Source organism: Acartia tonsa, chromosome 7 (assembly GCF_053477335.1).
Source record: "Acartia tonsa isolate MP-2025a chromosome 7, ASM5347733v1, whole genome shotgun sequence".
Lineage (NCBI taxonomy): Eukaryota > Metazoa > Arthropoda > Copepoda > Calanoida > Acartiidae > Acartia > Acartia tonsa.
This window is the reverse complement of record NC_137266.1, coordinates 30,829,127-30,901,215: the sequence shown is the minus strand read 5'-3', so window position 1 is coordinate 30,901,215 and position 72,089 is coordinate 30,829,127. Positions and strand designations below refer to the sequence as shown.

Below are 72,089 nucleotides of genomic sequence, written 5' to 3'. Positions count from 1 at the left end.
AGAAGCTTATAGTGCCTAAAAATGACGTCATACAAAACAAATGACTGGTGGTAGGCAAGTAAATATTTTACTATTGGTCAATTAAAATGTATACCCACCTATCATTGGTTCATTTATGAGCTCCTTCCCTGCTTAAGGCCTGAAATCAACTTAATATTTGATAGTAAAACAAGGATGACAACATCCATAAAAGCGAAGCGCTGACACGGTAGAACAAACGGACATTAACACTTGTATAGTGTCAGAACTGAATAATCAGAATATAAATGTATAAGAGTCTATGCAATATTGTAAGTGAATTTGTTGAAAAACTGCTTGATACAGAATAATGTTTATGGACATACTTACATTTTTAAGACTTAATTATAGTGTTGCTTCGCTTATAATATTGTAATTTGATGTCCCAGGAACCAGTATACAAAAAATCAGATAAATCGGATAATTAGATCATATAAAAATTTGTTGTTAAAAAAGTAAAAAAATCAACATGTTTAAAATGGACGTACGGACATTTTGGTAATGATTATAGAGTTGCTACGCTTTCTAAATCGTACCTAACTACTACAGGAATCCCCATGCAAAGTTTGAAATCGATAGGACAACTCTAACATGCCTAAATTAACGAAAAATGCTATCCGTTACGGACGGACGTACGGAGTGACGGACGGACGGACGTACGGACGGATCGACCCTAATTATAGAAAAGCTTCGCTTTTAAAAATACTTATTTATATTTCTCTTGAAACCTATCATTATGAAAATAAAATGGATACTAGTAGTTGCATTGTATGATATCTATTTTTTTATTTATATTTATAGATGAAAAGAAATAGCTGCAGAAAAATATCCCTTTTCTTTCCCTATATTTTGTATCTAATATTCCTATCAGGGGCGTCCAAGCTTTTTTTTTTGGGGGGGGGTAAAAATTTTTATGGGGGGGGGTGATTCGTTTTTGGTGGGGGTAAAATGGCGCGCGAATTACGCCGCAAATTATTTTTATCCCCCCCCCCCAAAATTTTAACCCCGGGGGTAAAATTTGCTTGGAGGGGGGGGGGGTAATTACTCAACATGAAATCTGTTGGCAGGGGTAAATTTTGTTTACGTCCCCCAAAATTACCCCGAGGTAAAATTTTTGAGGGGGGTAATTAGTATTTTATTAAATATTTAAGCCCTGTAACCACTTTCTTTATTGCAATGAAGCCGATATAAACCAATGCTTTAATGCATAACAGTGTAAATTATTAAGGATGAGTAGAGGTACCCCACCTTCCATACCCCACTTGAGCACGTCCCTGCTCAAGTGTCTGTCTGACCTTTAACTTTTTACACTGTTTTTATCACCTAAATTCAGGTGAATTAAATAAGAAAATAATCCTCTTAGAATGCTAACATATGGAAATGGGGATTAAAATATATTTTCACTGAAAAATCTAAAACATCATTTGATTTTACCCACCACAGTTAAGGAGAGTATAACCCCTTCAAATTAACCCTAAAAATAAATGCGTGTTTACAAACAACCCGTTCAAACAAAGCTTGAAAGCAATGCTATGTAAAAATAAAACTTTATATCTAATAAGTTCAAATGACTATGTAATTTCAGGGTAATGTTCGTAAACTTTACTGTTGCAAAGTTTACGTTGGAATTTATTGGTTTTGATTGTTCTATTTATAGTAATCTGATATAAAGAAGGGGATATGATATCCAGTAATATTTAAACTTTCAGTCATTTTATCAATGAATTACAAGTGTTGACTTAAATTAACTCTATCAAATTGTTTATATGAAAATATTCTTACAAAATATACATTTATTAAATGTGTATTAAATATCACTACTGAGCTTTAAAACAAGAAATTTGCAAAATAAAAATGTTCCAATCTCGAAATGAGATACTGTTGTACTTTTGCGAATAAAAGTTCTAACTATTGCACGTGAAAAGTCACACCGATAAAAACTTTTTATGTTTAAATGTAGACTATTTCTTGTGCAAGAATTATAGTTTTTTTTCTAATAATATTTCACAGTTTTACTTGAAAAAGAAAACATCTTTGAAGTTGTTTCTTAATAAAAATTAAGCTTAGTGGCCTATATCAGGTTCGATTTATATGAAGCTGCTTAATTTTTTTTGCAGCTTTGGCTCAAGTATTTTTTATTTATTTTTACTCCAAGAAAACATGATTTTTTGTGTGTGTGTATCTGAACCTTTTTTCTAAATAATGATCTTAAATCAATTGTTCTATCCCTTTATCTTAGGATAAATGCATATGTGAGACTGTCCCATTAACCTTTCTGACGACTGCATCTTTTCTGCCAGCAATAAAGATTACAAATTTTGTTAATGGAGAAAAACTTTCAAATATAAAGGATTAGAAGTTACAGGCGCATGCACAGGATTTTGGCAGGGGGATGGGGAGGGATACATCAAAACTCTCCTTGTAAAATGTAAGTTCATAGAGAGGTTTGGGTTTATCCAGGCTCATTTTGTGTGCCAAGAAAGGTGTTTGCTTTCGACAAAGCTTTTTTTCTTTCAGGAGAGTTGGGGGTAAGATTTATAAAGGAGAGGGCTATCCCAAAATTTGTTTTGTGGGAGGGGGTCAAAACCAAGTATAAGGTATAACCAACAAGTGAAATAAATCTAAAATAATATGTGGGGGGCAAATGGAGAGGTCGTCAATTTTACGATGTGTTGCCCCCCAACGACAGCTGAAAACCACGTATAGGTTTCGTGATTTTTTTCTAATTTATTTCGTTATTGGTATAAGCTGGGTCAAAACACCCCTTTACTATCCCACCACTCTCAGATTTCCATGGTTGTAAACACCACCCGCTCCCGCCATCCCTATACCCCTGATTAAAAAAACACTTTTCCTGCATTTTCAACAGCCCAACTTTTAGAATCAATTTTCCGTACAAATATTTTATTGCAATGTTTGTATAAAAAATGCGCCAAAAGAATCACATAAAAAGCTATCAAGTTAGGAATCTATAGAAGGATGATACTTTCCAAAGTTCTAAATTATTTTAATACAATAGGATAAATTAAATTGTATCAGCCATGAAGCCTATTCTAAGCCACTATTCCTCGATCATGTCTATTGAATATAACAAATCCTTTAATTGAATTAGCATTTTCAAGGAGTTCATGGTAAAGAGTTGCCCATGTTTATGCCAAGACATAACTACTGCTCTCACTATTACTGTAATAGTAGACTCAATGCCAAGTAATCACACGGTTAAGGCCGAGATTCGAACCAATCAAATCTTTTGCAACTATGGAATACATCCTCTTTCATAGCTTTAAGTTTTGATGTTTTACAGACTAAATAACACATTAGAATTGAAGAGTAGCTTTACAATTAAAATGGACAAATTGAAATGCATGCTCGTGCCCTCTAGCAAATATTTTTAAAACATATAATTCTCTGTTGACATAATTAGCAAATTTTAAACAATTTTTAGGTAAATTTTATAGAAATCAACGTATCCTTAAAAAAGTAGCTGGAGGTGTGAGCATTTTAGAATTTGAATAGGCCAATTTAGTGGTTTAATGTTAAAAAAAGCAACCAAAGGAAATATCTAACAATTATGTAACCACTTTTGTCTATGTAAACAGAATAATTTTAGACTTTGCTTTCGAATTATTAATAAACTAAGCATTAATCCTTTAGTAAAAAAATATCTGTGTCTTTTTGTCTGGGTGTACCGAAGGATCTCACTACTGAACAAATATGGTTCTCCTTTACAGTTTAGTTTCTCAGAGGCCCTTGGAAGGGAGGGTACCACCAACCTCACATTAGAAATCTGCCCTAGAAAAAATAACCCCAAATTTTTTTCTTTTAAAAACTATAATTTTAAGTGGGGAAGTCGACTACCCCTCCCAACCCCTTAAATAAATTGCCCCTAGAGGCCTCTAGAGACATAGCTTTTTAGTGTTTAGATAAGATAATACTATTTTGATTTCTTTTTGTTTATTTTTGTGTCCCTGTATTATTGTATAATGTTTGTGAGATGTAAGTAAGCAAATTGTCTAGACATTACTTAATCATGTTCATTTACAGTTGCATTTTCTTATTTTAACATAATAATAGTTGGACGTGTGTTATTTTGTTTTGAAAGATTTCTTTTTGGTGAGGGAAATGTCACAAGAATATCCCTTAAAAAACAGGTAGTTTTTATTCTTTTTCTCATTGAAATATATATATACCAGCGGATACGCCCCTAGAGGTCTCTAATAACACTTGAATTAGAAATTGACCTCCCCTCAATTGTCAATTTTAGTTTTAAAAAGAAAAAAATACGAAAAAATTTTTCTGGCTTGAATTGTCTTCCGAGGTTTTTTTTACTCTCCTTAAACATATTATATTCCTTCCTAGCAGAACCTAAATTGTAAAGGAGAACCATAATGGTTAGCGAGATCCTTCGGCACAGACAGACAGACATACACAGATGAATATCTTGTTACTTTTATTTAAATATTTCATGGCAAATGAGTCAGCAACAATTATTAGGTTAAGACTTGCTGATTATTCAAAAAATAATAAATGGACGATCTGGGACTGATTTATATTGCATTGGATAGCTCTCCATATTTCTGATTTTGTGTATACATAAATTTGGATGGACATATTACATAAAAGCTTCATAATAGTCATATTATTTACAATAATGTTAATTATTACACTAAAAAATGAGTGAGGAATTTGAAACAAGCATTTACTTGACCCAATAAATATGTAAAATTCAAGGAAGAAAATGTTATTGTACACCCATGTTACACATTCTATCCTTACAAATTTATTATGTCCTTCATGTTTACTTATAAACAAAATAAGAAAGCTACTCTTTTTCTCATAAGGTTTATTTCATTATCTTTTACTTTATCCATTTTATTTTTAGTACCATATATTTTAATTGTTCTTACTCAAACCCAATCCACCATAAATCACTACTTACAGCTGCGACTTTTGCACCTAAGTTTTCTGTATTTGAAGGAAAATAAAGGCGCCCATGTGAAGCTTAACTAAATAAATAGGACGAATGGTTACGGACCCAACATGTAAAATCCTCAGATCATAAAAAAACTCAAGGCATATGACTTTTTAAATGTATTCAACGTTTCGATGGAAAAACTGCCCTCATTATTAGGATTTTTTTTCGTCCATGAACATTGTTAACAAAACACAAATAATAAATCCCTAAATAAAAAAACAAAACAAATCAGTTCAGTGGTTAGCCAGCCAGATTTTAAAGAAAAACAACAAACCTTACAACTTTATTTGATAGGATGTTCTTTAGCAAGATATTGCACTTTATAACTGCTATGCTTGTGACACCACAAGCCATGTATCTTATAACGTTCAACTAATTAAATGCACTCAATACCCTTTATGTAACTTTATGTAAAATTAAATTTATTTTTTGTGCTACTAACATAATAACCTTGCCTATATTTTGATTTAATTAGTGTTTGTTGTTTCATTTTAATTGGTTTACCACAATCCTTGGATAAGCAAATTTATGCACTGAAAAAAATAATAATTTCCATTGTCTTGTGTTTATCATTTCATTATTTTCTTAAATATACCGAAAAGGTGTATTTATGTTTTTTTATTTGGGGGAGGATACCTCCTTAACCTTCCCAAGAAAATAACCCCTAATATAGAATATGAAGTTTTTGTACTAAAAATATGCAACTATTACTTTTACAGTGTTTTCAACAATAGTTTATATAACTTATATTTTTCGTAAATGTTCTTATATAATTAGGATGCTATTTTATAGACAAAACAATATCATTCATTGATTGCAAGAAGTTTTAAAATGCTTAACTATATATGCTTTAATGTCAACTGTTTTGAAAAGTCGTGGTTTAAAATGGATAACCTCTAGAGGACGGGATTTTAGTGTATCTCTAAACCAAACCTTGCAACGCATAAATATGTGGCCAAACGTCCTACAGACAACCAACCCTTTGATTGCACGACCTTTGTCTGAAAAGTCCTGACTGTGCACTCTATCTTTTTGTCGAGCACCTGACATAACAGCAGTAGGAACAGTTTTCAATGTCCATGTGAAAAAATATCTTTTTAACTACCAACGAAAGATCAATTCAGGACTTTTTTTGTGTGTAAAATTACTATCTTTTAGGTTTTTAACAAAGGACTTGTAAATGATTATACAAAGTTATAGAAAATATAAACACACAAATCATCATTTCTGATTGCTCAAATTCTCTCTTCTTTCTACATTACACACCTCGCTAATAGCATCTGATCCACGTCTCGTCATACTTAATGAAGTTAAAAAAGGTATCTACTGCTGATATATCTGGCTCGTGAAACTAACATAAAAAGGCGCATCTCATTACCATACATAGTTAGTACTTCCAAACAAAGGTCGTGCAATCAAAGGATTTGTTGCCTGTTTGATTTTACTGAACCTAATATCCTATAGTGGGCGCACATCCCATTACAAGTGGATAATGCTCTGGATCTGAAATCGAAGGAGAATTGCGCCCCAATAAAGTAATTGGCTAGGTAATTAACCCATAGATCATTCTAAAGCTATTGTTGAGATATTTGGTCTATGATTTTATTTGAATTTTTGACCAACTCTCTAATGATTTTTTATGGGCAATGATATAATCTTTCGATGGGGACAAAACAGTTCATACTAATATCTTGCCAAAAATTTTAACTAGGAGAATGCGTGGCTTTAATTAGTAAGATAGGTTATAACTGCGTATTAGGGAGATAGATACACCTATAGAAAGATTGGTATAGATATGCCAATTTATCTTTTCAATTTGTTTCGTATATCAAATAGCATAAAAAAATATTTTAAAGTTGTCTTTCAAAAATTCAAAATTTAGCCAGCGTTTGTTATAGCGCAGTGTGAAAGAAAATCCCCCAAAGAAAACAAACAAAGCAATAACACAATAGAAACAACTTATGTATTGTGCCATTATATCATGGTTAAAGGAATTTTAAGTATGCCATTACTTATCATAACTCAAAAAGGTTTTTAGTATCGATGATGTCTTAAAGATCTCTGAAAATAAAGAACCGAATGGGTTCTCCATTCTAGGGAAGCTTCACATAGGTCTTGGGATGGGTTCAGGCAATTTTTTTAGATTGAGGACCTAATATTGTTTTGGGATATTTTTCTCCCCTTCGAGTAAAAAGCCTTAAATGTTGACAAAATGCTTACAAGAAATTGAACACTTGAACAAATGAACAAATAGGTTTATTCCTTTATCTCTATAGTCTATTCTATCTATTATATGTATATTTAATGTTCTATGGTTAACAGCATGGTTTTCCAATGGACATTTTAAATAAGGCTAATAATAAGGCATTTATTTTCACATAAAACTGATGAAAATCTTTGTCGTTGTTGTTGTTTTAAAATTTAAAACAAATTAAACACATTTAATATTTGGTATAATTATCATGTTATGATAATACAATATTGTAAATTATAATATCTAACTAATACGAAATAAGTGCACATTATTTTTACTGAGCATCAAATAATCAATAAATTTATCGGATCATATGAAGAAAATGAAGTCATTCCTAAAAAGGACAGAAATTCCCTTCCTTGGGTATAGGAAGGCTATTTACTTTCCTTTTTCTTACACATTATCTGTAAGGAAGGTGATTTCTGTCCACTATCTTACAAATTCTCACTAAAGGAAGGTGACCTCTGTCCACCATCTTACAAATTCTTCCTAATTCTTAGAAATTCTTCCTTTTCCTCACTATTACAACTATGCTTAATAAATCTACCTTATTTACCCAAATTCTTACTTATTCTCAGAAATTCTACCTTAATTAGACAAATTCTCCCTTATTCTAAGAAGACCTACCTTATTCAATGAAATTCTTCCTTATTCTAAGAAAATCTACCTTATTCCCTCAAATTCTTCCTTATTCTAAGAAATACTTCCTAATTCTATGAAAATCTACCTTATTCTAAGACATTCTTCCTTATTCTAAGAAAATCTTCCTTATTCTAATAAGATCTACCTTATTCTAAGAAATACTTCCTAATTCTATGATAATCTACCTTATTCTAACAAATTCTCCCTTATTCTAAGAAGACCTACCTTATTCTAGGAAATTCTTCCTTATTCTAAGAAAGTCTACCTTATTCCTTCAAATTCTTCCTTATTCTAAGAAATACTTCCTAATTCTATGAGAATCTACCTTATTCTAAGACATTCTTCCTTATTCTAAGAAATTCTTCCTTATTCTAATAAGATCTACCTTATTCTAAGAAATACTTCCTAATTCTATGAAAATCTACTTTATTCTAAGACATTCTTCCTTATTCTAAGAAAATCTACCTTATTCTAAGACATTCTTCCTTATTCTAAGAAATTCTACCTTATTCTAAGACATTCTTTCTTATTCTAAGAAATTCTTTCTTATTCTAATAAGATCTACCTTATTCTAAGAAATACTTCCTAATTCTATGAAAATCTACCTTATTATAAGACATTCTTCCTTATTCTAAGAAAATCTACCTTATTCTAAGACATTCTTCCTTATTCTAAGAAAATCTAGCTTATTCTAAGAACTTCTTCCTTTTCCTTACTAATTCTCTCTTATTTTCAGATAACCTAGCTTTTTCTAAGAAGTTCTTCCTTAATTCCCCTAATTCTTCCTTTTTCTCAGATAATTTTCCTAATTTATATTGGGATATCATAACTGAAATAGAGGTATAGAGAATATATAAATTCTGCCTTTTCCCCTTCCTTATTCTCTCAAAATCTTGGTTTTTCTCACATATATTTCCTTATGTTTATTGGGATATCAGAACAACATGTGTAGGATAAGTTTGAGTTGTATCTTTTGACCTGAAATGTTTGTTTGTACTTTAGAGGTGGAAATTCATAAAGTACATTTTAATAGGAACCCCAGTCAGAAGTATGAAATTATCTTAAGAAATAATAGAAAATTCAGTATTTTTTTTGGTTGTATCTTTTGACATTTAGTGTTTATGTTTTTATTCATAAAATTATTAATAATATTAACATAATTTTGCAGAGAAATAAACCTAATAATAACAGGATAACAGAAAAAGACAAGTAGTCTTTACAATCTTTCTCTAGCCAACACATAAAATATTAGACCAAGACCAAAAAAGTAATAATTTCAAAACAAATTAAAATATTTTGTATATTTTACTGATAATTTTCTTCAATAACTATATGTAATTAGCAATCCTTTTATAAAAGTAACAGGATGTTTGTCTGAGCTCCCAAGAAAAATTGCCTAAAGAAAAAAATTTCCCCCCTAACCATCAGAAAAAAATCTTTTCCTTTTCAAAAATAAAATCCCAGGCTTAGAGTCAGACATTTTTATTTGATTAATTACCCAAAGTGTCCATAGAAGCCTCTAGTGGCGTAGCTGCTAGTCTCAACCAATGTAATGTTTTTTTTCTTCACATTCCTATTTATGTGGTACAAACTCTATAGAAAGTTGGCAACTTATTCTTTTCGTCGGTAAACTAAAACAGCTGATAATTATGAAATCAATTGAAGGGCAATTAGAGTGGGTCAATTTTCAATTTTTTTTTTAATTTTGAATTCACCACAATGGATTTATTATTACTTAGATCTTACACGAAACATTTCATGTTCTATAATAGAGTGAACTCTCTTGCGGGCTAAAATAACGATCTTCCCCACCCAATTCTTTACCCTATTCCCTCCCATCCTAATGGAAAAATGGTACACCAAATAAAATCGAAGGGAAATTGCAACCTAAACTAACTAAAAATTTTCTCCTGTGATAATATCCACGTGAATAAATAAAGAATTAATTGGAAGTTGAACCATAATTTTGTATCCTCTTAAAATATCATTGTTGTAGATGGTTAAAACATTATCTATCCCCTCTCCCCTTTACCCTATCTCTTTTCCTTCTTTATGGTGAATAAACTGACCAATAAACAGGTTAGCAACTTAATTTGGCGACAACTTTTCTATGTAACTCTATGTCAATAAGATAGGGTACTTATAGCTTTAAAAATCGAACCATCCTTTTAAATATTGACCCAACTCGACCCAATTTGTTGCTTTTAAAGACCAATACTAAAATCTAAATACAAAAAGTTTTGACATTAAGAAATATTTTATTTTTTGGTATTAAGTAATATGAATATTAAGAAAATTCATAATCCTTTACATCTTTTGAACATATATTTATAATTATAAAAATATCCGAAAATCAACAATTCTTTAGCTCTGATGTTGGTCATCACTCATCCCCTCACTAACCCATATGTTCTATTATTCATTCCCCAAATATACTATTAACAGGGATCTAAAGGGATATGACAATTGCCAATAAGTTGATGTAAATCCTCAATGATTAAACATAAAATTATCCCTTCTGTAAGTTATAATTGGTGGTTAAATCGTTTACTATTAACAGGGATCTAAAGAATAAGACAATTGCCGATAAGTTGATGTAAATCCTCACTGATTAAACATAAAATTATCCCTTTTGTAAGTTATAATTAGTGGTTGAATTGAATCGTTAATGGACAGGACACTCATTTTAATGTACAAACCAATAAAATTCAATAAAAGTTTTAAGTCACTGAATAAGAAAACGTTATTATAAAACTTTGGGGACCAGTGCAGTGTAATAAACAGCTCAATATTCACTCCCTCCCTGGATTATTACACAGTTTTATTTTAACAATTTCTTATTAATGGGCTCAACAACTTTAGAGACTTTTTATTTAATTAATTAAGTAAATTGATTTATCATCCATTGTCCTATCCCTCTTAATTCCTGATTATAGGTTGATTTCTCTGTTTCGGCATGGGACAAGGACAACATATCAAAGACAATTTGTAAATATAGAATATGTAATATAAAAGTTTTTTTAAAATAATTAGATACCGCTGAACCGATATGGTTCATTTTTACACTGTAGCTTCTCATAGATCCTGAGAAGGTTTATAGCCATTTTGAGAAGGGTACCACCACCCACCTTGAAAAATATTACTCCTTTACAAAAAATTTTAATTTAAAATAAAAAAAAACAGAAATGAAAAATGTGGGGATGAGTATGATCCCCCCCCCCCACCAAAACAAAAAAAATTAACCCCCTTCCCTTCATTTTTTTCACTTTTTCATTTTAAACTACTATAGAAAATGGAGATATTAAATTCAATTCCCACCACCTAAAGTGCCCCTAAAAGTGTCTCTAGGAGCGTAGCCGCTAGTTTGAAATAAAACACTAACAATATAATTAATTATCCATTAAAATTCTTAAAATTCTAAATATACATAGTCTATGGTCTTATTTTAAATGTTTGTCTGTGGGTTTGTGTTCGTTCATAAAAAATACACCCCCTCCCTTACCATGTAGCCGGCCGTGCTGCGTCAAATTCTTGTCCAGGCTAGCCAAGCTGATGGACGTTTTTTTTCTAATTTCTAAAAGCTACCTTTTTATAAGAATATTTTTTTAATATTATATATAGAAGCAGTATGGTTCTTCATTACTGTTTAGCTTCTTATAAGACAAAGGAAGGTTTATAGCTATTTTGGGGGAGAGTACTAACACATTCTAAAGAGATATCTCCCCTAGGAAAAATCTCCCCCCCCCAAAAAAAAAAAATTAGAAACCCACTAAAATTAAAGAGGTCTCTAGGGGCTAGTTTGTCATTAAATTAAAAACATTCTTATTTTTCACTCTTAAAAAAAGCTAGCTTTTTTATTTGGATGAAAAAATCTGATCTACATAAAATTATTGCAACACAGCACTTTTCTCATCTCCTGGTAGAATATGAAGAAAATAGTAAGGTTTTTCTGTCTGAAGCTTAAGATCCCAGGAATGGTTGGTCTAATTAGCAAGAATTAGCTAAATTATCTGAGACAAAGGAAGGATATGTGATGAGAAGGAAGACTTTGAGGGAAAAAGGTAGATTTTCTTAGAATAAGGAAGAATGTCTTATAATAAGGTAGATTTTCATAGAATTAGGAAGTATTTCTTAGAATAAGGTAGATCTTATTAGAATAAGGAAGAATTTCTAAGAATAAGGTAGGCTATCTGAGAATAAGGAAGAACTAGGAGGTATTGGGTTAATTTTCTTATAATTAGGAAGATTAAGTGAGATTTAGGAAGAGATTTTCTTAGAATAAGGAAGAATGTCCTAGAATAAGGTAGATTTTCTTAGAATAAGGAAGAATGTCTTAGAATAAGGTAGATTTTCTTAGAATAAGGAAGAATGTCTTAGAATAAGGTAGATTTTCTTAGAATAAGGAAGAATGTCTTAGAATAAGATAGATTTTCATAGAATTAGGAAGAATGTCTTAGAATAAGGTAGATTTTCTTAGAAAAAGGAAGAATGTCTTATAATATGGTAGATTTTCATAGAATTAGGAAGTATTTCTTAGAATAAGGTAGATCTTATTAGAATAACTAAAAATTTCTTAGAATAAGGAAGAATGTCTTATAATAAGGTAGATTTTCATAGAATTAGGAAGAATTTCTTAGAATAAGGAAGAATGTCTTAGAATAAGGTAGATTGTCATAGAATTAGGAAGTATTTCTTAGAATAAGGTAGATCTTATTAGAATAAGGAAGAATTTCTTAGAATAAGGTAGGCTATCTGAGAATAAGGAAGAACTTAGAGGTATTGGGTTAATTTTCTTAGAATTAGGAAGATAAAGTGAGATTTAGGAAGGTGATTTTTATCCTCTTTTTCAGATATGTGAGAAAAAGGAGAGTGATTTTTGTCCATATTTGAGATATCTGAGAAAAAGGAAGATGATTTCTGTCCTTTTTGGAAGGGAATTTCTGTCCTTTTTAGGAATGACTTCATTTCCTTCATATGATCCAATTTATCAATTAAGTTACTATTAATTCCAGTGTTATTAAGAATTTTAGAAGCAAATTGAGCAATAAACATTGTCTGAGCAAAACAATTAAAATCGTTGAATTTCAATATTTGTTCATCCTTGCTTATTTTTAATGATCTGTCTTTTGCAAAATACTAATTTGAATATATTCATCATTTTGATATACAGGAAAATGTACCTATATTGAACAGATAAAAGTTTTCTTTCAAAAAAATAAAATCTGGTTTACCATCATTGTAGTAATTATCAAGAAATTTTGTCGTATATCTAATATTGTATATAATAGATCTAACTGACCTTCCCCCTCCCCTTTTCCATTTTGTGACGAAGCTACTCTATATATCACTTTGTCTGTCCGTCAGTTACTCAGTAACTCACTGTGATTTTCTTTGAGTTTTTGCATACTATCTCTTTTATATTCTTGGTGTGACAATTGATCATCAGCTCTATAACTCATTTTGTCCGTTTAGGATCTTGAACTACACGGTAATAAAACATGCAAAAGAAAATAATATTATTTTTTTTTTTATCATTATTTACAATATTTATATAACTATCCTAAATCATCATAATTTTAACAAATACCGCAATATTTAACATCTGTCAAATTAGATAAAAAAAATTAAGCAAAGACTATGATTTATATAGATTGTACAAATCTTTGCTTTTTCATATAGTAGAGTTTATCTAAATTTCTTAAAAATGCACGTGGAAAGATGGTAAGTTTACAAGGATGACAACATGCATAAAAAGCAAAGCTCAAAATAACCAACTTAACTATTAAGTAGTAAGCAGAATCTCCACAACAAAATTGAGACATTTCTATAAAAGTAGGTAAAAAACACATTTACTTTATATTTAGGCCATCTTCTTATTTGTTGTTCACCTTATTTGTAAAAAAAAGAATATTTAAAACGATTTTATCAAAACAATTTTAGAAACACTAATTCAAAATATTCTTTGGTTTATTAGTATTGATTGTTTAGATAATAATGCAAGTTTGGTCCTCTTCAGATCCTTTCAAGGGTTGTGCAATTTCTTCCGCAATTCTCATATTCGCAACAGATATTGTTTGCAAAAATTTTAATATATTAGTGAAAGTGTTTAATAATGTGTACTAGCATCTAGTGCTCTATATTCAAAAGGATGAAAAATGGCATAAAGCCTGAAAATGAAATAGCCTTCAACATTGATAATAAATATGTAAAGCCTTCATAAAATATTAGCGAGATGTTAAGAGACAATAGTAATAATTTGCGGTTTCAATAATTGCAAGATAAAATACATTTTGATTAAACGATAGCACACTTTTTTCAAGTGGCTTTATATTTAGTGTATGGGCTCGAGTCTTGTCATATTAGATATAGATTATTGAAAGCGTAGCTCTTCTACATTTAGGGTCTTAACGGATAGTAAATTAAGCCATATTTTAAGAAATCTTAAAATGTCCATTCCTAGGACGGCTAGGTGCAATGTTATATGTGTATTATTTATTTCTCATATTGGTAAACTTTAATTTTACCACAATTGGAATCATCCTATTATTAAATGATAGACTTAAATCGAATTTTGTTTTTCAAATATATTCTGTTTTTATATTTGTTATTGTTTGGCTGTTTTTTTAGGCTTCGCTTAAATGGAAATTGTCTTTTTTTGTATTGTACGGTTCTACTCTTTTTATGCCATATTCTGTTAGATATAGATAAGATTTCTCCCCTAAACAGCGTATGGGTTATAGAAATGTTTTTCTACCAATCTAAAGGCTAAAAATATCCAAACGGCAGACAGAACAGAACATTACAAATAGTTCAACAAATCAGCTAAAGATAAAACACAATTGTGATAAGGAAGAAAGCTTTTGGGGAAAACTTGGCCATATTAACTCATCTACGAACACATATTTAAAAGTTTTAAAAAGAATATATGGTAATTGGTCAAGAATATATCCACTCTATTTATACTACCCGTTATATGATATATAGTAATGCCAATTGGCCAGTGTAATCTTCTCAAGAAATTTCAGTTGTTTATCTTCAATGATAGTCAAGGAAATCATGAGTTTTTCAAAATATGTCAAAAAGTACTTTCTTAAATATAGAGTAGCTTCGCTACTAAAAAGAAAAAGTTTGTAATTTACCAAGACAGGAAATAAGACAGAATTTATTCTTTACTACTTGTACACAAGCTAAACAAAAGTTTTATACTACATAATATCTGGGATCTAAAGGGATAAGACATAGCAGAAAAATTGATGTACAACCCCAATAATAATACAAAAAATTACCCTTTCTGTAGATTAAAATTAGTGGTTGAGACGTTTGAACATTCAACTTAATTAACCAAGCCAATTAAAATTCACTAAAGTCTCTACAGTTTTTAAGCTAACGAAAAAAGAAAACGATTTTATAAAACTTTGGGGACTACAGTTTACAGTTTACCTGCATTACAAACTAGAGTAAGTGATAAACTGTATATCCCAGACAAAGAAATGCTTAATATTTCGTTAAATAAAATAATAAACATGCCAATTATTTTATATTTTAAAAATTTTCTTCTTGAACAAATGAATAGAACTCTAAATAGTATAAATAAACTTTACAAATTTAAGTTAGCTGAATCCAATTTATGTTCAAAATGTAATATAATAAGTCTAACAGAACATGCCCTCTATTTTTGTGTGTTTCCTACCTATTTTATACATAAACTAGATGCCAAAATTCATCTTTTTAAAAGAAAACTTTTACTTATACAATATGTTTTATGAAGGCTTTTCAAACGATTTTTATCTACAATTATCCCATTCAATTTTAGATGCAAAAGATAGATCTTTAGAAATAAGTGTAGAAGATGATTTCATTAAGTGGGATGACAACAATTTCCTTGCACACTCTATTCTTTTATCTCAATTTACTTGTAAACTCCTTCATAATGCTGGCTTGAATAACAATATAAAATATGATTTCATTAATTTCATATCAAACTAAGTCTAATATACACATTGTTTCTTTTATTCGTTCTATAATTGATTTATGTCTTAATTTTATCTATCTAATATTATTATTTATGTTTGTATATTATTTCGTAATGGAATAAACATTTAAATGTCAGATACGAATCTACTTACTCTATCTTCTTGGTATGATTATCTTTAAATAATTTTTTTCAGAGCTCAATAGTAGAGATATACAATTTAAATATTAAAAAAAAAATACATTATTAAATATATACATTGGCATTTTCTAAAAACTACTCTGACGAACAGAAATTTGAATAAATCTTTTAATTTTTTTTCAGAGAGTATTAAATATGTATTGTACAGAACGTACTTTCTAGAAAATTCTAGATTTTATTTAAAGAAGAGGGTATATAATGAGGTTATATTTTACAATTAGTATCAATTGACTATTAGCTACTGCTAAATATATTTTAGAAAATATCAAATATATAATAAAGGTATGTCTTCATTTATTTTTATCTATTTTAATTTTGTTTACTAATAAGTTGTTGACATAATATTATTTTTATTTATTTTGATATCCTTCTGTTTAATAAGTTTTCTACAGTTAGATCCGTTTTAATATAAATGATTATTTTTGGATCTTTGTAAACTTTTATATTTCTTAATTTTAAATTTGTTAGATTATTCTTTAAATAGATTTTTAGTGGCGAAGCTACTCTATAACATGAAATGTCCGTCTATCTGTACGTGATTTTCTTTGTTATGATAAAAAATAATCTGCTCAATAACTCCCTTTATCCGTCTGTCTATTTCATAATAGATTTTCTGCTTTGCTCCTTCTGGAGGTTGCCATCCTTGTTACTTAGACCATTTGTCTTCTCAAGTTATTCAAGTTTTGTTTATAGTTTATTAATATTCATATGCTTTTATTAGATGAATACCAGCCAAGCCCTACTGATCATAACTGTCCTTGCTTGCCTGTTCACGATGGCCGAGCCTGCCGAACTGATCAAGAAACTGCTCAAGGGTCTTCACCACCTTGTTAATCCCCACGGAGGCGGCCATGGCAAGGGCCATGGTGGCGGTCACGGCGCCGGTTTTGGGGGTGGTCACGGCGGTGGAGGTCATGGAAACCAATATGGCAGAAATAACTTTGGCGGTGGCCCCCTTGGAGGACTTTTTGGCGGATTATTTTAAATTTTTCATCCTTCATAAAATTTACACGAGAAAATTTTATTAAAATTTTTATAATTGTATAAAGAATACAGTATAACCATGTGAAATAATGACTAAATAAATTTTAATTTACTAAAACTTGTTTATATTTTTATTAAAAAGCTACTAAAGTTTTTTGCGTTCACAGTATTTAGTAACCGGTTTTTAGTAGCGAAGCTACTCTATAATTTGAAATGTCCGTCTGTCCGTCTGTCCGTATGTCCGTATGTCCGTCTTAGTTTGGGGGAAACGTGATTTTCTCGGCTCCTATAAAAGATAAAAGGCTGAAATTTTTTGACAACATTCCCATTATCAAGGAGCACAATTAAATATAAAACATCAATGTCGATAGGACCGCTTTTTAGCAGGTTTTAGGCTATTTTTGTATTTTTCACATTTTTCTCCATATCTTTGGTGTTTTTGGTCCGATTTCCAAAATTTTTTCAGTTATAGAATCAAAATTGAATTTCCTGTCGTTTCAAGAAAACTATGACGGTCAGACTGCCTTTTAGCAGGTTTTAGGCTATTTTTCAATTTTTCACATTTTTCTCCATACCTTTGGTGTTTATGGCCCAATTTCCAAAGTTTTTCAGTTATAGATATCAAAATTAAATTTCCTTTCGTTTCAAGAACACATCAATGGCGGTCAGACTGCCTTTTTGCAGGTTTTTGGCTATTTTTATATTTTTCACATTTTTCTTCATATCTTTGGTGTTTATGGTCCGTTTTTTAAATTTTTGTAGTTAAAAATATCAAAATTAAAATTCCTGTTGTTCTGAGCATCCAGTATGTAATTTACTTTGACCGTCAGTCTGTTAGTCATAGTACTGAAATATAAATAAATATTAAGAAATTAACAAATGTTGAAAAGGTTTCGTGATTTTTTCCTAATATGCATGCTTTTGTCAACTAATATCTAAATTCTTATTTAATTGTTTATGCTTCGCTACTTATGGATGTTGTCATCCTTGTTAATTTATATCTACTATGTTTCATAGGCCGATTAATAATATATTTGATAGGATTAAACTTGCCCTTGAACTATCATTAGTGTTGGACAAAAATTGTATGTTGATAGAAACCGATAAATAGCAAAAATAGAATTTTTCATAGTGTTTTCAGTCTTCTTTAAACTAACTAGTATAAATTGTTAGATTTTTGAACTCTGATTCGTTTCATCATCTAATTGAATTTTTCAATTGTAAAAATAATTAAAGCTAACAAGCGAATGAAATGAAAAGTTTTTTCTTTGGCAGATAAAAAGGTATTATTTCCTACAAAATATTTACTCCTCGCCCAAAATTATGAAAAATATTTTTTTTCCTTAATTCATTTGGTGGTTTTAGCTGATCTCTAATTGTTTAGCTTTTTTATCAATGGGAGATTATTGTAACCTCGCATGCCATTAGTTAGACATAATAACCCATACTTATAACGAGGCTTTATATCTAAAATGTAACTAGAAAACTATTTATTTCATTGCAAAAACACTTAACTTTTTGCATAGTTTTGCGTGTAGCAGAAATAGTTATCCAGTCTGCGAATTTTAATTCTTTTGACAAATTGCTGCTGGACTTAATAGTGAACGGAAACTATTATCATTTAATTTTTAACACACTTGTTGAAGGCAAAAGTTTTTCTGTAAATAGGGTCGCTCCGTACGGTACGGATAATTTAGGCATGTAAGAACTTTCCTACAGATTGTAAACATGTAATAGTTAAGTACGATTTAGAAAGCGTAGCAACTTCATATGTGTTACCAGAAAGTATGTACGTTCATTTACAACAAGCTAAGTTTGAACTAATTATTCCATCCATTTGATATTTGGAATAAGGATTCCTTGGACAACAAGGTATAATGTTAAAATCGAAGCATCTCTATGGTAAAGTTCTTAAAAAGTGTGTCCTTAAATATAATTTTGTATCTAAGCAATTTTGCAGCAAATTTATGTACAATTTTTTTATTTTTTACAGAACGTATATCAATTTCTGACAAAATTGAGTTTTCTAAAAGCTTTCTTTAATGTGAATATAACCGTCCTTGATGAAATTAGTTTAGTCAAGTCAGACTCGTTTGCAAAATCAGAATGATGAATTAGAAAATTTCTATTTTATAACAAAACTTCGTCTCAATTTTTGTCCGTCTGACTAACCGTTTACAAGCAATATATGCACCCTGGGTTTTCTTATTTAATTAATAAAGGGGTCAGAACTCAGAACTTTTGTTTTTCCATTAAGATCTTGTAAACCTTTGAACCGAATTTGGTTTCCATTTTAAGAAAGCTTAACGCAGATTTATGGATGGTTCTATGCTATTTATCCTCCTGCTCCCTTTCTTTAAGGAGCCCCTACATGGCCATGGTTAACTCCTATCCCACATTAAACAACAAATTGAGACAAAAACGTACATTTTGTGTGTAAAACATCAAAAATATACCTGATTTGTAGAAACCATTGGCTTTGAACAATGGTGCGAAGCACCAATATTTTTGTCAGTTTTCAAATAATATAGGCGGGGAGGGGGAGGGTGGTGAATACCACATTCAAAACTTTTGGGGGTAAAATTTTTTTGAGAGGGACAAATTTGATATACTTTCAAAAATTATGAGAATAACATTTGGGGCGGGTGAGAGTGGACACCTCTCAACCTTCTTTGGGCGTCCCTTGGTGTACTATCGTCCTTGTTACTCCTTTGAAAAGTTGTTAAATATTAAACAAATCGCTTTCTGTGTAAGAAGTTGAAATATTGAATAAATTGATACAAATGATTCATAAGTATGTCAGTTCCTGTCACTTTGAAATATAGATGGATAAGGGGATAGATAACCTTTAAAAAGATATTTTAAATGTAAAATATAACTCTTTGGGGAGTTAAGCAGAATAATGGGATTTGAATTGCCTAAATATACCTGATCTGATAAAAGAACTAGACGTTTTTTTTATATGGGGGGAGGAAAAAATAAAAAAATATTTTTTTTTGTTTGGGGGGGGGGCGGGGGTTATCACCCCATAATCACCTCCCCCCCCCCTTGGACGTCCCTGGCTCTAAACAATGGCACCCAATAAATTTTCATAAACTTTCACTTAAAATTGATTTTGTATTTTGTCAATATTGTTTTCTGTTTTTTTTATTATTGATTTGTCTACTAAATAGGGCCATGAAGTTAATTAGTCTTATGAAAAATATGGGTATCCAAAAAATGTTGGCTACATACAGATTCTTACAACCTTGAACTATGTCTGTTTTTCAGACATTTAGAGTTTTAAAAGATTAATCAAGCTTTCCTAGTTGCTTTTCAGGTAACTTTTTGTCCAAAAATAAAATATTTCAAACAAAGGATGAAAATATCAAAGCAAAGGCCAAAAACGCAATGTAACACTATAACATTTTGAATTGATGCTTGTGATGGCAAAAAAAATATTTACAAAATGTATTAGTTAGATATGTATCTCACATAGCAACTGAGTAAATTCAATTATCCCTCTTATGGACTGACTAGCACATAGTAAATATCTGAAGTTGAATAACAACTTCTAAATAATACAAAAATTGTAGCTTAAAAGTATCCCAGAATATAGAAGGAAATTTAGAATTACCAAGTCTAGTTTTTTTTAAAGTCTAATATAGACACATAGACAGATTTTTAAGTGATATTGTTAATCAATTTAGTTTTTCTTTGTAGGATATGCAATCATTTTCCCACTTGTATCATTTTATCAAATCATCACAACTGCATTTTTTTTCTTTCCTTCAGTTTCGTCATTGAATACATCCAATTCAGCGAGGGAGGGGACCTTGGGATTCTTATTACCCTAGTCCCCAAAGTTTTATTACAACTTTTTCTTATTCATTGGCTTAACAACTTTGGGGACTTTATTGAATTTTGATTGGTTGGTTCATTTAGTAAAGTGCCCAAAGGTTTCAATCACTGAACGTAATATATAAACGGTATAATTTTGTGTATCATAATTGGGTATGGACAACAATTTAACGGCCGTCCCTTAAGAACCCTGCTTCCAATAGTTTTTTTTTAGGGAATATAAATTACGCATGTTAATACTATTGCATAAGTAGATGCACATCTTCTTTTGTAACTGATATCTTTTTTGAAAACATAATATTTAAGTCTAATCATGATATTCAAAAATGTTTTGTTCATCCCTGTCAAATGTGGATTATTTTCTTGACATTCAATTTCTATTTAGTTTAGACATATCACCAACTTGTTGTCCCTATCTATATTGGGAGCAATATAATACTTGTGTTGGCAGATTAACAAGGTACATACAGACAAATCTTAGCTATAGCTATTAAAAATAGTTTTTTTTATACCTATCAAATAAAACTAGCAACAAAAACAAACATTTTCAAATTTTTCATGTTTATTTGATATTCACTTAAATGGACAAAAATAACAACTAAAATATTCATAATCATATATCTATTTCAATTCACCAAAAAAAAAATAATTTTATCTATTTACGTTTATTTTAAAAATATTTAGCGTTTTATGATTTTACATAAAAATACTTTTGCTTCTAAGTTGAAATTTAAAAAAAACTTAGTTTGAACTTTACCTTTAAAATTTTTTGTTTACATCTTAAAAATTAAAAGTATTTGCATCGCGACTGGATACAAACTTTTTAATTCCTCTTAAAAAAACAAATATACATAATATGGGTTAAAAGATTGAGTAAAACAATTATAGTCTAGATTCATTATTTGTTGATAAGGGCCTTTGACATCTCAGGGCCAAAAAAGGGATTTAATTCAATAAAACCATACTACATAATGTTTTATGTCAAGATGTCCAATTAAAAAATTTAATCAAGGATTTCTTTGGCATTTTTATTATTAAATAACTTGATAAATAAAGGGAAATCATAACAAAAAGAAAAAAAACTATTTGATGATATTTTCTGATCAACAAAAATTTAAGGGGTTGTTTTGTCCAAATTTTTTTTTGAAATGACATATTCAAAAATCTTTGATACTTTAAAATAATAATCACTGGAAATTTCAAATAACGAATTACTTTCAGGAATTGGAATAAGTATTCTAAAAACATTATCAATATAGAGTATTCAAAAGAATTTTTATGGTTAAAAATCTTCGAATTTTAAAAATCTTTGAAAAATTAGGAAAACTTTATTATATCACCTATATTATAGTAGTTTAAGTGTCTATTTTGAAAAGTGTCTTTAGAAAAAATATCCCAATTCCATATCAATTTCACTTTTAGATTGCATTGATCTGATCAGTCTATCTATCTATCAATATTTCACTTGCAATGGATAGAACAGTTTTATGGCGTTGAATAACAAATTACTTAGAAATTAAAATTTTTAGTAACGTAGCTACTCCTGAAGGTATGCTGGAATATGACGTCAAAGGGTTATAGTAAACTGCAAGTTAAAAAAGTAAATTCACCAGAGTGAAAATTAAGTTAAAAAATATATTTGGGTAAACATAACACCCTCTTCATTCTAATTGCAGTTTAGCTAGATGTTGGATAACGCTATAACTCAGTAATAATTTTTAAAACTTAAACTGTTTATTTCTTCTAATTTGATTAATAAACTTTTTAACTATGCTACTTATGAATGTAATCGCCTTGTTTCATTATTGAAATTACTATTTTTAAAATAAACCATCTTTTTACATTTTATTTAGATATTTTTGAGATTTAAGAACAGAATTTACATGATTTGAAGCAATTCACTTTTACCGATCACTCTTAATGATAATTATAATAAGCTTGACTATATTGTTTTTAATTTTAACATATAAAGCACTGCATGAATTTTCACATATTAAGCTGAAAATATGTACATTATGGATACATACATATAATTATAGAAATAACATTTACACCGCCGTTGCGTAACTCTTAACTAGATTGGCTTGGTCAACTTTCAAAACTGGAACAAAAAATTGAAAACATAGATAAATTGTAGTTTTAGTTTCAAGATATCACAAGACATGATTTGAGGATTGTTGAACTTATCAGCATTGCCAGAGGAAGGAGCACTGAGAGTGAAGTTACCAAAGCAGCTCTGGAGCCTGCGCCACTAACTGACGGCTCCGGTTTTGGCGGCTTTTCCTCAGTCACCACTTTTGCCGCCACCGACTTTTTGTTTTGATTTTTTGGCTTTGTTGTGAACTCAAACTGGTTCCTGTGATCGCTCCACCCGTAATCATTCTTGGATTCAACCTTGACAACATAATTCTTACCAGGATCCAGGTTCTGCAGGATCAGCTCACCAGAATAGGTTTTGCTGGTGCCAGGTTCGTGTACCTGTTGCTCCTCAGAGCCACCATTGCCGGGCAGGACAAATTCCTCGCTCCAATCCATTTCCCCGCCAGCCTTGGGCTTGAAATCCACCCGAAATTGTTTCACAGGACTGTTTGACTGCGTCCACCATTGCAGCAGGTATTCAGAATGGTCGTCGCCGTTCGGGCTGGACTTGTAGATGACCGCTGTTGCCCGGCCGCTGACCTCGGTTGTCTTGGATGTCTCTCCCAGCTTGTTTCTGGCCAGGCACATGTATTTTCCGTAATAGTACTTGCCCAGGTTAGAAATGTTGATGGTGTGATGATTACCCCTACAGAACAAATAAAGATACAAATAAAGAATTCTTATGGCAATTTATGTATAAAGTCGCAAAGCTTTTAATATCTGAGTGACTAAGAAAACATCATCTCAATAATTTAATTGAACATCAGGACTAAAATTGCATTTTCACATGTCAAAAAAACTTTAACAATGTATTTTATTAAGGACATATGTGAAATTGCTTGTTTAATTGGATTATAGTTACATGAAAGCTTTAATTCTGCTTGTAATGCAACACCATCATTAAATTAAAGCAAAAGAGGAAAGCAACTTATAGTGCATAATAAAAAATAACGTCAAACAATACAAACGACCATTTTACGTTGGTCAATTAATATATATACTGGCCATTAGAAAGGGTTAAATAAAGTATTTCCCTATCGCATTGACCTTGTGCCGACTCTCAATTGGGTCTTTGAAAATCAACAACTAGTAACGGGAATATTAACACAACCAAGTAGCAGAAAACAAGTTGCTAGCAGACGAAAAAGGTCATTGAAAAAGAGGTGGAGGTCGTTATCTGTATATTCATCTATACTATAGATCTGTTTACTGGCCTATCATTGGTAATTTGTATTGTATGACGTATTTTTTTTATCAGGCTCTATAAGCTGCTTCAAAAAAGTTTTTTATCTTTTATATCCTTACCTGTTATAAATAACATTGTTGTCTCTTTCCAGCTTCTTTCCATTCATATACCACTCAACAGTGGCGGGTGGATGGGCATGAACAATACATGTCACCTCAACCTCATCTCCCTCGCGTGTGTGGATAAAGGTCTCCTGCTGCTCGATCTCAGGCGCGTGAAGAACCTGAAACACATGCTTTTTTAAACTCAGACAGAGGGGACAAATGTTAATGATTGTCCCACAGAAGCAGGAGAAAAGATGAAAATACGACGAAACCCACCACTTTCATTTTCTCTCCATGATCCAAAATTTGGTATCTTGGATTGGATTTTAACAAGGATCATACTAGCAGGAATATGTAGATTGTAGGTATATACATATCTATAATACAAAGTAGCTTGATGTCTGTTTGTCTGTCTGTCCGTCCCTTAAGATCTCAGTAACCACTGGACCGATTGGATTCTACTCTTCAGGGAATATACCTACTCCTGTGGTGTTTTTAAGCTATTTTCTTGGGGGGTGGGACACCCGCAACCACCCTAAAAAACAAAAAAATCTCCTCCCCCATTTTTTTTGTTTATGAGTAAGTTAGTGCCATAAAACTACTTGCAGCACCAGTAGTACTTGATTTTTTTATTAACTCTTGGGGCAAAGCCCCTAGAGGAAAGGGGCGAAGCCGCTAGTATATATGTATTAGAAGATAGGTATACAATACAATACTTAGTTTTTTACAATACTCTAATTCTAGAGTAACAACGCTGATAACAACTGTGTGCAGTAAAATGCAGAATTCTAGATTTTATTAACAATAACATAAACTTTATGAAGAGCTATAAAATATTAAATGTACTCTTCCCAAAGGATTAGGAGGACAATAGAAGTAAAATTCATCTATAGTAATTCCTCCCCTTTTTATCACCTAAACAAGCAAGATTAAGCATGAAAACTAACTTATAAAAAAACCTTTCCTATATCTTGAATATATTATTACTCAGGGAGGAAGGGTACTTTGTTCTATTTATTACACTAGTCCCCAAAGTTTTATAAAAAAAAAAACGTTTTTTTATTCGTTGACTCAACAACTTTGAGGACTCTTATTGACTTTCAATTGGCTGATTCATTTAGTTGAGTGTCTAAACGTTTCAACCACGAATTGCATACTGTGTATTATCATTGGGAATGTAAAGAACAACATATTTTCGGGTATTGTTTTATTCCTTTAGTTCCCTGATTAGTTCTTGTGATTTTAATTTCATTAATTTCCGTTAAAAACTTAGAAAAAATTTGTCAAATTTGTCAAGTTTCACCTTCTCCAAGTTTTAAGATTTTAACAAAATAGCTTATTTAACAAACAATAAAAACTTGGAAGATAATTAAAGTCCCTCCACAGATTATGACGTCTTACGATAAAATAACCAATGAGAGGATAGCATAAATTTTACCATTGGCCAATTACAGTGTATACTGGCCTCTCATTAGCTATTTTATCGTATGACGTCATAATCTGTGGAGGGACTTTAATCATCTTCTAAAACTTGTATGTTTCTATCTTTCAAATAAGTGTCCACCTATTTAAGACAAGAGTAAACTATGAAATTTAGGTATTATTATTATTTTTTGAAATAGTGAGTTTTAGTGCAAGTCAAACTCACTCAAAAGATGTATTTTGAGCAAATTATGTAACAGGGACGAATGTACCAACACCTATTTGAACATCTTTCAATAAGAAGATCTTATTTTGTTTTTATTTCTCAATTAAAATAACACATCAAATTTCCTTAAATTTCTTTATTGGCTTCCCAGAACACCTCACATTGAAATTGTCAAATCATTACAATTTTGACTATAAAACAGTTTAGAACTATAATTTGAGATAGGGATGAATTATTGTAAGGATCAACATGTTATGTATCGGTCGAAAGTGAAATTCCAACGGATAAAAAGAACAAGGGATCCAAAGGGATAAGAAAATATCTGATAAATTAATAAATGATGACACACAAAATTTCTGCAGATTAAAATTAATGATTGAAAGGATAGATCACTCAACTTTATAAACCAACCAATAAAAAATTCAATAAAAGTCCCAAATTTGTTAAGACAACGAATAAGAAACGTTATTGTAAAACTTTGTGTACTATTGCAACAAACAGCCACACTTGGTAATACACAATACTTATAGAGTTGCCTTGTATCGGAAATCTACAGAATAAAACTGACCTCCAGGTAAACAGTATCATTGGCCACATAATTCCATTGGTTATCTCCATGACAGGTATAGAGTCCAGAGTCCTTCCTGGTGACGCCGTACAGCCAGATGGATGAACCAACCATCTTCTCCTCCCCATTACGGAACTTGTGCTTGTTCTAGACAGATTAATAGATTAATGACAAGTAAAAAAGTAGATAAATAGATAAATCCAGGCATAAAAGTTACTGTCTGTGTGTACCGAAGGATCTTATTAACCGCTGAATCAATATGGTTCTTGTTTACAATGCAATGTAGGTCCTTGTATTTTACAATGTATTTTAGGGGGTTGTAACACAACCCTCCCAAGAAAACAGAGAGATAGATAAACAGATAGATACTTATAGCTTAATTAGTATATAATGAGGATAGAAAAAAATACAGAAAGAACGGCATATAGTAGAAACGACAGACAGAAAAAAACTACAAATACACACAGATTGTCAATTAGATAGAAAAATCGTAGGATTGTTAAGCATTGTCGAAAAACGATAATAAGATAAAAAGAAAAGCAAGTGAGATAGCTAGAGTTCTAAACATACAAAAAAACTGATTGAAAATTCTACCTGTCTAGTCCAATGAATCTCTGGTTTGGGGTATCCTTGTTTAGCTTCGCATTTTAGGATAGCATCGTCCCCGGCGTGAACAGGTAGGGTCTGGATAGCTTTCACTTCAGGGGCAACTAAATATTATAATAGTGAAGAGGTAGGGTCTGGATAGCTTTCACTTCAGGGGCAACTAAATATTATAATAGTGAACAGGTAGGGTCTGGATAGCCTTCACTTCAGGGGCAACTAAATATTATAATAGTGAACAGGTAGGGTCTGGATAGCCTTCACTTCAGGGGCAACAAAATATTATAATAGTGAACAGGTAAGGTCTGGATAGCCTTCACTTCAGGGGCAACTAAATATTATAATAGTGAACAGGTAGGGTCTGGATAGCCTTCACTTCAGGGGCAACTAAATATTGTATTTTATAAATTGTATAATTGGTGAAATCGTCAACTTTTATTCAACTATATAATTTATTTTACAGTACGGCTTCGAAACCAATAAATATCACCTAGGTAAGAACCGGTTCTGAGTAATACTGTATTGTATTAAAGACAATTTTCCACGAAAAAAATACAAATTATGAAACTAATACCATATTCATTTTTCATTTATTTTTTATTTACTATCTGTGGAAAGCTGTCTATGATATGTTGCGATAAATAGCTATTCCTAAAAGGCTGAACAGCTGTGGGCGGTGTCAGTTATAAAAAAAATTATCCGTAGCTGCCATTCTAACCCAAAATTTTGATAACAGGCATTAAAAACCAAATCAACTTGAAAATCTTTATTAAAGCTTTCTTTTTGTTTGTTAAGTTTGTTGTTTTCGCATTTCAATATAAAATTTCTATGGAAAATAAATTTGTTAAGTTTAACCTATAAAATAATGACAATACACAAAAGTGAGCTCAAAAATAATCAGAAATTGGGATCAACAAATGAAAAATTCCCAATTCGTAATAAAAATCACCATTTCTAACGTGTTATTAGAAAATTATATTAAACCTTATTGTAATAGAAATCAAAATCTCAAATTCAAATTCAAAATCAAACCTTTCCTTTTCCGACAAACGGACAAACAAAATGTAGAAAAGTTTGCTTTAAATAGATTTGTAGGGTTAACATATAAGAAATGTGTAGACTCAGGGATTTTAAGGGATAAGACAATGGACAATAAATTGATGTACATCCCCAATGTTGATACACAAAATTACTTCTTCTGAAGATTCCAATTGGTGATTGAAACGTTTGGACCTTCAACCTAATGAACCAACCAATCATAATTCAATAAAATCCCCCAAAGTTGTGAAGCCAGAAAACGTTATTATAAAACTTTGGGGAGTGTAATAAAAAGCACAATGTCCCCCTCTCCCTGGCGTAGACTATTTGTATAAATCAAGATTGTTTTGACTGGCTAAATTCTTTGTTTTAGATCGTCTGATAAACCTTATATAACATAGATATAAAACAAGTATGAAAATATCCATAAAACTAAAGCCTCTTTGATTTAGATAAAGAATATACCTAACCAATTTTTGAGTTTCTCAACAAATTTAAAATATAGTGCCTATAAAAAATGACGTCAAATAATCCAAATGACCAATGATAGGCCAATACACCGACTAAATTACCAATGGCTGGCCAGTATACATTTTAATTTACCTATGGTAGGCCAGTGTGACGTAATTTTTTGTAGACACTATAAAAAGCTTCTTTTAAAGTAAAAAATATATTTCCAAAAATATTCCTAAAATAAAAAAAAATAAATGTTTGTTCTCTGAAAAGAAAAATGTAAACATTTGGGAGAAAAAAGAAAATAGCTGAGTAGAGGCTTTTTATTTGAATTATTCACACACAGTATGTTCTTCCGTGTTGCTTTAGCATGCATTCCCTGTTCTATACTATTTAGTTTCTTTCTTCTCATAACTACTCTAATATTACCCCAACTTATTTCTGTTTATTTGTATTCTAATTAAAACTTAAAAATAAAATCTCTGAATGCGACGAAAAGTTTTTTAGGCATTATTTCATTTCATGTTTTGTTCATTTAAATTTCAAATGGTATAAAAATGAATGAAGGGTCTTATTTTTCTGATGAAAAAGTTCTCCCCTAATTTGAATTTACTTTGAAAAGCTACGCTTCGCAAGGAAAGTTATTGACGTCCTTGTTATGCATAGAACCCTTTATTATGCATACCATATTCTTTATGGTATAAATCAAAACATTCTGTAACAATAATGTGCAGTAGATTATATTATGCATTCCTTTCATTTAGAATACAACAAGGATGACAGCATCCATATGTAGCGAAGCACAAAAATCTAGGAATGAATATACATACATAGTAATTTATATAGCAGATAATCAGTAGTTATAACAAAAAAAAAGAAAGAGTAAGTATTAGGAAAAACTCAAAGAAAATTACAAAACCTTAAAAAAATAAGGTTTAGACGACGGACAAAACAATGAGAAAATCACTTTTCCCCCTTAGCATTACGTACTGACAGACAGACAAAGTGAATTATGGAGAAGCTAGAACGATTACTTCCAGTAAAAGGAAATAGAACAAATCAATAAAAATCATTGAAATTAAAAAAAAATTAAGTATGTATGCACTTATGTTTCTTATTATTTCTAGAATAGAAATAATTCAAAACATTCCCAATTTTTTTTTGGCATTTTTAGGGAAAAGAAAATGGTACTCTTACCTCTAATGGTAACTGAGTGTTCAACTGCAATGTTTTCTTGGGTGCTTGCCTAAAATACAAATAATACATACATATATTATCAAATTTCGAACATTTTTTTATTTACAAAGCTGAAAATTTATTTACCCTTACATCATATTATGTTTTTATGCCTGTCTGTTTGGTAAAGTATTGAACAATAATTCGTTTAGGAAAAGTTTAGGGAGTTTTATTTCCCCCTACTTTTAAGAGTCTAGAGGTGCAGCCATTAGAATATAATGTATATAAAATGTGGTTAATACTGTTCATTGTTTACTTTTCTGTGAAGATTTATGGATCCCAACAGTTTTCAATATTACAACAATACTCAAATACTTTTTGTATAAAACAAGAAATAATATTTCCATAGCAGAAACTTATTGAAACAATAAAGTAAGCATCAGAAGTTAACATCAGATTTGTAGTTATGACTACAAATCTGTGTTGTCATTGTAAAAAATCATATTCAAGCTGATAGACAGACGGACATACAAAACTTTAGAGTACCTTTACAACTCAAAGTTGCTTGATTAGACAGATAATATTATTTACTTACGTAACAAAAGGCTTTAATTTCTAAATACAGAATAATATAACTAAGTTTTATAGAACACATTTTGTGTAGATGAAAAAGCCCCAAGAAAAAGATCCATTAATAGCTCTTTAAGGAAAATACAACTTTATACTTTTCCATTGTGCGATACTTAAATGTAAGGTTTTTTTTTTTTAAAAATGTCTAATTTACGGAATAGTAAAACATGATATTAGAAGATACACGTGTAAAAGTATTTTGAAAGAGAGTTATATTCAAAATAAATTTAGGATGTTTTGATATGCTCGAAAAAAAAAGAGCAAAATAGCAGGGCTTTGCAGCCACAACTACAAATTCTTATTTTTGGAAATTTACAGAAGTTCATACAGCAAGGATAAGCTGTTTTTTTTGTAAATGGCTGCCGCTGCAAGTGACAGAAGTTGAATTTGAACCTTTAGCAGCCAATTTAGAACATTTTTCATTCATCAGCTCAGCTATGTTTTAACACTTTAAAATACTCGGTAAACATAGCTAAGCTTCATTTTTGTGTCATTTCGTTTCTGTAGTCAAGCCGCGGTTGTCGAGCACTGCATACTAATATCAATTAACGAGATAATTGTTTGCTGAATAGATATTATTTTTTTTGCAACTATTCCCCGAAATGCAAACAAAAGGGGTGGTGTAATATGACCCAACCAACCCCATCACTCAATCCTAACCCCCCCCTTTCCCATGTGCACGCCCCTGTGTGGTAATATGACCCCACTCCTTTGTTTAATCATCAAACAATTAATGGAATATGATCATTTCAGTTTTTATAATAGAGATCATATGCAAAAATTCCACACACAAAAAAAGTTACACAAATTTTGATTCATATATTATTAACAATGGATATCTTCTGCTAATTTGAGTGGGGGGGGGGGGGGGAGTTTGGCTTTAAAACAGGTATAATCAAATAAAAAGAACAGTTAGTATATTGTTTTTTTTTGACAAAATGTCTTGATTATTACTTCTTAATAAAAAAAGTTGCATAACGTTTGCTTTGCTTCTTATGGACATATTTGAGCTGGCTAAAATAATTACAGTCTACCGCTTACATAAGTAAAACTAATACGCCTAAAACAGTTAGGGAGTTGAATCCATTTTTATAGAAGCAGAAATATAATCTATGATTATAGTTTGGACCCTCTAAAACTGTAATCTACCTTTCCACTTTCCCCTCTCTTGGTAAAGATATCTTCAACGCCGATACGATTTTTGTAATGTAAGATTCAACTTTCCCTTCTCTTGGTGAAGATATCTTCAACGCCGATACGATTTTTGAAATGTAAGATTCCACTTTCCCCTCTCTTGGTGAAGATATCTTCAACGCCGATACGATTTTTGAAATTTAAGATTCCACTTTTGCCTCTCTTGGTGAAGATATCTTCAACAAGAGAGACAAAAGTGGAATCTTATATTTCAAAAATCGTATCGGCGTTGAAGATATCTTCACCAAGAGAGGGGAAAGTGGAAGGGTAGATTACAGTTTTAGAGGGTCCAAACCATAATCATAGATTATAGTTCTGCTTCTATAAAAATGGATTCAACTCCCTAACTGTAAAAGCTTTTTTAAGCGTTTAAAGAACACAATATATCTTTTAAAAGAAATCGGTCTTGAGAAGTTAGGAGTTTGAAAGAAATTTTATTTGTTTAACTGTTTTAGTGAATTTTAAGAAAGTTAAATCGTAATAGCAATTTAGCAAAATTATTTTTTCTTTCACTCGTTGTTTAATGAGAAAGTGGCCTTGATATGAAAAGGGAGATGCTCAATTCATTGACAAATAAAGTAAAGTACAAAATTTTCAAATATAAAACTTGTTTAACTACATCCTAAACTGTCTGCATATTAGAAACAAGTACTACTCAATATAACAGATGTACTTTCATCTTCCTAACTGTGAGATGGGTTGATTACAGTCTAAACTCTTTGTAGATTGATAACAAAAATCTACAAATATAATGTCATCGCCCTAACCGTATTATAGGTTAATTTTACAGTCTAAACTGTTTGTATATTGAAAACAAGTACTTCTCAATATAACAAATATACTTTCATAATCCTAACTGTAGAAATAGGTTAATTACAGTCTAAACTGTCTGTATATTGAAAACAAGTACTTCTCAATATAACAAATATATTTTAGAACAACAAACCCGTGTAAATGACCTAATGATACTTTTTAAAGGTATTGCTATACTCTATAAATGTATTTCCAATGATATGTGAAATATGGTGTTAATAATATTTTGCATATTTAGTTAAGCATCTCTAAAAATCTAATTTGTCTGTTGGATGGTCAGAAATACTCATAGCACTTCAAAAGTCGGTAGAATTTTTTTAAGCATGAATGGGTTAGGTTAAGAAAAACTATTCTGCCGTAAACTTTGAAATACATCAAAAATATGAATTATTCATTTGGTTTCAGCATAATGGTATTATGATATTTTTGACTTGCGAAAAAGCTTTTAACAAATATTCAAATAAACTTACCCGACATTTATATTTTCCTGCATCTTTCTGTACAGCCAGGCTGATCATCAGTTTAGTTCCGCTTGCCTCCAACTAAAAAGAATAAGTATTTCTAATGCTTCTTTGGTCGCGAATCTACTCTATAAGTTCTTGTAATGTGTAATTACTGACATTTTTAAAGCAAGTCTATTATTATGTAACGTTCAATCAAGCCACACACGTATTTTCACATTTATGCCTCTTACTTTCATTTATCAGTTCCTTTTTTTGCCTTTTTAGAACAGGTGGAATCACATACAATTTTTGTACACTCATATGTTTCTAGAAAATAATAATCTATATTGTTTTTATTTTATTTCTTACTTATTTGTATCATACTAAAAGTATTATTGCATATATGTAGAAATAAGTATTTGGGACAGAATCAGATACTACCGATTTTAATTTTTGTAATGATTGTGTAGTTTGCAAGATGCAAAACGTGTGCGGTTTTTTTTTAAAGATTTGGTCTTTAAAAAAAGTTATAAATGGGGTTTACACTAATTAATGTTCTGTCTGATAGTCATTAATTATATCATTATTATCACTACATTTTCTCTTATAGATATCTTGAATTGGTTCAAGACTATTTCCTGACCTCATCTGCCCTCCATTAAAGGAATTTAATGTTAATCATATAGTTTCAGCTATTTTTATATTAATAAAATATTACGGGACAAAAATATTTGAAAATCTATCTATGTCTGTGAAAGAAAGTAGTTAATAATGTTCTTGTTAGGAGGGATTAAGATAATCTTATATACTTCAATATATCTTAACCCTCACCGAATAATATATCTTTTCATTCTATATTTTTGGGTAATAGTATTTTGATCTGTCTGTAAAAATTGGATGTTATCCTATTATGGTAAGGAGGCCCGTGGTAATGCAAATGACAGACTCTAAATTATGAAAAAATTTTAAAGCCTGTTTACATTTTAGATAGCAATTATTATTTAAATTTGAATCAGCCTCAATATAATATTTGACATAATTATCCATGTTAAATATCAATTATATCTCAAAATTTATCAATAAAACATTAAAAAATGTGCAATAATGCTAAGTCTTATTTTATCATAGATATCAAGTAACATAGTTAAATAAATGTTTTTGTATAATACCAAACATAATTTTTGGGGGGTGTGGGGGATCACCCCTGTATCACCCCCCCCCCCCTCCTCAAGAATATCTTTGGAAAATGATCTTCTAAAATTATGAAGTTCTTAACTCTTCTGTTCATGTAATGAAAATTAGAGTCATTTTTAATAATAAATTAGGAAGCAAATATCCTTACAAATCCTTGAAAGAAAGAACAAAGATAAAAAAATCGCTACAGTCTGCAAAATATCAATTTTCAATTTACTACTACTATATTCATTATCTTACAAATGATAGCTTTGCGATAAATGGAATTAATTTTCTTTAAGGCTTTATCCCTTCAATCTACAAAATGATGCGTGTAACCCTCCCCCACTTTTCGAACTATTAAAATGAAAGAAATAACATTTTAAGTGCGTTTTTAGGGATAAGTACGATTCAAAAGTTCCCAAACAGAGGCCAAAAAATATCCTTTAATAAGTGATATTAAGAATTTAGGTAAAAGTGGGGCTTATTGAGGTACAATAATTCAAATTAAGATATTAAACCCATCATTTTGCAATTGTAGTTTATCAGCTATTAAAATTACACTACAAGTTTTATCAATTAAAATTAAATTCCAAGAAAATAATTATAATACTTATTATTATGAAAAATATAAAAATGTACTCTAGCTAAAAATTTTCTATTATTTACAATTACAATTTTAGAACCATCTACATCTTTTAGTTCTTTTTTATCAACTAGCGGCTACGCCCCTAGAGGCCTCTAGGGGCATTTGAGGAGGAGAGAGTCGAATTTAAAATTCAATTTCTTATTTTAGATTTTAAAAGAAAAAGTAAAAAAAAATTTTACGTTTGACGTTTGTTTTTCGTTGAACTCTCTTTCTAAAATTGAGAAATTTAAAAAATTTAATTTCTCTAGGGAGGGTGGTGGTACCCTCCCCCAAAATAGTTATAAACCTTCCCGGGACATATGAGAATCTACCCTGTTAAGGAGAACCCGATCGGTTCAGCGGTTAGCGAGATCCTTCGCTACAAACAAACAGACAAACAGACAGACAAACAAACAGACAGACAGACAGACAGACATCGTTCTACTTTGTATTATAGATAGAAATATTGGGCAGACTTACAAACAGATAACTTATTAAGAAACGCCATGTTATAAGTTCTTAATAACATACCAAAAATATGAAAAAGACACATATCAACAAAAACCTTATAAAGTAGTGATAAAACAAACTATTAATTAATCTTACCGAAATTCTGGGGTCTTCTATCATAGGTTTGTCCCCCATGGATAGAATGTGGTCTCCGTGGTACCAGAGCAGTAGTAGGTTATCTGAACATATAAGATATTTTATTCAAAACCAAGATATATGGTTGATCTTTTGATCTCAGGGATCTGAAGGGATAAGATAATAATGATTAACAAAGTTATCCTTTCTGTATTGATTAGCATTATTATTGAATAGTTTGTTCATTTGACTTTTAAGATATCAAGTACTCAAAAATTGTATTCAGCTATAATGAGAACGTGTTTATAAAATTTTGGGTCCACTTACTTCTACATCCCTTGTTATTCTTAAATATAATACAGGCAACGTGCTTTGTCTAGAAGTCGCAACAATCCTATGGTGTGCGCCAATTTGTTCGCAGGAGCATTCTCCTTAATTAGATGGCAACACATTTGAAATATGTGTTACAAATATATCCGTATTTTATAAAGCTTATGTGCAAAATTTGTAAAATGATAAATAAACGAAATATGTTACCTAGTGTATCTATCTCACATGGCAGCGTGATGGTACCTCCCTCGTTGACAATTATTTCTCTAGGGCTTGACAGGATCTAAAATAGGAATGGATATAGTTACACTGTATTAGAGAACATGAAAATCTGGCGTAAGATCCAAGTAATAATAGATCCATTAAAGTAGAATATAATAAATTTAAATCTTTAAATAATGTAAAAATATGAATCCAACTAAAGTTTTACTGTAAAAGAAAACCTAACCTTTCCCATACAGTGGTTTTTGAGATCTTAAAAGACGGGCAAAAATAGAAGAAACTTATGCTTATGCTTAAGCCTTATAAATTATAATGAAACCTACCAAACAACTACATCTGACTTTAGAAGGCTGTGCTTAAAATAATAAACATAAAAAATGGGTTTAAAGTAAATATTTTTATTTTTTTTGTTTGCTTTTCCAAAAATGTCTTAAACATATAATGCAAACTAGAGAAAACATGAATATTTTCAACCAAAAAAATCATTCATCCAAAACTCAGGGATTGTGGATGGGTCAACAAACGGTAAATCAATTCTTTTTTAAATTTCAATAGTATGAATTGATTTTTTTGCCTTGAAAAGCTAGCTATTTTTTTGTGGGAAAAAATGTAGCAAATAAATTAAACCAGCAAAGCCGCCCCAAACTCTGTTAAAAACTAAAAGCAAAAGTCGAAGATTAAAAAAAGTGTTCATATAAATTAGCTAAATAAAAGTTTCATAACTATGCAGTCTATACAGTTATTCTTTCGCCCCAATTAAACTTAATCAAAACTTAACATGGTTTATTAATTCAATAAAAAAAATAAAAAAAGACCACAGTAAAAATGTATAACCCCTCTCCTTATTAAACCTAACCTAAAAAATATTTTTTGTTAAATCATTTGGACACCAATTTATGCATTTCTATCATCTCTGATATCTTCAGATTTGAGAAATGACAACAGAAAAAGGACAATAATCTTCATCAATAGCGAAGCAACAAAGATTATTATAAAGTTTTTTAAAGAGAAAATGTTCAGTAATTCTTAATATTGTAAAGATTGTATCACTGAAGTTGATATTTTTTATTCTAATGAATTTTAAAACCCACCAATAAATAAGGAATTTGTAGTCAATTCAATTAATGACATTTTATCAAAGACAGCCCGTCAAAAACACAGAAATACCCTAGGATTAGAATATCTGCTTTTCTAAAAAGGGTTTCACTGTTTGGTTATAAATACATTATATTCACATCCATTCTTATTTAGGATTTAAATTTTTCTCGAAATAGAAAAGGCCTACAAAGAATTATTTAGGATATTTTTAGAAGATTTTTTTCTGAATTATTCTTTTGTATAATTTTTTTAGCTTATTTCTGAAATATGAAAACAAATCCTATTGTTTGCAAGCTATTATAAGGATCTTAAAGCACAGCAAATAGTTTTTATTTACCTTTGGAATTCTTCTGTTCACTTTCTCTGGTATTTCAATGCTCTCACTGTGGTTCTCGTGGCTGAAAAAATAGAAAATTATTAAAAACTTACTTCATATCCTTATATAAAAGTAACAGGATTTGTATATGTCTGTACCCAAGGATCTTGCTAACCGCTGAACCGATTCTTTAGGTGTTGGGAATTTATCCTTAGAAAAAAAAGACTTCCCCAAAATAATTTTTACTTTTCATTTTGAACAAAGATGCCCCTAGTCGCCGCTAGTTTCTTATATAGACAGTTGTCCACGGAGTTTTCCAAAAAAAAACCGTTGTTTATAGATTAGAACTACATAGTTTGATTTCTGTATGAAAAAGGCACAAAAAATACACGCATCAAAATAAACAAAATGATGTATGTATAAAATAAATTTACATGAAGAAATACGATACTTGAAAGTTTGCTTTTCAATTTTGTTTTTCTTCCTTTTCTTTAACAACGACGTTTAGACAGTTAAGCCAATTAAATTTTATAGCAAAACTTCTACAATTCAAATATGTTGATTTATTCGTAAAAAGAGAAATTTTCAAGTTAGCTTCTCAGTATACATTACAATTGCTATTTTTTCTGCAAAATTAATTGTAAATTTATTTTAATTTTATTTTTTTTAGCAGCGCAGCTTCTGTATAATCATGTATGTATTCGTACGTCCATCCGAACAAAATTAATAGAATACAGATAAAAATTCAGCATAAGTGGTGATTTATTGATAGTGCCTGCATAAAAGGGGGAGGTAGGTTGTTCTAAAATTCCGTAAAGGTGTGAGTTAAAGATTAAAAACAGTAGTAGAACGATAATATTCACTAAATATGTGTATTCCTTATTGAAAAGAATTATAGACTGTGGTTCTATTCAATGAGGTATACACATATTTAGTGAATACTATCGTTCTATTACTTTTTTTAAGCCTTAAAACTCACACATTTACGGAATTCTAAAACAACATACCCCCCCCCCCCCCTTTAATGTTACTCTTTCTAAGCATTTGCCAATCAAATAAAGAAAATCGAATACAAATTGGGAGATACGTAAAGTGTAATGTGAGTGTGACGTCATAAAAATACGTCTGAATTCATCGTTTTTTAGGAGTTTCCTTTTCTACTTCTCTCATCTTTCTTTTTAAGGATTTCTTTTTTAGAACGTCACACATGACATCTCCTGAAAATTGGTTGTTTCTTGATAATACCCTGTATCTTTTTATGTCGACCTTCACTTGAGTATCATGACAAAGGAATATTCAATATCAATTATTTCAATTCTATAAACATTTCCGTTTACAGTTCTGTTTTTTAAATATGCGAATCTACTCCCTAGGAAGAGCTATAGTCAGCAAAGAACTACATCGAATAACAAAAATCTTTCCTATAATGGGCTATAAGCCATTGCGGATGCATATTAAAGCTTTTCTTGTTTTGAGGATGCGGTTGTAGCCTGCTAAAAAATGTACAGTTATCACTGTCAAGTGCTGTAAAAAAAGGTGGCGAAAAATACATGCAGAAACAATCACTTTCTTTCTATTATTCGAATTGAATAACTTGAAAACAGCTACACAATGGAAGGACGAAATCGTCCTTGGTTTTTTAATGGAAAATGATCACTAAAAAGTGTTTTCATTGTTATATTTTTTATTGCTGTTTCATTCTTGTATTGTAAAGGGTTATACGTTCTATAGTTTGATGATGTAGGTATTAATTTCCTGTTTTTATTAAAAGTGTGGCTTTTCTATAATTAAGGTAGGTCCGTCCGCTCAAACGTCTCTCCGTCCCAAAAGGTTAGCTCTATTTGTTAGAATTGCCCTATCAATATCAAACTTTACATGACGGTTCCTATAACAATTAGGTAAGATATACGACGCGTAGAAACTCTACAATCATCGAATGTTAGCATGTCCTTAAATTGTATCCTGTATCTTAAAGCAGTTTTCCAACTTTACTTACAATTTGGTTTAGGCTTGTACATTTATATTCTGCTTATAACGTTCTGATACTCTTTAAGTATCAATGTTCTCATCCTTGTTGTTATTTACATTTATTTTTTTTCAAAATTAAAAAAAATAATTAGTGGAAAACGTAAAAATAATAAGCCTTTTTAAAAAGTCGATCTATAAATATATTTGATTTCTAAATACATATTTTTCTATCTAATATTGGTTTCTGTGGAAAAAGGTTGAAAAATATTCAAATTAGAAATATCGGGGAATTGTTAATTTTGTTTTTTTTTATAAAAATATTATGATATTTATTTGGCCATCATACTACAGATAACTAACCTATGAATGCACTCTATTTATCAGGAAGTCCTAATGGTATTTAGTTGCACCTGTTTATTAGCCAAAGCATAAGTCCTACACCTACAATTAAACACATATATACTTCAATGACTCTAACCATGATAATTTGGGGCGAAACTCCATCCATTAACCTACTTTATAACTAGTGAACCCTTCAGTAGAATAATAAGGCAAGCTAAACATAAAACTTAACCATTTATTGCTGATCTTCTTAAAAAATCGAGGGGAAATTTTCTATAGGGATCTTGTTATTTATTTATGTCATAGCTAGTTATAAACAACCCTGTAAAAATAACAGGTTAAAACAATTGACATATCTTTGACTGGGGGAATTCAATTTTGTTATTCCCTTTCCTTTGGTTTTCATTTTTTACTTTTAACATTTTTATTTTATTTGAAATAATTTTCTCATATATTTCAAGATACAAAAGAGTTTGGTTGTTAGACTAGTATTATTATTAGTCATTAAAGAAAAATGTATTTTGTTTATTACATAACCAAAAATGCATGTAAAAAAATTTAAGAGATTTTTAAAAACATGTGTTAGTTGGAAAAGTTTGAAAAACATATGGAGTTTTAAAAGTGGTAAGCTGAATGAAAGGTAAGCAAAGCATGTATGCAAAAAAGCTCTCAGAAAATAAACATAGAAAAAATATATTAAGTAGTAACAACGCTTTTTAGGCTACCATTAAAATCAAGGTCCGATCAATTTTAAGGTTTTTCGAGATTTTACTGAACACATAAACACAATATCAGCATAGACATTAGATTCTTTATGATGGGGTTTATTATTAAAATGTATGCTATTCGTTTAACCTTGAAGAAAAGTGTAAATTGCAACTCAATTTAGTTCAGGGTTGTAGAGATAGATAAATGCTAAAAAAGTACATATTTTGGGGGGAGGGGGGGGGGGTCAGTACTTTAAAGATGTTGATTTAAACCTGCACTAAACCAATGCTTAGCTTCCCCTAGCATTGCATACTGATCTACTGTTTGCATGGTCCTATAGGATATAATCACATTCAAAATCACTTAGTATATTGGATATACGAATATTTTTCTATCTTTTGCCCATTTCTAAATCCCTGACTAAGACAGACACAAACACTTGAAATAATGGCACAACTAAACATAACAAAGAGATAAACAACAACTTCATTTTCAAGCACAAACTTTTACAAACTCAAAATAAATTTTTCGCAAAAACTTATTACAAAACAAGCAAATTAGATTTCATTCCTAAAAGACTGACAACATTCTTAAAGTTAACCTCAAGTTAACAGTAAACAATTATTATGAATAAACAACCCTAATATGATGAAGCAAAAATTCTGTTAAAGCCGGCACAAAATTCGATGTTCATCACACACTGTCATAATCAAAGAAAGTTTGAAACCGATAGGAACATTTCATCACGATTCAATTCAATTCACTATCAGAGCTATTCTCTACGGACATACAGACAGACTAACGAACACATCAAAAGACAAAGTTTCGTAGATTTTTTGCAAGAAAAAGTTTCATAAAATCCAAAATAGCAAACTAAGGATCTAATTGACAAGTAATGTCTAAAAACAAATATCGTCTGGGCATGATATTTAAAAGTAAATCATGGCGCTAAAAAATATAAAAATAGTAAAATAATCCTTCTTCATATCTTTATTTGTAAGTTAGTTGTCGTGAAGGATATAAGTTCGAGTCTCGGAAGAATAAAAGACTTCGGTTGATGTATGATTTAAGGAAATGCAATGGCCAATAAACAGGTTCATTTTTTTTATATTGCCATGCTTTAACTTCCAGGACAAATGTAAATGACATTTGGAATTGTAATTTTGTTTAGGTAAAACAAAATTATAAAAGGTAAAAAATCTAGAGCGATGTATAATTGCAACGAAATAAAAACAGAATAACAAACCTAACTAAATAAACCAACCAATAAATGTCAATAAAAGATTTCAAGTGCTTGAGCCAACGATTAGAACAAGTTATTATAAACCTTAGGGAACTATTACAGTATAATAAACAGCCCAATGTCCCCTCTCTCCCTGAAAACTTAACAATAGTGTAGCTACTCTAAAAATAACCCCTACCTGTTGTCATAATCATCCGTGTAGTGGCTGGACTCATTTGAATAGTCTGCCTGATAGTCATTGTAATCATCAGATTGATAATCAGCATAGTCGTAATTCAGCTCTTCATTGTGGATGTAATCAAGACCAACTTTACCGCATTCAACTGAAAAAAACAAACAATTTATACTTTTTAATAAAACAAAGTTAAGCATGGTACAATTTTAAATATATATATTTAAAGCGAAGATATTCTACTCCATGTGTATGTTCAATGTTTATGCGTCTGTCTGACCGAACGTCTTTCATTTATAGGTAGCTGCACTACTAAAAAATATTTAGCCTCAGTTCTGTGTTAAAGGAAAAAAATAATGTAAAAGTTTGTTGTATCTCAATCATAGAGTTATGGTGTTCTATAATTTCCGCTTTAATATGTATCTATTTCAGCAGAAATGAAATATTTCAGTGCTTTATTGTTTGTCGAGCAAAATTAAGATTAGGGATTGGGTTATCTATTTTCTCTCTATTTCTAACCTCTGCGGAAAGTTTAACCTGTCGTTTCAGACGATTACATTAAGTTTTTTTTTTATGGGGAAATAATACGACAACTCTAGAGTTATATCAAGGAAGTTGGACAAATTGGATTAGGTTATAAACAGGTATTTAGGGTTAGGTATCCTATCATATAAAGTAGTAAGTTTTTTTTGTCTGAAACTTGAGATCTCAATAAATACTGAACCGATTGGGTTCTCTGTTTTATGTAAGCTTCATATAAGATTTTAAGTTTTTGTATGGTATTAAACTATTGTATACCCCCCATGAAAAAAAAATAAGGAGCCCCTAAATACTAGGGGCTCATCCGCTAGTTTGTCTATCTGCGTATTCCTTCATTTATATTATTCTTCTATAACCAGCCCAGAAGAAATATAATCAGACAGGTTTAGAAATTATATCCTTTTTTTATTTTCTTTTTCTAGAATATTCTTAAAAATAAAGAGCATTAATTGGTATTTAACTTTGCTGTCTTTCAAAAATATACCTTTAATAATTTTTTTGATCGATCCTGTATAACTTTCAAATAAAATATCAAACTTTGAATCATATTTATCTTTTGATAGGTTATTTAGGTTATGTAAATGTTAATGATTGCCCACAAGGGTTAGAGCCCCCCGCAGGTGCTAGCAATATGAGAAAGGCTACTGTGAAAATATGTCGAAATCTGCTACTTGTTTTCTTTCCATGATCCATTTTTTTGGCGATTTATAATACTTAATAACAAAATATTTTGTCAGGTTCTTATTGCTGCGCTTCTTATATCTTCCTTGTTTTGTAATATTATAGCCAAAATGCAATATTTAAAGTGAAGTTAATAATAGGCCGCTTAAATTCTAAATTGCACACATTTCTCATTTTTTATCATTGCAAATTTTTATGACGTTCTTGCATAATCATCTTTGTTTTAGTTTTTTCTTTCTTTTTAAAACCAAACATTTTCTACGCTTAAAGTGCATATCCATCTGCCTGTCCTATCGTAAAAACCATAAAGCTATGGGTTACAATATGAGAAGCGTGGCAACTCTTTAGGTATTATCAGAATGTCAGATCAACCATTTTATGCAAAATAAGGTGATCCTTCCCCTATTGTGGAGGGATATTGATATTCGCATATCCAATTAAAAGCAAATTGCAGCTGCATTAAGCTCCTCAAATTCATTAAAAATACTTTGCGTGTTTAAAATGTATGGTTAGCTTGCAAATTTGTTTTAAAGTGGATAATAAAGTATGTACGGGCCTAAGTGTGCCTTAGAGGACCAGAAGATGTGGTCGTTCTAGATCACAAAAACCAGAGCAGAAATCTTTTAAACCAGTGCAAACAAATAAAAAATATATTAAAATAAAGAAATATTCAAATCAAAATCTTAGACTTTAAATGAACTATTATGCATCACAAAAGAGCCGTTACCCTAATCAAAGTTATTTTCTATTAAGGTTTAATATGTTATTTTAAGCGTTCGTTTTTGTAATCAAACATGACCAAATCCAGTGGCGCCGAAGTTTGCTTGTGAGTACCTCATGGTTTGATTTATGATGCAAACCTTCAACTATTTTTGGACTCTAAATATCAGGAATAACGGAATAGGTGAGTTTAAGAAGAAAGAGAGAAAGTACAATAGCCTTTAAACGATTCTTTTATCCAAACTTTCTAGATTGGTCTATTTAAGTTGATCAGGGGACTGTAACGTAACAAGTAGCTCATCCACTCATTTTTGTGGGAGGTGATAAGTTCAAATCTCGGCCCAAATCGATATAACAAAATATATATTAAAAGTGGAACCTACTGCTGCTATGTCAGACGTGCGACATTCATGATAATAATAAGCGGAATATGCAATCAATGGTTTTTAAAATAAAAGTATGGATTAAGCCAGGATGAAAAAAAATTGCTTTTCTTTTATCTCTGATTTAAACTATACACTTAAACTAATACGTTGCTTATAGAAGAACTAAATTTATGAGTTTTAGACAAATTGATGAAAATTATTTGATTTATTATTTTTTAACAAAAAACCCATGTTTTTTTATTTCAAACAAAGTTTATTAAAATGTTATGTTTTGATATTACAAGAAACAAAACTACTTAATTATTAATGACAAATAATTATCTTAATCACTAATTACTTGTGTAATTCATTACATAAATTGATTACAATTTGTTTCTTTTATCAGGTTTTATTTCTTTTGTATACAACTTCCTTTTAAATGCAAAGATTTTCTACATTCGAAGCTTTCTTAATTATAATAGTTACTATTGATAATTTCTTTAAACTGGACATCTTATGAAACGATCGATTTTAATCCAACCGTTAAAAGACATACATGCATAAATACAACCCGTTACTCATTTTGTTACTTAACAAATAACGCTATAAAACCTTGCAAGTTGCAAGTAGGTTTTCTTCTTCATTATTTTTTTTTGTTAGAATAGAAGTATGGCTTTTCTAAAATTGTTAAACTTCTATAAAATAATGTTGGCATTCTTGTATATCTACAAAAAAATTCTTAACTATAGGTTGAGCCTAATTACATTTCAATGTGTTTTATGTTAAGTAGAAAATAAGACGGCTGTTTTTGCTTAATCAATCAACCTTAATTTAACATAGATAACAATGTCCAACAAAGCGAAGTAATAACAAAACTAAGGATTGGAATAACATTTGTTGGTAGGTATTCTCAATATATCACTTTATAAGATATTTTCCGTAAGAATATCAGGAAGGGAGGCGACATTACAATAAACTGGTCCTTAAATCTGATAAACACGATCTATTATTCACTATCTCTAGAATATTGAGAACTTCTATTAAATATTGATTTAGTTGTAAGTACAACAAAGCAGAGTGGAAACTTTTTCACCAAAAATTTCAATCAATAGAAGAGGTTATTTTTGTTTATCGTATATTGCCTTATCCCTTAAGATCCCTGAAAAGCCTAATTATGTAAAGGTTCGGTTTTAGAGTAGCTTTGCTGCTACTAATACAAACATGTCTAAACAGTGAAAGCAAATTATCTTAAAAACTTCTTCTGGTAGACAGAAATTTTTATGTAATTTGCTAATTACATTTAACAGAGAATGGCAGAATCCATTATAACGAAACTATTTAAACAAACAAATATTAACAGTAAATTGACGAAATGTAGTATCTTAAGGGATAAAACAATGGACGAAAAATTGATGCACATTCCAAATAGGGATTAACAAAATTACCAATTCTTTAATGAATTTAAATTATTGGTAGAAAATGTTGACACAACTAGTTTTATTCTACCAATCAAGATTTAATGAAAAGAATTTTTTCATACACCCCCCACCCCCTCGGTCCCGTTATTTTTCTTAGTTAGGTTAGGTTATAAGCTAGGGGGCCAAGCGCACGCGGCTAGGCAGGCTAGGGGGCCGAGCGCTGCGGCTATGGTCATTATTTTGTAGACAGGGATATAAAAAAATTAAAAATTGTCATATTACTAAAACAGCGGAAACTTTAGTAAGTTACATAGATAAGTTACAAGAATAGGATTCACTAAATAAATTGAATTAAATTATATATATTTTTTAATGGATGTATATGTGATATATATAATTCCATTAAAATTACACCTTCTCAAATAACGAAATTTGATCTACTGTTTTGTTTATCATTTTTATGATAATTTGATACAGAGAGAATAACACATCACAGTTTATTTTAATACTTTATTTAGGTCAAAATACTTTAAATTTGATTGTTTTTAATAATGAGGATAATTATGCTCAAATATCTCAGGAGAAAGAATAAAGTCTACAAAATATACTTTGTCTTTTTTTAATGGTAATTGGCAGATTAAATTTTTTTTTATTATTTCATTTATATTCTTATTTGTAGTGCATTCATGTGAGCCTCTTAATTTGTGACCACTTGAATTTTCTGCCATAAAGTTGACAAAACAAACAGCTTTAATACAGCCAACTTTACCATTAAAAAAATAAAGCCTTTTTACCTAAAATTTATAAATACTATATCTATGTATTACTATAAAATCCTTTTTATAATGCAATTAAAATATATATTTCCAATTTTATTTAAATTTTAAATGCAAAATTTCTATAGAATTATTTGATATGTTCAGCTACTCTTTAACTTGTTACCACTAAAGTAAGATTGGCAAACCTGTGTTTAAAACAACAATAGATATAGAATACGTGGATAATGGATAGTGTGATGGATTTTCGCAGACCTGATAAATGTTTAATCCAGCTGGCTAATATAACGATACCCCCAACCCCTGCCCTCTCTTATGACTTTACTCCATCCCTCCTCTGGATATTGAGGAATGTAGTGACCAATACCCGAGGACTATATTAGTGACCTCAATTGACAACTAAAATTCCCCTGTCACAATATCCACGTATTCTAAATCCATTAAAACAGCCCAATTCATACTTTTATATAATTTTGGGATATTTTGTTACAATAAAAAAGTAATTAGATTAAAGTGACTTCTTCTAATATATTTCTCAAAAAGGAACACTTTATTAAAAGCTAAGGAATTGTTTCTATGAAAAAAAATGATTCTTGTTGATAGGATTATGCTTTTTTGCATTTTATTGAAGCTCTGGACTATAATAATATCTCTTTAATCTGGCTTCTTAGTTATGCAAAATACTCGGGAATTTATCTTTATTCATTTGTGGATCACTTAAACCCCCTTTCCAACCTTGTAAATATGAACTGTTTGGGGTTGGGGTTTAGGTGGGGGTAACATGAGACAATTATTTACCATGAACCAGTGGCGTGCTCAAACCATTTGTAAACCATTAGAGGGTGGAAAAAGAGGAGAGTAGGTCTTCCTAATTCAAATTTTAACGGAAGGGGGTAATATGGTTCACTTTGTGTATAGAGGGGATTTTTCCACATAGTTTTAATTCAAATAATTTCATTATATTATTAATTCTTAGAAATTTATATAATGGAAATAAGTTCATTTGTAAAGTACATCAATTTCGTAATTGCTGTAGAATTATAACATTTTTTTTATGTAATATATGTAGCGCAGTTACTGTATGATTAGGGAATTCATTCTTTCACTTTTAAAATTCTATAAATCCAAAATAAGTCTTTTAGCTTAGAGGATGAATAGGATTTTAAAGTTTTTAAGAACTGGTTTATTGTATTTCCTTGTTATTGCAAGATAATTACTAACAGAGCGATCTTCATACTTACAGACTAGCTTTAATTCTAAAATGAACTAAAATCTAAATTTTGTAGAGTATTTTTTTCCAAATCTGCTAATTTGGTCATAAAATGTAAATTTTACGTTGTGTCATGCTAAAATTTTAATTTTTATTGTCCCATCTCAAATTTCTTCTTTTTTACCCGAGGATAGGCTTTTTACACTATTTAACACATAATAAATATGTCCTTGGACCATTTTTTTTTGGAGCGGAGATTTTCAATAAATGTGATTATGCAATGGGAGTAATCTTTTTTTCGTTGACTAAGGCCGACGCCTGAGACTTTTGAAAAGGTAATATTTTTTTGTGTTATGTCTATTGATACGCGACAGAGACACTACATTTTTTTCCAGTTACTAAAACCGGTTTTAAACCAGCAAAAAAATGATAGTATTAGAGGTCTATTTCTATTTTCCATATCTATCTTTTACAATTAATTTTCTACAATTATAATATAAATTGTAAAAAGCTAAAAAGAGTAGTAGAAAATTACCCCAGACAAAAAATGTCGTTGAAAAATGTTGGCAATTAAGTTAACACTGGAAGGAGGGCGGTACCGAAGCTTTTAAATTGTTCAAAGCAAAGCTGTTCTATATTTTTTTGTGTGTAAGTTCAATCATTGATTTTTTATATACTTTTAAAAGCTCTTTTTTAAAAGTTAAGTTAATTTATTTTTTGTTATTGCAAGTTAAAAAGTTATGCAATTTGATGATAATAAAGGTTAATGTTGCTTTTAACGATTTTTGTCATTCTTGTTCAAATTTGTCCAAAAATAAATAGTTTGTATCGCCATGGGTGTCCAGTTCGCTTCCATTATACCCCCGGTGTCATTTTACTTAAACGGTGCTGTCACATTTCACCATCATCAGAAAAAAATAAAGAATTTTTATTCTTTATGCATCTATAGAATCATTGTGGCAAATTTGAATTAGGATCGATTAAGATAGGTCAACCTATACTCTTAAATAGAGACTCCTTTTTAAAAATGAAATTTCATTAAGAAAAATAAATGCATCTAAAAAGTTAAACTATGGGATAGATTAAAGTATTGCATGTAATCAAACAAAATGTTACAAAGCCAACGGATATAATAGTTTTAAAGCCTAGATTTTAATCTCATAGATTTTGTCGATTTGAGTCAAATATTTCTCAAAAATTTTAAAATTCGTATTATTTTTACAAAATTATTCTATTATACTTTGTTTTGTTTAATTCTATTTCATACGAGTCTTTACTTATTAGAAATTCCGTGCGTCCATTTCTAAAATGCTGATTTATTAACATTTTGACATAATATTTTTAATATGATATGATTATCTATTCATCGGATTTTTGGAATAATGATTCTTAAGACAGCAAGGTAAAGTATTATAAGCGAGGCAACTCTATAGCCAAATCCTAAAAATGAAAGTATGTCCTTTTATTGTATTCTAAATTTACGCAGTTTTGCAACTTTATGTACAATTTCTTTTAGACTTAGAATATTATGTTCTGCTTATCAAGTTCTGGCACTCTACAAGAGCTATTGTTCGTTTGTCCTTCTGATTTTTAGAGCTTCGCTTTTATGGATGTTGTCATCCTTGTTCTAAGTATACTTGCATTAAATAAAAAATCTTTCACATATATTTAATTTTAGCCTCAGCTAAACCATATTAAAATGCAAGGCTGCAATAGACCCGTGCATAACAGACTTATAAACATACACAAAACAATTTAGAAGAAGTTGCGCTACTTAATATATTGCATTAAATAATTGCAAGTTTTAGAAAAAATAAAAAATCTCAAATAGAATATTTTTGTTGAATGTATCATAGCGAATAAATCCATATATTAGCAAAATTTTGCAAAAAAGATGTGTTTAGATATAACAGATAAAAAAGAAATATTGAATGGTCAAAAACGATAAGGTCTAATATAAAGTGTAGCTATTTGTTAGACCAAATAAATCTACCCAAGAAAACATACACTGAACTATGAAAAACTTATTTTAAAGAGAAAATGTAAAATTTCCTGTTTTCTTTTACTAATCATGAATAGAATGACATTGGACTTACAAACAAATTGAGTTGCAAAGTAGTGTGCTTTTCAAAAAGCATTTAATTTGTTATCTTTTGGCTGAAACATAGTATTAGCATTATTGTGATGACGTAAAAAATCTCATCTAGTAAAAGGGGGTAAAATCTGCTGCAAAAAAACTGTTTTTATATTTGTATAGTGCAACACTGTTCTGGTCAATAAAAAGAATGAACAATTTCCTTTATTCTCCCATGGGCCATAGTTTTCCACCCCACCATACTTAAATTGTTTCGTCCTTAGCCTCTATGGGCAATTTTAGAAGGGATTTGGTCTGAACTAACCATCTTAATTTTACTATTACACTCCCCCCCCGCCCCCCCCCCCATATTCAGGTTAGGTTACGCTAGGTTATATTGGGTCCTGGGTTAGGGCATCGTAGGTATAGGCCCAACAGGGTTGGGAATAAGAAAAACTACCGCATCCACTTTATTTTCAATCTTTTTAAAAAATCAGAGGGAGTTATCGGTGCTTAACCGGCTATTTGTGGGAAAGCACCGGATAATCTAAGAGGCATATTGATTAGCTAGAAATAGACATTTCCATTTTCCCCCCAAGAGATATGAAAGGGGGGGGGGGGTTGAAATGCGGTCAACTTATTGAAGGTGGGAATCATTGCAAAAATCTATTCTCATAATGGATTTTTGCAACATAAACACAAACAGACACATTATATGCACAAACATACAAACAAATAACAAGGATAATCATTTCTAAGTAATACAGCATCTAAAAATATTTAAGGAAACCTAAAGATTCATTTATCTTCCTAGCCCAGAATCAGTTTCTTTCACGAGGGAATCAAACCAGATCTAAACATTTTTTGTTAGATTTGTCGTCTTGTTTTTAAGGTCCCTGTAGAGGGCTCTAACCATGTGGGACAATCATTAACATTTACCTAACCTAACCTAAAATTTCCTATCAAAATTTTCTGTGAAAATACGACGAAACGCCCCTTAAGAGGCGATGTCACGAAACCGACAATGCCCGAAGCTTCTTATAATTACGGATATTTATCCTTTTATTAGTAAATCTTTCACAAATAAAGTATTTTCTAGAGTAGCTAACCTCCTGAAAATAAATTATTATCCTTACACCTACAACTAAAACATTAGAGTGCAGAGTCTATTATAAAATCCTAATCATTTGGGGGAAAAAAAATAATTTCTAAGCAAAGGTGATCCTATAGATTAAAGTAGATGGAGGTATATGTGCGTAAAGGTTTGACCCATTAACTAACAATTTTAGGCCCAAGACAGGTTTGTTAAAAGGTTTGTTCAAAGTTGCGTTTTGTTATTCTATGTAACTACTAAATAGCAACGAGAAACCAAATCCTTTTTCAACGAAATCTACTAACTATGGACAAAATCACACTTGTATATAATCTGTTGTAATGATAGCTAGTGGGTGGTGGGTGGCCAGTATATAATAAATCTACGAATATTATTTTTTCCGCAAAGCAAAATACAAAATATTCATTTTTTGCATTATCTTTTTTGTAAAATTTTATAGATAGATAAATAAAAATGATGCTAAAGTTGACTAATAGTAACCAGGGCTCGGCCGTAGATAATTTCTTAAGGGTGGTAGTCGTTTAGATGCAGCTGATACCAAAAAAAAAAACATTGAAAAAGGTCGTTTTGGCACCGGTTTGTTGATGTTATAGCAAATACAGCAATTTGGAACGCTTATGCTGATTGTTAAATAATAGTGCAGCTTGGGTGCTTTAATAGAATAAAAAATGGAGATGATGGTTGCAGTTACAGTTAGTGTTTAGTTAAAATGCAGCTGCGGCCCAACACTCCAAAGCTTTTAACTTTTCAAATACTAATGGGAAAAGTTGCAAATGTTAAAAATAAATGATTTAGATTGCAAAATTTTTAGGTCACATTTGAGCATTTTACTATCAGGGGATTAGGTTGGAAAAACTACAAAAATATGGCATTTTTTCAGCGTAGAAACTCTAGTTTATCCCTCTATTTTGGTGACTATGAATGTACAACCGTTTTAGGCGCATACAAAACAACAGATATAGTTAATTAAAAGTAAAATTCTTGTTTTTATCAACATACAAAGATAATATAATTTTAAACCGTACAAAATAAAATAATACTTATATTTTTAATTTCTTTATGATATTTAATTATTATCTTAAAATTAATTATCTTAAAAGCTTCAAAATCTTTTACTAAGTTTTTGTTTTTTATTAAATACATCACATGCATTGTTTATTACAATAAGCGTAGTTTCTTTAAAAGTGTACGACTCCCTAACAATGCGAAACAGTTTCTGTCTGTAAAAATTCCCTTTATAATTTTGACGATCTAGATATACTATGTCTATTTTCCTAAGTATAGTTGCACGGTTTATTAAGAGTTACGTGAAATTATTTCAATGGAGCTTTTTTTCTGCTTTTTTGTTGCAATTTCTTTATTTCACATCTATATAAACATCGTCCTTGTTTTAAAATAATTTAATTATCCATTCTCTTTAAAAGGATCGTATACATGCTTTTTTTTATGACAATATAAAGTACACACATACATATAAAAATATACCATATCCCATAAATTGAAAACATTTTTGTTCAAGGACGTGCAAAAACTCAAGAAAATCAATAAAAATTGCAGCAACAACATGGATGAATGGATTGTATTTTTTATTTATTACATTGAGTCGCTACTTAAGGCCAAACGGTCAGCCACAAAGCCTAGGTTTACTCATGAGCAGTCTGGTCAACTTATTGAACCAACCAATCAAAATTCAATTAAAGTCCATAAAGTTTTTCAGCTAACAAATAAGAAAACGTTATTATAAAACTTTAGGGACTACTGTCTCATCCCTCCCTAATATTTACTAAAACAATCAGTTGAAAATTTACATATCTCTAAGTCCATGAAAAGGCCCCACGCTGTTATAGGCCTACTTTCCCTAGGCTTCCCTATACTTCCAGTCCCCCCTCCCACTCCCTCCATGACTTTTCCTGCAGTGTACCTACACATTTATTGCAAGTAATAAATTTAGGTATGCAAAGAATTTCGCAAAAATAAATTATAATTCATTTCATGTCAAATTTTATTAGAAGATTATTGTGTTTGTCTTTCTGACCTTATGTACAAAAAGATATTTATAACATCTGGGTCATTATTTAAAAATAAAAATTTGAATGTTATTATTAAAGCAGAAGTATGGTATATTTAGTCATTATTTATTTGGTTTGCAATTTAGACAAAGAAATCATTATTGCAAATTTACTATTTTATGATTTACTAAAAAGTATAAACATACAACAGTAGCTACGTCGTCTCACAGAGGCCGCATAAAACCCAACAAATTGACCTCCAACAGTTTTTTCCGATAAATGTACAACATATATAGGCATATGATTTGTATGGTTAACATGTTTGTTAAAGATATTTTAAAATCTTGTACAAAATATGGTAGGTGTTTACTCTGCTGCTTTTTATGATGGATCCGTAAATAGGTATAATAACTACAATAAAAATGGAAATTTAAAGATATTTTCAAGAAAAGAGATATTTTAGATTTCTTGATAGGGAGCATTCGCTATATAACCAACTTTGTCCGTCCGTCTGTTTAACTGTTCCTGAGCTTATATGTCGCCATTCATATTAGGGTTTTCAATTTAAATATTTAGAATCCGAATAAATCTTGAATTTATCATTTTTACATTTTATTCTTTCTTCTGATATGACAAAAATTGCCCAATCAAAAAAAGGAAAATTTTCTTTTAATTTAATGCTTTTTATATAAAATAAAAGATTATTTTTAAATGATGATGCATATAACTGTTCTTGTTTATATAAGCAGCTAAAAACCAATAAAAGCTATATATATTATATAAAGCAGCATTGCATCTGAAACGTATCTATTTTACAATTTATTTATGTCTACAATAAATCAGGAATAAAGCAATAGGTAAGAATAGTTCAAATTAGTGTCTGTATTCACTCCTACATTTAATACTTTGTAAGTATCGTTTTTGGGAGGGTGATTCATTTTTTAAAGAAGGGAGGTTGTCCCGCCTATATAAAGTTAGATTAAAACATTTATATGATACGTAAACATGTTCCCTGAATAGCAGAAACTAATCGGTCAAGTAGTTACCAAGATCTTAAGCTTTATCCAGACAAATAGACAGACGGACACTTTCACTTTTTTACTTTTATTTTTTACTTTAATTTCAACTAATTCCTAACGATTAAAAAATATTAAAAAGAGAATAGTTCAGAAAAGTTTATTTAATAGTATGAAAACATAAAATTCTCACGAAACCTAGTTCAATTTTTCTTATTTGCTGCGATTGGCAGTTATTCGAACACGCAATAGTTTTAAGATAGTTACGCTATAAACACATTTAACTTTTTGAGAACTTTATTTATATGTTTATCCCTTGAAATGTATCTATTTATCGAATAAGAAAATATAGGTAATATTTTGCACAGCTGATACGTATGTAATGCGGTTGCAATTTGTATATGTATTTATATATTGAATAGTTTCTTATTTATTTATCTGCAATTTCTAACCATGCACAAAAATCGCAGTAATAACAAGTTATGAAAGGTTCAATATTGTTGAAAAGTAGACAATGACAATTATGTAAATAAAAGGTACAATAATCTCACGGTAAGACATTCATCTTCAATAGTCAGCGCAGCGAAGAATATGTTAAAAACAAGGTTGACAACATCCATAAAAGTTAAGCTCTAAAATCAGAAAGATGGACAAACGAACAATAACTCATAGCTTGTCAGAACTTAATATGAAGAACATTAATTTCCAAGTCTAAACGAAATTGTACATAAATTTGTTGCACAATTTCGTAAATATATATGTCTAAATGTACTGCAGCTATGTTAAAGACGGACAGGACGGTTAAAAAGTAGCTGCGCTACTCATAAAAGTATAAATTAGATTTGAAATTATTTTGTTCTTCCTAACAACGGAAATGCAAAAAATGAGTTAGCATTATTAAACATTATTTCTAAGAAATATAAATTGCAATTTTTTGTGATGCAAAAAAAGTGGTAATTTTAAATTCCACATAACTGTACCTAATTATTTCATAATTACTCAAAATGAAATATGATTTTTTCAAAGTAATTTTTCGACTTTTTTTGTTGAAAAATTTTTATAAAAAAATTATAAATTTCTTCCAATTATAGCCTCAAAAACTGTAACCATGTTATCTAAAAATCTAATAAAATTTTAAAAATCAATATTTCTTTTAAATTTGGGGTTATAAAAACACGGTATCTATAATTAATATATCCGAGCCTAATCAGAATCAGTAGCGTGCACAGGGTTTTGCTAGGGGTTGTCAAATTGAAGGGATAAAACGATGAAAATGAATGTAAACCTGCCCAATTTTAATTTTAATTGGGGAACTAACCCTCCTTTCTAAACGCTTAAGAATACAATTCTCATTATATAATCCAATATTAGATAAAATGTCAAAGACCTACGGTTCTTATCAATGTCCATTTTTGACTAGGATTCTTCCCGTTTTACCAGATTTTAAAAGCAACAATTAATTTTTTTTTCAATGTATTCATTCTTATTGATTATGAATAATATGTAGATCATTGCATTAGATTAAATGCTATATAACAACTGCCAAATAAACCAGTCCAATTCTTACAACAATGTTTTTCTATAATTTACTTTTTCTGTCTTTTCTGTATGGAAACTAATTTATTTTTTAACTACCGACATAAATGAGGCTAATTACTTTATTTATATTCCAACTAATTTGTTTATTTTTATGTACTTTGCTAATTATAAATGTTGTCATCCTTGTTTTAGAAATTACTGCTTATTAAAATAAATTGGAATTTTCTAGTTTTAATAAATAGCACCTATAATTATTTGTCTAAAAAGTAGTTTTTCAACATTAAGAAATGAAAAAGTACTATTTATAATTGATGATCTGATATGTTCGGTAAAACTTTTAAATTCTAATTATATCATTATTTACATAAGACAAAAGTAAATGATAAGAGTGATGTTACAAGGCGACTTAAATTATATTTATATTATAAGCTTTGGGTAAACGTTCAATTTAGAAAAAAATTACGATATTACGTAAATTACTCCATTAGGAAAACGCTAAATATTCGACAAAAACCGTTCAAATTTAATGTCAATATGTCATACAGATTCAATAGGGTATTTTAGATATATTCCTTAATAATTAAGTTTAATACCTATATACTTTAATTCATGAATAAAAAATCAAGTTAATTTCATATGATTTAAAATATGAATTTACGTAGGGTAAGGGGGGGGAAATTTCGGGTTTTTTTCGGTTTTTTTGAAAAAAAATGGGGTAAATATTAATATTTTCAAATGAAACCAAGACCAGTAGAAAGCTTACGGAAAGGACTATCAGGTCCTAAAAGGACATTATCCTAGGACTTTTAGAAGTTGGCCGAAATTGACCGCAAAAAAGTTACCAATATTTCCCCACCACCGGGGGAAATATCGGTAATTTTTTTCAACCTAAAAAAAATCGATGAAAAACGGCCAAACGGCCAGTCGAACATAAATAATCATAATTAGTATAGGTTATAGGGATTATCCACAAAAAGTTTCATAATGATCGGACTATTCCTTCTATGTTAAAAATGAATTTTTTTGAAAGACGCGAATTTCCGATTTTTTTTTTCGAAAATTTTTTTAAAAAAAACTTAAAATTAATATAAGAAAAAAACGTATTTTATTACTTTTTAGGCCTGATCCTAAAAAAGCTCACATTGAACTATAGATTTAGCCCAAAAAACATGAAAATTGATTAAAAATTGACCTCAAAAATTGAATTTGAAGCAAAAGTGTCATCTTTGCAAAAAATCTTGACTACATTTTAACCTTAAAAAAATCGATGAAAAAAGGCCAAACGACCAAACAAGCGTAATAAATCATAATTAGTATAGGTGATTGGGATTAACAACAAAAAAATTCATAAAGATCGGACTATTCCTCCTATGTCAAAAATATTTTTTTTTCAAAGGACCAGAAATTTTGATTTTTTCCTCGCAAAATTTTGATTCAAAAAATAAAATTAATTTTTTTTTTGTTTTTTATCTGTTCTATTAATTTTTAGGCCTAATTCTTAAAAAGTCCATATGGAATAATAGATTTGACAAAAGAAAACATGAAAACATGACCTTAAAAGTTGAATTTTAATTTCTTTTGAAATTACCGATTTTTCCCCCGGCGCCAACTTTGGTCATTTTTGAAAAAAATATTAACCCGATTTTAAAGCTCTCAACGGATTTGGAAAAAGCGGGCAATTTCTAGTTCAAAAAGTTTTTCAGATCAGCTCTAGGTCTTACCAATTTTTGTGTAGGTCGATCTTTACACACCTACTAAAAAATTTTTTGGAAAAAAAAATTTTTTCGTCCGACTTTGAGACCCAATAAGTACCCTTAATATTCATCTCACAAAAAATTCATTTTATACTTTTTTGTAGGCAATTTAATAAGGAACAAATTTGCTTTTATGTTTTTTTCTGTCTTTTGAAAGGAACATGGAGAAAAAGGTCATTTAATGAAGGTAGGTCGAAATTACCGAGAATAGCCCCTTACCGAAACTTCCCCCCCCTTACCCTATTTTTGGCGAGGATTAAACTAATAATCTAAGTATTTTTGAGAATTCATGAATACAAAAATAACATATTCAGATAAATTTATAAAAAAAATCGTATTAAATAAGCAATCATTACATAGAAGTAACATCATCTGTGTATAACTTTCTGTGTAAACCGTAGGATCTCTGTAATTGCAGAACCGATATGGTTCTGCTTTATAATAACACTAGCTGCTTCGCCCCTAGCCTCTAGGGGCTTTGCCCCAAGAGGTTTGATCAAACCAATTTAAAAGATTTAAAAGAAAAAAGAAAAAAACAATTTTTTTTGGGGGGGGGTTAGTCGACCCCACTATTTTAATTTTAGTTTTAAAAAGAATTTTTTTTGGGGGTGGGTATTTTTCATTTTTTGGGGGGTTGGGGGTGTCCCACCCCCCCAAGAAAATAGTTATAAACCTTCCCGGGACCTATGAGAAGCTACCCTGTAAAGGAGAACCCGATCGGTTCAGCGGTTAGCGAGATCCTTCGCTACAAACAAACAGACAAACAAACACACAAACAGACATCGTTCTACTTTGTATTATAGATAGCATCTCATAGTTCCTTGGAAGGTTTATAACTAGTTTAAGGGAGGGTAACACCACCATGGATCCCATGGGAAATATTCTAAAATAAAATGCCCCCCCCCCCCCAAAAAAAAAGCATGTAAAGACCAATTATTAAAAAAATATGGCTTTCATTAACTGTGTGACTGTCATTTAAATTTAGCTTCAAAAGATTATTCTAGTTCTGTATTGAACAGGGGCGTCCAAGCTTTTTATTTTGGGGGGGGTAATATTTTTTTAAGGGGGGGGTAAAATGGCGCGCGAAGCGCGCCGCAAATTTTTTTTACCCCCCCCAAAATTTTTACCCCGGGGGTAAAATTTGCTTGGGGGGGGTAATTACCCCCCCTGAAATCTGTTGGCAGGGGTAAAATTTGTTTACCCCCCCCAAAATTTACCCCCGGGGTAAAATTTTTGGGGGGGGTAATTTAAATTTTATAAAAAATTTAGTATTAGAAATGCGCGCGAAGCGCGCAAAAATTTTTTTTGTTAAAGATTTTCTATTTTGGGGGGAGTATTTACCCCCCCAAATGGTTTGGGGGGGTAAATACCCCCCCCCAAAATCGTTGGGGGTGCCTACGGCACCCCCAAGGTAGGGGTAATTTTTTTTGGGGGGGGTATTGTTCACAAAATTTTGGGGGTGCCTACGGCACCCCCAAAATCGTTTGGGGGTGCCAAATGGCCCATTACCCCCCCCCTTGGACGCCTATGGTATTGAATCTTACTGTTTTTCATCGTTCTTTTCTATAAAATTCACACTGTATTGCAGTTGCGATACTTATTTATATAAATGTATAAAAATAATCTAAACGACGAAAAGAGTAAAAAAAATTGAATAAATTTCTTTCTTTCTTACCTAGACTGAAGCTCATTAAACATAAGATCACAATTTTTAACAACATTTTCAAAAACTTTAATTTCAGCACTTGTCAATGTATTTTTCTTCAATTTTTATATTTATAACATTATTTTCATGTATTTTATAAATCACTGACGTCTCGTGAGATTTTGCGCATTTATTGCTTGATAATAAATAACTGAACTGGCGAAATTCCTTTACAAAATTGTCATCGGACGGTCTTTCTTATTCCCCTCTCTCTTTTTGCAACTTTCTCTCTTTCCCATTCTCTCTAATTTCATATATGTTTCTCTTTCTCTATCACTGTAACCCATTCTCTCTTTCTACCCCTCTCATAGTCCGATTATAAATATGGTTTTCTCTGTGCTTGTGTTGGGTTAGCTCTTCAGAAATATAGTTGTACCGTCACGACTAGAATATTATTGGCGCGGCTCGGATGGGCTATATTTTACTAATTGTTTGTTATTTGATTGTATGTATAAAATGCGTTTGCGTAATGAAATTAAATTTTTAAAAGCGAAGCTTTTCTATAATTAGGGTCGGTCCGTCCGTCCGTCCGTCCGTACGTACGTCCGTAACGGATAGCTTTTTTCGTTAATTTAGGCATGTTAGAATTGTCGTATCGATTTCAAATTTTGTATGGTGATCCCTGTAGTAGTTAGGTACAATTTAGAAAGCGTAGCAACTCTATAATCGTTGCCAGAATGTCCGTACGTCCATTTTCAACATGTTGATTTTTTCACTTTTTAAAGAACAAATTATTATATGATCTAATTATCCGATTGATTTAATTTTTGGTATACTGATTCCTGGGACAACAAAGTACAATATCATAAGCGAAGCAACTCTATAATCAAGTCCTTAAAATGTAAGTATGTCCTTAATCATTATCCTGCATCAAGCAATTTTTCAACAAATTTACTTACAATTAATATATAAATTTTGCTTCGACATTTATACATTTATATTCTGATTATTCAGTTCTGACACTATACAAGTGTTAGTGTCCGTTTGTCCTACCGTTTCAGTGCTTCGCTTTTATGGATGTTGTCATCCTTGTTTTTAAAGTCAATTAGAGCAAATAAAAGTAGATACATCTATCATAACTTAATAAACCAATTTTTATACACAAAGCACTTAATAATAGGATTTATTGTTAAAAATTGTAATTCGGCATAACTCATAATTTGACATATTATATTATTCATGTTTGATGTCTTTGGTTAGATATCAAGCAAGGATTTTTACATTAAGGTTAGCAAGAACATTTATCCTTATAATAAAGTAACATGATATTTGTCTGTCTGATTTTCTCTTTTCTACCAAATGATTTCGCTAACTGCTGAACCGATATGGTTCTCATTTACAGGGAAGCTTCTCTTAGGTCCTGGGAAGATTTTTAACAATTTTGAGGGAGGGTACCACGCCGCTCCCAAGAAAAAAATTGCACCCCCCTCATTATTATTTCACTTCTTTTTTTAAAATCTGAAATAAAAATGGGTTATCGAATTTAACTCTCCTTCCTCAAGTGCCCCTAGAGGCCTCTAGAGAGCGTTGCCGCTAGTAAGCTAAATAATAGTAAAAATATTGAAATATTGAGTAAGAGATATATTGACTGACCGACTTAAATTGGTACCTGGTAGTGGTTTAAGTAATAATGTTTAGTGATGGACATAATGTCAATATAAATATCAGACAACATTAGCAGGTTGCAACAATATTAATCTTATTTTTGTAACCAACATGTAAACAATCCTATGGTCTTAATTTGAAATTTGTTGATTTATTGATCATTAAGTTTTGATTTAAGAGGTCATTTCTAAAGTCAAATATTACAGAAATGTTACTGCATAATATCAGTTTGTTAAAGGCTTTCAATTTAATGTAACGCGATTGTTGCAGTTATTGATATCAAAACAGCCAGCATGATTGTAATTTGATTACATATTTGCATTCCATACACCCTTAGTTCGATTCTTAAACATTGTCTAGCTATTCGTAAACAAGTAAACAACGATAACTTACATTTAAAGATCTGACTATTGATTTTTTAAAAAAGTTTATATTTTACGAATTAGGGTAATATGTCTATGTATATGACAGTCACTCTTTTTAGAAATTCTTTCAAATGACTAATACATAATTATTTCGGCTAAAAGTTTCCTAAATTTATATCATGTTTAACATTAAAGGTTATTGTCCTTTTTTATTTCAACTATATTTTATATTTTTAGTTAAACTGTATTATAATTTTCTGTAAAAGATTTGAGAGGCTATAAGTTTGCTTATTAATGCCAACATTGAAAATATATTTAAGAATTGTTCTCAGCTTTTCTGTATGTAGAGTGTCCTTTATTTTGTAACACGCCAGTTACTTGTTTCTATGAACTGTTTTTTAAATATTTCCAAGAGAAAATATTAAGATCCACCCCATTTCTACTTCCCCCCCCCCCACCATCAAAATATTATTTCCACATTATAAATATTATCCCAAGGATGCTTGTTCAGAACAACTAGTTTGATTTTAGAGGAAAACTTTTCTATTATTAGGGGTTGTCTTTACATCCATCCATATTTTTTACTTTGTTTGAAAAACATTTATTGAATGCTTTATTTAACCTATTCATCTGTTTTTTAAATAAAGATTCCTGGGACAAAAAAGTACACTATTATAATCTTAGCATCTCTATAATCAAGTCCTAAAAATGTAAGTATTCTCCTTAAAAGTATCCTGTATTTTACAAAATTTTATGTACTATTTTGTTTAGACTAATAAATTAATACATTCTGACACTCTATAAGTGTTAATGTTTGTTTATCCTATCATCTGACTTTAGATCTTTACTTTTATGGATGTTGTCAAACATGTTTCTAAACACATTCTAAAAACATTCTTGAATATTTAATGTGATGTCAAACTTTTTTTCTTTCTTGTAAACTATGATATTTCTAATACCTTTTTAACCCTTACAGATCGGGCCCCAATTCCCACCTTAATAGATCAGGGGGGGGGGGCTCAAAGACCCCCCCCTTTATCTCGGCTCCTGGTACAGATAAAGACGTAAAATTTTTTTCTGGTGGTTCATGTGTATTTTTAGAGAAAATTATTTTTCTAGTCATAGTGGCCAGACTGCTCCTTAACCGCTTTTTAGCGGCCAGCCGCTAAATTTTAAAACAGCTGTAGAGCGGCCAATTTTGCAGCTAGGATGACAAAATTTTAGGACGAACTTTTATTTTTTATAACAAAAAAATTATTTTTTCTGATCATCGCCGAAAAACGGAAAATAACAGAAACCGCCATTTTTGGCGGTTACGGCGGTAAAACAGTGGTTGGCGGCGCAAATTAATATTTTATCTGTTTATTATTGCTCAAGGATTTACCAAAAAAAATTATAGGTCTCTAGCTGTAATAGAAGCCACAATATTCATATTATGTCTGTAGTAAAAGCTGGACAAAAATCGGTCATAAAGTCGGTCAGGGAGCGGTCAAACGTTCATAACACCACTCTTCTCAGAAGGTCATTGATATCTAAGTATTCACCAAAAAAATTTTAGGTTTCTACCTTATACACAAAAGTCATAATGTAGAAATTAAGATTTATTTAGAATTTTTTTTGGTACCCAACCGACTTTGACCGGACACCACGACCGACACAGACTAGATATCCTAATAAAATCAATTCTTGCCGACGTATAATTACTAAACTTAAAAAGTCATGAAGTTACACCTCTCATCTTACCTACAAAAAAAATGAGATTGAAAAAACTAGAGGGGGGGGCTCTTTGAGCCCCCCCTCCTGATCTGTAAGGGTTAAAAATTATGAACTAAATTTTGAAGAAAAAAATCAAAACTATTATTTTAGCTTTGCAACAACCAATATTATAATATTAAATACATACAACCTCATTCATTTAACCCTTTACAGTCGGGCCCCTTGCCGCACCTTAATCAGTCGGGGGGGGGGGGGGGGCGTTCAACGCCCCCCCCTTATTATCTCAGTTCCTATTAGAGCTAGAGGGCTAAATTTTTTGTGCAAGTCCCCTGTATGATAATGAATTTCTGACCTTTTATAAGTCAATTGTCGCTTCCTTCACCCTTTTATTTAACAACCTTTGTTTTTAGGTCTTTTTTTACTTAAAAGTTTCAAACGGCTGAAATTTTCTTATTTTAGAAGCTAGAAGAACAATTTTTTTCCAGGAAATGTTTATCTTTATGTAAATTTGACATTAGAAATACAAAATATAAATTCAGCGGCCGCAGCTGTACTTGGCAGCTGCCAACTGCCGCAGTCGGCGGTCGGCGGGAAAAAGGCGGCAGATCTTCATAAAATTTTAATATGTTATGTAGACATGTAAAAAAAGCTTAAGTTTAAAATTTGAAGTCTCTAAGTCAAAAATTGGGGCCACAGGAGCCTTTTAAAGATTTCTGAAGACCTGGAGGATCAGGACCTACAGGATTATACCTGGAACCTGACAGTGACTTGAACACCTGTATTTTACATAAGGATGTACTACTAGAGGATATTTTAGTATTTTGGTATGATAAAATGCTTTGTTTTAGTTAAAAAAATATTTTTACTCTTTACCTGGATGACCCTGCCAGGTTTGCTGGCATCCTGTGCCTGCCAGGATGGAGATATTCAAAAAACTCCAACTCTCAGTTATGTGTCATACCCATACTTAAAAAGTCACGCAGTTTTGGCTCTTTATCTTTCACACACAGAAAATGAGATAGAAAAAAACCGGATGGGGGGGCGTTCAACGCCCCTCTCCCCCCGACCGTTAAGGGTTAAACAAACTGAACAGATTTTTTTTCTAAAATGCATATAATTTTGGAAAAAATCATTTTTCTCTATCTGAAGTTAAATATTTCCCAAGTTGAACGTGTGAATTGGTTTTCCTTTAAAATTTGAAAGGTGCACTTTGCCTCTCTTATCTAGTTTTGCACTAACCAAATTAGATAACTTGCTGACATTTTGGCAAAAATAGATATAAAGTTGCATGATATATGGATTTAACATAAAAGAACCTGCCATTAAAAGATGCATGATTGAGAATTATCAAAAGAACATGGTGCAGCATGGAAGGACAAACATCTTTTAAGTTATATGCCAAAAGTACAACATTCTAACGACAAGATATTATTAATTAATGAAACAATTTTATTTATTTGATTTTAAACATATAAGCTTTGTTAAGTACCAGTTTTAAAATAATTTGGTGTCATGCTTGTTCAAAATTTTTTGTTTGTTTAATGTACAGGAAATTATCTGATTTTTGGTCTTTTTGATAAACTATTGGCTGTGCCCCCAGCATCTAAGAGATCTGTATTTGAAGAGGTATTAAGAGAAAAAAATAGCCACAACCATTCAAAGAATTAATGAATATTGTAGCTTAAACCCAACCTCAGACATATGTGAGCCTTTAAGAGTACTTGTCTACAAAGGGGGGGAGGAGGGTAGAGTTTAAACCCTTCTTTTAATTTTAAATAGTTTTAAAAAGAAAAAGTAAAAAAAAAGTATATTTTTTGCTAGAAGGGATTTCTTTTAGGAGGGTGGTTATACTGGGAAACTCACCCAAAAAAGTTATAAACTTTCCTTGGACCAATGGGAATCTCCACTGTAAAGGAGAACCATATTGGATCAGCAGATACTGATATAATTTGCTACAAGAAGACTGACAGATACATCATACATACAAGAAGACATCCAGTTACTTTTATATGGGTATAAAAATGAGAAACCGAAGTGTAGCTAATATTATTCGTGTGATTCACAATTCTTTTCTTGCAGAATCCAGGACCTGGCGTGTGGCTTAAATTTTGAGTTTCAAATTATCCCATGCTGAGATTTTATCCTTTTTATTGGGGCCCTATTATAACATAGGCATAATATTTAAGATTCTTTAAGAAGCGAGTCTATTCTATTTCTTGTCCCTTAACTCAATTTTTGTACATGCAAATATTCTTTCTACATTTTTTCTCAATCTTTCTTTTTCATCCTATTATTTTCAGTAAAAAAAAGTAAATAAACTAAGAATTTAAAACTTAATTTTAATTTAAATTCTGGTAGTTTGAAAGGGCCTCATCTCTCATACACCTGTGTGTTACAATTAAGAAAATTTCAGAGAAATTTATGATAACAACTCGATCAATGCAATGCAATGCAGAGAAATTTTAATTTTTAATATCTTTCTAATCCTTGAGCCTCGCCCTTTAGTCCTTTCCAAAAGAAATGGTACGTGATACAACGATATAGACAGATTTTAAACAACCAAGACAAGCAGGGGAATTGTGTTGGCCCATAAATATAGGTGCAACTATGAACGTCAAAGCTTTTTTGAGAGGGGAAGAATGAACCCTTCAAGAGTTATTTTTGTAGTATTTGTGTGATAGTTAGATTTTCTGATACTGACTAATAATAATTAACTTTAAGAAACTTTGTTACTAAAATAGTACTAAAACTAGATAAATCCCAACAGGAAACAATAAGGAAAAAAGTTAAATTTGTTTCAACATATTAAAAACAAGGACAATTATGTCCATAGGTTTTGCAGTATCATCAATATTGCAATAAAGACTATCTTATCCAGTAAATATTCTGTTCAGAAAAGCTTTTTGGCAGAGATAGTGGGACTGTAAAGTGAAGATATGGATGGATAGAAGCTGCCTGGATACATATGTGGTACATTTTTAATGACCTCATAATAATGTTGAACCGTAGGACAGACATGCAGAAAGAACCCAATAATAGTATAGCTACTCTACTAACAATATATACAATGTACATACATATTAGATTGTTTTTGTTGTTGCAAAAAAGAGTACTTGCACAATTTAGAGGAAAACTAAGGCAGGAAAATGGTGTGTAATCATTTCCAGTATGACTTCGAAACCGATTAATTTTTGCTGTCTTTGAACTGGTTCTAAGCAATACTGAAAAATGATGTTTGTATCGTATTATATCCAATTTTCTAAGAATATAAATATATACAATCATAATATTAAAACCAGTTTTGTTATCTCGTGCCTTCGTCATTTCGGGGCTATCAAAATTTTAATGGGAAAGTAGTTTATAATACGATGCGATAAATAACTATTCCTCACTAACATTGATATACTTATCAAGGAGGGAAAGGACATGAGGATGTTTATTGCAATAGTTCTCAAAGTTTTATAATAACGTTTTCTTATTCGTTAACTTTACAACTTTGGGGATTTTTATTGAATTTTATTGGTTGGTTTGTTAATCGGCCATTGCCCGATCCCTTTAATAACTTTAATAATATATCCATGCAGTGTTTCATATTATTTAATAGACATATCAACAAATGATTGAACGGTTTTCCAACATTTTTTTTCTTTCCTATTTCTGTGTGTAAAGGATAGAAGGCCATAGGTAATTAATTAACTAATGGAGTTATTAAAAACAAGTTAAGCATGTAGCAAGGAAGAGTTTGTGCCGATGTAATAATTTGCGAATCTGTTGATAATGTAATACAAGCGCGGAAGTGGAAGCTTACCCAGGAAAATACACAAAATTTGTTCTGCATCTCAATAAATGCACAATAGTCTTATTAGATATTGGTTAGGACAAAAATAGTCAAATGGTGAGACATGGTTGAGCTATCATAGTATTCTGTATATTATGCATCATCAATTTTTACTCTCTCTTCTTTCCCCATTTCATTTTAGTATTTCCGTCTGTCTGTTGACATTCTGCCAATCCGTAACATTATAGGTAAAATGTTTTTTTTTCGTCTTCTATTTCAGATGGAAAAAAACCCATTCCAAATATCATGCAGAGTACAACTTACTTAGTCCGTCGGTCTGTCAGTTATTACAATTGGTTTTCTTTAATGTTAAAAGGAATATATTCAGATTTTTTGGCTTAATATTTTGCTTATTTCTACCATTTTGTGTATTCATCTGTATTTAGCTTTTGTAGTTATTGTTGTTGTCATCATAAAAAGAACACAAAATAATGAAAAATGGGATATAGGTTATTTTTTCTCCCTTTTGATCAAATATTAAAGATTAAGTTCAACTAAAATCTTTGAATGTGAATTTCCAATGCTAGACCATTGTGTAATAAAGAAATAAAAAGTGTATCTAAGTTTACTAACAACTTTGCCAAAATCTAATCGACTTGTTTTGCTAGATTTATCAAAACAAGGATTATAATTGTATCCATTGTTGCGAAGCTAATTATTATTAGGAATGTCCTCTTTGTATTAGATATTTCGTTTAGTTATCCAATTGATTAACTTTCTTACTTGCCCTTTTCTGGTTACACCTATTTCCGAGGAGATAAAGCCCACTAAACAAAAAGCCTAAAACCTGCCCTGGAACATTTACCATATCTAAAAGATTTCCAAATCTTTAAGGACACACATTAATCCATACATACATCCACATACTTTGATTCTTGTTTTACTTTTAAGCAAATAACATACATAATGATATAAATAAATTTTTTATGTTGAATTATAAACAAAATAACTAAAATAATTTCCTTGCAGATAAATATATGATTGACATAATATTATTCCCCATAAAGTTTTATATTATTATTTTCGGTCCATCACCTGTCATACAAATATATGACGTTGTCAACAAAGACACAAGTGTAGCGTAACTACTCTATATGTTATTTCCGTTCGTCTAACTTCTTTTTGTCTACCCGTTAACGTATTTTAAAGGCAAAGAATTCCTTATTTATTTTCTAGGAGCATAGCTACTCTACAACAAGAGTATCATTCCGTATGTCTGTTAATCTTTATCAACAAAAATCTAATTTGCTCAGCCTCTATGTAAGATAGAAGTCTAAACTATACATATTGAATAGTATCAGTGAAATTATGGGTTGCGCTACTTTTATACACATTGTTTTATGTCCAATTTTCCTATAAGAAAAAACTGCTGACGCAAAACAATCAGAAAGTTGCAGATGTGCAGATAAATTGGCAATATCCCCTCCAACTGTTAGTGGACCATTAACAACCTTTTCATGGAGGATTTTTTACTGCTTTGGTTTAGGTTGGATTAAATCAGGTTTTCATATTGTCTTTCCTAAAATAAATCAAATAAAGTGGATAGACATATTATCTAAATGATGTTAATCTAATTAAGAACACAGTAGTACGTTGATATAATAACAACACAAAAGTATGACATTTGAAGCATTTCAACTATAAAAGTTTATTTTGAAAGTAAAAATTAGGTTGGGAGGTTTATTTGGGTGGGGGGTGGGGGTTAAAGATGTTTCTACTTGATGGAAGTATAGATTTATTCTATATTGTTTTATCTTAAATACAAAGATTTATAATTTTCGAGCCATAGCTTTTCTACATAACGAGTTTTTTTTGTCTGCCATTACAGTTCTGAATGTAAATGAATATCCCGTTGGCTTAAAATCTATGTAAAGATTCTTGTAATGTTAAGGTATTTTCTTGGACAGTAGCATTTTTATAGATATTATCACATGGTCAATACGTCCATTCAAAGACTTTTAAGCTGTGTTGATTTGTCTGCCTCACTTTCATGGAAGATGTCCTTCTTCTTCTATTTATATATTTCTTTTATTACTTTCTGAAAATATTCCATTGGAATATTTGGAAGCATAGAATAAATTTAAGTAACCAAAAGAAAATAGCTTACCTTGTTTTTATTTTCCTAACCTGGCCATTTTTGAGACTTTATTGGAATTACAAACATTTGTATTAAACTTTATTTTTTGTGCATTTGTTACGACATAAAAAAACATTATATACCCTTTGATTAGATGACCAATTAAAGATCTTACTTATTGTACATTTTATTTACACCAAATTATATAATCCATATTACAAGATAAATAGATATACATCCCCAATGATAATAAACACAATTAGCCCTTCTGTATATTAATTTTAATGGTTGAAACGTATGGGCCTACAATTTGAACTTATCAATAAAAATTTATAAATCTACCCAAAATATCGGACCAATATTGGTTATAAAAGTTTAGGTACCAGAGTAATTAGCAGCCTAATGCCCTCTCCCCTCCCTGTAACTTTTCCTTGCTTTACTTTAATTTCTTTTATCTGCAGTTACTATTCACTCTAATTACGCGAAAATGTATCTGAATATAATCTCAATATTGTTTCACTTATATGATTGTACAAATAGTTTGTACCCTTTTTGGCCTGTTTAGATTAATTTGTAAGGTGATATGTAAAAAATGTGAAAGGAATCACAGAAAGTGCAAAAAGAACATGTGTTTCATGTGTGCATCAATAAAATGACCCAGCTTCTTTTAATGCTAACCCTTTTTGAAAGCTACGCTTTTCTTTAAATAGGGTCTGTCGGTCCGTCCGTACTTTTTATTACTTTAGTCATGTTATAATTGTTCTATTGATTTCAAACTTTGCATGGTAAATAAATAACAGTTAGGTACGATTTAGGAAGCGTGGCAACTCTATAATTGTTATCACAATGTCCGTACGTTCATTTAAACAAATTGATTTTTAACATTTTTAACACTATTTTTTATGTGATATAATTATCCTATTCATCTGATTTTTTGGAATACTGATTCCTATTAGAATATAATACAATGTTATAAGCAAAGCATTTCTATAATCAAGTCCTAAAAGTGTTAAAATTATTTACTTGCAAAGTATTTTCTTTATAATGACAGTGTCCGCTTGGCCTTTTCAATGATTAAATTTATTTGAAACAAATTTTGTTAGTTAGTTTTATATTTCATGTAAATTTAATGAGAAGCTTTAATTAAAATGATGAATTGGCCAATTATTAGTATAAAATTTGCTGCTTCACTTAAATTATAATTATTTGGTTTATTTTAATTGATTTTCAAACACCATTAGAGTAAGTAGGTTTTTCAATTTTTGTAAAATAAAGGTTTCTAACCATTAATACTGTAGTAGTCGGCACAGAATAGCAGAAAGAAAGTAATTTGCTTGCAGACGAAAAAGGTCCTCAACCAATGGAAGCAGGTAGTTGTCTGGGTTATAGATCTATACTTATACATTTATTGCCTTATAGTTGAATTTAGTCCAGAAAATTGTATGCAAACTTTCTTTCCCAAGGGACTTCAATTTTTGATGCTTTTATTTGTTGTGCAGGCCGACACCTTTATTTTGTAGGGATAAAGGGAAAGTTAAAGCTGAGTTTTTAATATTAAATTACAGGGGGGAAGGGGGAGTAAACTCAACCAATCCACTTCCAATTTTATTTTTTTAAAGTAAATAAAGTTTCTTGGAGGGAGTGTATTTATTTCAATAGTACGTATAAAATTAAGTTTGGGTTAGGGTAGAATTAGTTATAGTCAGTGATCTAAAGGAACAAGAAAATGGCCGATAAATTGATGTACATCCCGAATGCAAAATTACCCCTCTTTTAGATATAAATTGTTCTTTGAAACGTTTTAGCACTCAACTTAATAAAACAACCAATCTAAATTCACTAAAATCCCCAAAGTTGTTAAGCTAGCAAATAAGAAAACGTTGTTATAAAACTTTAGGGACTAGTGTAGTAAACAGCCTATTGTCTCTGGTTGTAGTTGAATTTAACTGCCATTGTTCTCTCCTTGTCCTTGATTGGAAAGGCTTTGCTGATTGCAGTTTACAAAAGTTTTTTTTCTCTAACACTTCCTCATGCATTAACAGTGGGATAAGAACCTTCAATAAGTATTCTATTTTTCAAATCCGAGTTTTTCTATATTTTCTTTTAACAGCTTAACCCCTAGAGGCCTCTAGGACCACTTGATAAAAAAGAGGGAAGGGGGAAGAATCGACCTTCTACTTTACATTTTAGTTTATAAAAGAAAAAGTTTTTAATTAAAAGGTTTTAGGTTATTTATAATAGAAAATCTCGCCACCTTATTCCTAAAAAGACCACCATTATTCCCAAAATCTTGTTTGACTGTAGCATGCATTAATTGGGAATTTGCCCAATAAACATCCACAAATATTCCATAGTAAAAATGTACATGTTTGAAGATGATACCTTTCTAAATTTTCTGACCGAATCTTATCATCATACCCTTTAGGTCATTTGCACTATTGTAGTATAAACCCAGCTACAGGTATAACACAGCAAAATATTTAAACTTGTTGGTAATCAGTTGAACGTTTAATCAAAAGTTGAAAAATGATACCTTTGAAATTTATTGTGGGTTTCTTGAGCTACGCTACTTATTTACATAATTATCCTTGTTAACTGATGAGTTGAATTCTATTATATCTACCCCTCATTTACACAACTACTACATACTCAGGAAGAGAGAGGACAATGCTGCTATGTCAGATGTGTGACATCATTAACAAGATTTGAGAAAACGCTTTGTCCAAGATAGGTAAAACTTGTACCATGTTAGGCCTTCAAGGCAAAGGTCGTACACTAAATTTGTTCTATACAATTGTTGGGATAACTAGAGCTTTAAGACCTTTTTATTAGATCTGACTCTACGCTGTTATCATACACTACCTGAGGTTTTAATCAGATGATTAAATTATCATCCATTATCAGATCCCTGTACAGTGCATCCTACTACATGATCAATCAAATAAGTTTCAACAAAACTTTACAAAAGATTTCTAAAAGTTATCCTTGGATGCGAGTCAGGAATAAAGGCAAAGGCAAAGAGAACATAAAATGTATCAATCACAAAAATACAATTTTTCACAGATATGTAAATAAGAAAATAAATGGTCTTTTTTATGGCCTTGATTGACTGAAGGTTGAATCAACAAAGAAAATAAATAATGGTAAATCAAAAAGTGCACAAAAAATCATTTTTAAAGACAAATTTATAGTTCGTAAAACTATCCACTTATCTTATTATAGAGAGCATGCTACCATATTTCATCTATACCCTTACCTCTTTCAATTTTAAATCTTTTCTGCCCACGTATATTTGTCATAAACAAACGATTATAATTACGGTTAACTCTAAATATAGAGCAACTGCGCAACCAGGGAGGGAGGGGACATTGAGCTGTTTATTACACTAGTCCCCAAAGTCTTATATTTACGTTTCTGATACATTGGCTTAACAACTTTAAAGACTTCTAATTTTTATTGGTTGCTTAATTAAGTTGGGTGTCAAAACATTTCAACCACTAATTGTTATCTTCAGAAGGGATAATTTTGTGTATAATCATTGGGGATGTACATCAATACATAGGCCATTGTTTTACCCCCTTGGACCGCAACTGCTTTTAATTATAATTTAGATAATGTATTTTTTTATTTTAGGTATTTTCAAGGTTAAAATGACAGTGTAGATACACTCTAAAGATTGTTTTAAGAAATTTATTTACTTAAGACGATTACAAGTACTTTACATGTTTCATTTATAGCGTTAAAAGAATAAACAAAATTCCAATATTTATTACGCATACTATCAATTTACCAAAATCAAAGTTATTCTGTTGTTTACTTTTTAAATAGCTAAGTAAAGTAAATAAGATACAAAGGAATCTGGAAATTCTTATGAAGATTCCATAAAGTACATCTACCATAT

The 72,089-nt window shown here is 30.5% G+C and overlaps 1 protein-coding gene and 1 long non-coding RNA gene across 2 annotated transcripts; one reads left to right on the top strand and one right to left on the bottom strand.

Annotated features, from left to right (window-relative positions):
* The first annotated feature begins 16,175 nt into the window (after positions 1-16,175).
* Positions 16,176-17,164, top strand: LOC145325265 (uncharacterized). The gene is made up of 2 exons (XR_013881422.1): positions 16,176-16,344; positions 16,784-17,164. It is a non-coding gene; the product is annotated as an uncharacterized LOC145325265 (long non-coding RNA).
* A 4,266-nt stretch (positions 17,165-21,430) lies between these two features.
* LOC145325264 (lachesin-like) lies at positions 21,431-58,745 on the bottom strand. Its single transcript, XM_080168204.1, has 11 exons — positions 58,558-58,745; positions 41,673-41,817; positions 37,255-37,315; positions 35,805-35,880; positions 35,289-35,371; positions 32,909-32,980; positions 29,823-29,871; positions 27,126-27,241; positions 26,532-26,678; positions 24,331-24,494; positions 21,431-23,671 (listed from the first exon to the last, which is right to left on the bottom strand). The coding sequence occupies exons 1-11, from the start codon at positions 58,601-58,603 to the stop codon at positions 23,032-23,034; spliced, it is 1,599 nt and encodes a 532-aa protein (XP_080024330.1). The 5' UTR covers positions 58,604-58,745; the 3' UTR covers positions 21,431-23,031.
* Between the last annotated feature and the right edge of the window lie 13,344 nt (positions 58,746-72,089).

Excerpts from the sequence above, each read along its gene's own strand:
- LOC145325264 (XM_080168204.1), bottom strand. The coding sequence starts at position 58,603 with ATGTTGTTAAAAATTGTGATCTTATGTTTAATGAGCTTCAGTCTAG. Across the intron at positions 37,316-41,672 it reads ACGGATGATTATGACAACAG|CCACGAGAACCACAGTGAGA; the intron begins GTAGGGGTTATT and ends CTATTTTTTCAG. Across the intron at positions 32,981-35,288 it reads TAGAAGACCCCAGAATTTCG|TTGGAGGCAAGCGGAACTAA; the intron begins GTAAGATTAATT and ends TATTCTTTTTAG.